Source organism: Heteronotia binoei, chromosome 5, assembly GCF_032191835.1.
Source record: "Heteronotia binoei isolate CCM8104 ecotype False Entrance Well chromosome 5, APGP_CSIRO_Hbin_v1, whole genome shotgun sequence".
Taxonomy (NCBI): Eukaryota; Metazoa; Chordata; class Lepidosauria; order Squamata; family Gekkonidae; genus Heteronotia; species Heteronotia binoei.
Window position 1 is genome coordinate 1990289 of NC_083227.1, and position 60948 is coordinate 2051236.

General features: G+C 46.2%; 1 protein-coding gene across 1 annotated transcript; it reads left to right on the forward strand.

Moving 5' to 3' along the window:
• The first annotated feature begins 52398 nt into the window (after window positions 1-52398).
• On the forward strand, window positions 52399-60601 carry LOC132571378 (gastrula zinc finger protein XlCGF17.1-like). Its single transcript, XM_060238175.1, has 3 exons — window positions 52399-52492; window positions 55985-56177; window positions 59758-60601. The coding sequence occupies exons 1-3, from the start codon at window positions 52399-52401 to the stop codon at window positions 60599-60601; spliced, it is 1131 nt and encodes a 376-aa protein (XP_060094158.1).
• Window positions 60602-60948: the final 347 nt, after the last annotated feature.

A 60948-nucleotide genomic window follows, 5' to 3' on the forward strand; every position in this document is an offset into this window, starting at 1 on the left:
GCAGTTTTCCACACAGGATGTGTTGTAGATGAGACCACTGTAGCAGCACAAGAGAGGTTTCTGGAAGTTTAACAGATCTTGCGGTCGTATCTGGGCCGCGACAGCATTTCTGCAGGTCTCCAGCTTGCAATTATTGTTAACTTTCTTGCAGGCTTCCCCCTCCTCTTTTTAAACAAAAAAAAAAGTTAAAGCAAGAATTAAATGAAACCCCTGGAGATACGAATTTCATTTCCAAGGGGGTCTTGGCAGCACCGTGGCAACTGTGGCTTGCAAAATGGGCGGACGGAGCATGTCTTGCCTGGGCTGCATAAAACCAAAGGCAGACACGGGTGGGTGCTGAGTGGAGGTAAATGCTGTCAGGAACCCAGTAAAAACGCCGTGTGCTATGCGGCCGAAGGACCACACAGTGACACAGAACTCGTTTTTGAAAATTGCACAATGCACTTTTTTTAAAAAAATAAACTGCCCGCTTGCGTGGACTCCGAAGACCCCGGTTCTGTGCTTTTTCGTATTCGTGGACTATTGTGCCCATAAAGTGCTATTCCCAGTCCCTCGCTGGGTGTTTTTTAGCATCCAAATACTAAACGCATTGTTTTCCCTCGCCTCGGTAACGTTAGCCATAAAAAAGGGCTGCGGTGCTGAGTCTAACGAGGCCCCACGCTGAGGGCAATTAAACCTACTGTTTCCAATCAGGTTTAATGCGAGGATAAAGTGAACGGTCCCTGAGATTTGAGAGGAGGATAATTTGTCAGTAATAATAAGTGTAGACAAACAGGATGTACTCCAGTGCATGGAGCCTGATTGGAACCAAATGTGGCTCTTAGGGGTCTTCTCAAAGCTCCACGCAAGGAACCAATGGGCCGGTAGCAAATGCGTGTTTACGTGTTCCTAGATATACACACACATATATATTTGCATGCTTTGTATCCAATTTCCAACTCAAGCAAGGAAACAAAATTATGTAGGAGCGGCGAGACTTTTGGGGGTTGCTTTGCCATTATCCGGCTGCAGGTCTTTTTTTTCGTTTTCTCAGAAATGGAAAGGCAACCTAACAAGGAAGGAACATGCAATCCAGAATTTGAATCGATGTCTACAAGGGAGCACACAAAGTAACTCACGGTAAACTTGTCCCAGCAGGGCTTGGATATGAATCTGGGAAATGGGTTGCCTCTGCCACTGGTTCATTGGGGAGCCTTTGTCAAATCCCTCTCCCTAAAATGCAGTCAGACTTCAGACATAAATTCCAGATTATTTGTGAACAGAAGCAGAAGAAGATATTGGATTTATATCCCACTCTCCACTCTGAATCTCCTTTACTTTCCTCCCCCACAACAGACACCCTGTGAGGTGGGTGGGACTGAGAGAGCTCTCCCAGAAGCTGCCCTTTCAAGGACAACTCTGCGAGAGCCATGGCTGACCCAAGGCCATTCCAGCAGCTGCAAGTGGAGGAGCGGGGAATCAAACCCGGTTCTTCCAGATAAGCGTCCAAGCACTTAACCACTACACCAAATTGGCTAGTTGACTCTTGGGCTTGCGTCTCTGTTCCCCAGAAATAAGACTGAAGACTTGCAGATCTAAATCCGAAAGTTCTTTCCCCTTCTCCTTTATAACATCTAGCTGAATGAAGAGTTCTGGAAAACTGAAACATTTGCACACTGCTCTCATTTCGCTTGGTTTTAGGGCATCTGCTCCAGGTTTGGAAATTCCTGAAGATTTTGGGGGAAGCTTGGAGAGGGCTGGGGGAGCTCAGCAGGTGTGTCAAGTCCAGGAGTCCCCACCCCGAAGCTGCCATTTCTTCCCAGGGGAACTGATCTCTGTTGCCTGTAGGTCCATTGTAATTCTGGGAGACCTCCATTGGGCAGCTGGCACCCCTAAGCTGGTCTTGTTAAAAATTAAGATGTGGCTTTTATTTTTGGATTGTTCTTTTTTGAATTTTAAATAGTTTATTAAAATTTAAAAAGAAGAGGAAGAAGATAGTGGATTTATATCCCGCCCCCCACTACGAAGAGTCTCAGAGCGGCTCACAATCTCCTTTCCCTTCCTCCCCCACAACAGACATCCTGTGAGGTAGATGAAGATATTGGATTTATATCCCGCCCTCCACTCCAAAGAGTCTCAGAGCGGCTCACAATCTCCTTTCCCTTCCTCCCCCACAACAAACACCCTGTGAGGTGGGTGGGGCTGAGAGGACTCTCACAGCAGCTGCCCTTTCAAGGACAACCTCTGCCAGAGCTATGGCTGACCCAAGGCCATTCCAGCAGCTGCAAGTGGAGGAGTGGGGAAGCAAACCCGGTTCTCCCAGATAAGAGTCCAAACACTTAACCACTACACCAAACTGGCTCTTTCAACCACCCTTTCAAGGACAACCTCTGCCAGAGCTATGGCTGACCCAAGGCCATTCCAGGAGCTGCAAGTGGAGGAGCAGGGAATCAAACCCGGTTCTCCCAGATAAGAGTCCGCACACTTAACTACTACACCAAACTGGCTCTTTCAACCACCCTTTCAAGGACAACCTCTGCCAGAGCTCTGGCTGACCCAAGGCCATTCCAGCAGCTGCAAGTGGAGGAGTGGGGAAGCAAACCCGGTTCTCCCAGATAAGAGTCCGCACACTTAACCACTACACCAAACTGGCTCTTTCAACCACCCTTTCAAGGACAACTCCTGCGAGAGCTATAGCTGACCCAAGGCCATTCCAGCAGCTGCAAGTGGAGGAGTGGGGAAGCAAACCCGGTTCTCCCAGATAAGAGAGCTCTGGCTGACCCAAGGCCATTCCAGCAGCTGCAAGTGGAGGAGTGGGGAAGCAAACCCGGTTCTCCCAGATAAGAGAGCTCTGGCTGACCCAAGGCCATTCCAGCAGCTGCAAGTGGAGGAGTGGGGAAGCAAACCCGGTTCTCCCAGATAAGAGAGCTCTGGCTGACCCAAGGCCATTCCAGCAGCTGCAAGTGGAGGAGTGGGGAAGCAAACCCGGCTGTCCCAGATAAGAGTCCGCACACTTAACCACTACACCAAACTGGCTCTTTCAGCCACCCTTTCAAGGACAACCTGTGCCAGAGCTATGGCTGACCCAAGGCCATTCCAGCAGGTGCAAGTGGAGGAGTGGGGAATCAAACCCGGTTCTCCCAGATAAGAGTCCGCACACTTAACCACTACACAGAACTGGCTCTCCTTCACCAAACTGGCTGTCCTTCACCAAACCAATGCATAACCCCCCCCCCCTCAAAATTACAGAGCAAAACCACGAGACCAGCACGGATCAGGGGGAGGAAGGGGAAAGAGGCAGTGGTGGTGGCCTTTCAGCTCTTTCAGCAGCTCACTCGACCTTCCCGCTGCTGCTGCTGCCCCCTCAACCCTGCACTGATCGTGATCGTGCCGGAGGGCCAGCATAAGAGCAGCAAGCCTCCGGTGCCATTTTACCTGCCAATCACTTGATCTGCAGGGGGCTTTAAAGAGCCTGGGAAATGCGGCGCTCCACTACCCCTTTCCAGGCACTGAAATGGTGGGGAAGGGAGGGAGGGAGGAGGAGGTGCCACAGAGCGTAGGCAAAGGAGTCATTTGCCTAAGGGGAGGGTGGGAGACTTTAAGCAGACTTCGGAAGGATGGTGGAAGACAGGAGGGCCTGGCATGGCTTTGTCCATGGGGTCATAAAGGGTCGGACTTGACTGTGTGACTGAACAACAAAAAGGGTGGGGGGAGCTGAATTTGGCCCTTGGCAAATGCCTAATTTGCCTAGTGGACAGGCCAGCCCCGTATCTGGGAGAACCAGGTTTGATTCCCCTCTCCTCCCCTTGCAGCTGCTGGAATGGCCTTGGGTCAGCCATAGCTCTCGTAGGAGTTGTCCTTGGAAGGGCAGCTTCTGTCAGAGCCCTCTCAGCCACACCTACCTCACAGGGTGTCTGTTGTGGAAGAGGAAGGTAAAGCAGATTGTAAGTCACTCTGAGATTCAGAGTGAAGGGCAGGGTATAAAGCCAATATCATCTTCTTCTGCTCCATGGAAGGCCACATGCAGGGAGTGAGAGGACAAAGAGCGAGAGAGGAGGAGCTTCCAGTTAAGACAAACAAAGGCAGTTTGGTGTAGTGGTTAAGTGTGCGGACTCTTATCTGGGAGAACCGGGTTTGATTCCCCACTCCTCCACTTGCACCTGCTGGAATGGCCTTGGGTCAGCCATAGCTCTGGCAGAGGTTGTCCTTGAAAGGGCAGCTGCTGGGAGAGCCCTCTCCAGCCCCACCCACCTCACAGGGTGTCTGTTGTGGGGGAGGAAGGTAAAGGAGATTGTGAGCCGCTCTGAGACTCTTCGGAGTGGAGGGCGGGATATAAATCCAATATCTTCTTCTTCTTCTTCTTCTTCTTCTTCTTCTTCTTCTTCTATTCAAGGAGATACCACCCATATACACACAAATGTAGTGCCCCCTAATGTCCAGGTGTGCTGAGTCATTCACTCCAACACATAGCTCTCACAGAACTGTCCTTGAAAGGGCAGCTGCTACAAGAGCTCTCTCAGCCCCATCCACCTCACAGAGCGTCTGTTGTGGGGGAGGAAGGGAAAGGAGACTGTAAACCGGAGGGCCATCATAAATTCTGAAATCCAGAGGTACAGAACGGGGTATAAATCCAATATATTCATCTTAAAGAGCAGAGTGGGGTTTGGAACTTGGGTTTCCCAGACCCTAGTCTGACCCTTTAACTATCACACCACACTGGCTCTCCTATTCCACAATAGAAATTAATTTTTATGATGGCAGTGTGGGATTAAGGCAACCATTTGACTGGCAAGCCATGTTGCAAGCTGAGGAAATAAGAGGTAGAAGCTCTGTAAACCAGGAGTTTTCGTTCTTCTTGGCTGGCAAAGCATTTCTGTAAGCCAGCGTGCAGCACAACTAACAGAGCGGCAAAATGACTAATTAACCAAATGCAAGGATGGAGAAAGAATGCATGCTACCGGGTGGTAGTGGTTCTAATTCCCCACAGCGACACACAAGAGCTCAAGACGGTGAGTGTGGATTAGCTATAAAGTTAAGGAGTAGGCTAGTAAATTCCTCCAGTTTGGTGTAGTGGTTAAGTGTGCGGACTCTTATCTGGGAGAACCGGGTTTGATTCCCCGCTCCTCCCATACATTCCCATGACTTTACATACCAACTCACTGCCCATTTTCTCTATATTTAAAGATGGCTTGCCATTCCAGTTTTGTCTGATGAAGCCTGCTTAAGAGCATTTATTTATTTATTTCATTCGATTATATCCCGCCCTACCCCACCGAAGCGGGCTCAGGGCGGCTTACAACATAAAACTCTAACAATAAATCAGTTTAAAATACATTAATAATTTATACAGTAAAATACATAAAAACACATTTATCAATATACCATGCTACATCTTCCCTAAAAGTCGGTTCTTCAAGTATTCCAATGTTCAGATATGCTGATGTTCACGAATTTGGATATTCAGATATCAGTCAGTTGTATGCCAACCGGAAGAGGGTTGTCTTACAGGCCCTGCGGAACTGTCCGAGATTCCGCAGGGCCCTCACCTCCTCCGGGAGCTGGTTCCACCAACAGGGGGCTGCAATCGAAAAGGCCCTGTCCCTAGTTGCTTTCAGACGGGCCTCCTTTGGCCCAGGGATTGTAAGGAGGTTCTGAGACCCCGATCTCAGCACTCTCTGGGGAACATGTGGGGAGAGACGGTCCCTAAGGTAGGCAGGTTCTAGCATACGAAAGTTGACATACTGAATAAAATTTAGTTGGTCTTAAAGGGCTACTTGTCTACTGCTTTGTTCTATTGCTTCAGACCAACACGGCTGTCCACTTGGATCTTTGCCCTAGCATAATTCCGCTAATGCAGCTGATACCTCTTCCATGCTCCTTGCTGACTTCTGTCACTCCCCACCTCTGTCCCCATTTGCCAAGGGCAAATGCACCAAAGGGGGGGGGCATGCAAGACTTCTGTTTACGGGCTCATGGGGGGGGGGTTTCAAAGCCCTCCAAAGCAGCAATTCTCCCCCCCCCCCCAAGCTTTGGAAACCAAGTCATCAGTTATTCTGTCGGCTGCAAAGCAAGTGCGGTAGCAAACAGAGAGTGATACCAAATGGAGCCCTGGGGTGTGTGTGCTGAATCCTCCTGCAATTAACATCAGGGATTCAAAAGGGCAGACTGCCCACTGTGGAATTTGGGGGTGTCGTGAGCTGTGGCATTTGTCCTTCTTGATTGAAATCCTTCCTAATGGATTGGAAGAAGAAGACTGAAGAAGAAGACTGCAGATTTATACCACCCACCCTTCTCTCTGAATCAGAGACTCAGAGCGGCTTACAATCTCCTGTATCTTCTCCCCCCCACAACAGACACCCTGTGAGGTGGGTGGGGCTGAGAGGGCTCTCACAGCAGCTGGCATTACAAGGACAACTCCTGCAATAGCTATGTCTGACCCAAGGCCATGCTAGCAGGTGCAAGTGGAGGAGTGGGGAATCAAACCTGGTTCTCCCAGATAAGAGTCTGCACACTTAACCATTACACCAAACTGGCTCTCCTATATCTCCTTCCCCCTCCTATAATCTCCCATATCTTCTTCCCCCACAACAGATACCTGTGAGGTGGGTGGGGCTGAGAGAGCACTCACAGCAGCTGCTCTTTCAAAGGCCACCTCTGCGAGATTCATGGCTGTCCCAAGGCCCTTCCAGCAACTGCAAGTGGAGGTGGGGAATCAAACCTGGTTCTCTCGGATAAGAGTCCGCACAGTTAATCACTATACCCAGACCATGAATTCAGCAGGAGCTAACAGGAGCAGAGCTCCTGAACCTTTCTGAGGGTTCCCCCTCCTTCTCCCCACCTACAGTACCTACCTTGCCCATTGAATAGTAGATGCAGCTGCATAACAATCCCTGGATGAGTTCCACCATTTTCCTACAAAACTGGCTCTCAAAAACTGACTGCACCAAACTGGCTCTCAAAAACTGGACTCTTTAAGCAGTTATGACCAGGGCTTTTTTTGTAGAAAAAGCCCAGCAGGAACTCATTGCATATTAGACCATACTCCCTGACACCACCATGGTTTCACACAGAATTTTTTGGTAGAAAAAGTCAAACAGGAACTCATTTGCATATTAGGCCACAAGGCAGCCGGAACTGGCACCAAGCCAGTCGGAACTGCGTTCCTGTGCGTTCCTGTTTTTAAAAAAAGCCCTGGTGAAGACTATAATAATAATATAATAATAATAATAATAATAATAATAATAATAATAATAATAATAATAATAATAATAATAATAATAATAGATTTTATTTATATCCCGCCCTCCCCGCCTAGGCGGCTCAGGGCAGCTAACAACATTTCACACGATTAACATAAATAGATAAAACTTTAAATGTAACAATTAAAAAGAAATTAAACATAAAAACCAGTTAATTAAGTTAAGATACATAATTCAAATTACATTAAATATATCTGGCAGCAATAAAATTGTTTGGCGCTGGTTCTGCCAGTTTAGATAGTTCCGTGATCGTATTATAGATGGCGGTTCTTTATTCTTTGCAACTCAGCAGTCGATATCAGCATAGGCTTGTCTGAAAAGGGCGGTCTTGCAGGCCCTGCGGAACTGGTCGAGGTTCCGCAGGGCCCGCACTTCCTCCGGAAGTTGGTTCCACAGTGCCAGAGCCGCAGCTGAAAAGGCCCGTGTTCTGGTGTTTTGGAGTTTGACCTCTCTCGGCCCAGGGATGGTCACTTTATTTTTACCCATTGACCTCAGTGCCCTCTGGGGTTCATATGGGGAGAGACGGTCCCTTAGGTAGGCTGGTCCTCGGCCATATAGGGCTTTAAAGGTAATAACCAACACTTTGTACTGGACTCGGTAGGTAATTGGCAGCCAGTGCAGTCCGCGCAGCCCCGGCCGTATGTGCTCCCATTTCGAGAGCCCCAATAGTAGCCTGGCCGACGACTAAATAGCAATAACAGAATAACAGAAGACTAAATAGCAATAACAGAATAACAGAAGACTAAATAGCGATAACAGAATAATAGAAGACTAAATAGCAATAACAGAATAACAGAAGACTAAATAGCGATAACAGAATAACAGAAGACTAAATAGCGATAACAATTCCCCAGAAGTTTCACAGTTCCATCAAAGGAGCCCCAATGAACACGTCGACTTGATTCTTCCCGCTTCGAATCTTCTTCTAGCACAGGGGGCTCCAACCACATATCTCAACCAAAGGCAAAATCAAAGTGTTTCTGATGCATCAATCAGCCTTGAGCCTTTTGGAGTGTAGTGCCGTTTTGAAATCTTACCGGAGACTTTCTGTCCCATTTGCCCATCGGGAATTCTATGTGCAGTCTTTGGACGCACTGAAAAAGAACTTTGTGGGTTTTGCAGCTTTTTGCAACTTATGGATGCATCAGAATTGCTTTGATATTTTTTTTCTGAGCTTTTGCCTTTGGTGGAGAGCCCCCTATGCTAGAAGAGGATTTGAAGCAGGCAGAATCAAGCCGACATTCTGCTCATTGGGACTCCTTTGATGGGACTGTGAAACTTCGGGGGAATTGTTATTGCTGCTTAGTCTTCTATTGAACATATTTGTATGATTTTGTTTCAAGGCATTCTTAGTTATTTGGTCACTGTAACTTCGGTTGTGCTGTCTTTGTCCATATGCTAATAGCATCCATCCTGCTCCAAATTCCTCTCCTTGGGGGTTCAGGGAGAAAAAATGGCAACTTTGGAGGGGAGCCTGCATGGCAGCATCCTCTTCTTGCAGCTTTCCTCAAATTCGATCCTTTCCAAGCTCCACCCAAAATCTCCAGGAATTTCCTAACCTGGAGTTGGCAAAGATTAAACCATCTACATTGTACAGAGCAATTATATAAGTTTAAAAATTTAGTAGATAAATCTATTCTAAAAAGGCATAGTTATTAAGTCAGCAAACCTCAGCAGGCACTTAAAAATATATCTAAACGAGCAGTAAATTATAGTTCCCTATTGTTTACGTAATATAAAATACATTCAAATAATATATATTATTATGGGATACTACTTATCTAGGGTTAGCCATATCTAACCAGATTTTCCTCCTAATAATAGCCACCCAGCCATATTTTGTCACTCTAAAGGTAATTTCCCTGTTCCTATTGGTTAACATTTGTATGATATATCTTATTGCTTTTATTGTGTTGCTGTATCCTTCTCATATTTTAATCTGACTGAAACATATATTTATATGGACAGGTAGGATGTATGCTGTTCCCAAGCCTCATTCCCTTTGCTAGCACTTACTCAAGTGTAAATGTCTATGGGAATGCAGCGTCTACCGACAAAAAAATAAAAGCTATTTTTTATTGTCAATGTTAGCTTCCAGTTCCAATCCAATCCAATCCAATCCAATCCAATCCAATCCAATCCAATCCAATCCAAATACCTTTATTGGCATAGAAATAAAAAATGCAGCATAGCAAATTTACATAGAGTTTCAGCTATAAAACCAGTCAAACATCAAGCAGAGGAGCTAGCCTTTTGCTCCTTGATTGTTGTGGCAGCCAAAAGGTACTTTACAACTAGGCTTGTCGATGTGGGAACCAACAAATGAAAAGCTATTTTCTGTTGTCAATATTAGCTTTCAGTTCTGAATGATGATGGAACCAAATCTCATTTTTTTTTGCTGAAGTTTTATGTATTATTTTTCATTTTTATCATGTCAAATAGAAAAATACAACAATATCCATCTAAAATATAACCATCTCATTGGTATGATTTGTACAACTAAAGCAATATTTCCTCACAATTGTTTAAACTTCGGAATTAATTCAGCCTTTAGAATTAATTTTCTTCTTCCTTCTGTACATGCTGGTTTTAACGTATTAAACTCAGAGAAATCAAAACACTCTGACTCGTGCAACCACTGTTCTATCAAAAGAAAAAAAAATACTCATTTTCTCATTCTGTGCCAACAACATTTTTACCACTCTTCATAAAATAAATGTTCATTTACTCTCCCACATGGATTCTGTTTTTATTTTCAGCGCTCCTAATAAAATTATGGATCTTCGAGTTCCTCTCAGTATCACATTTCTTTCGGGGATCTTGAAATGGAATGAAAATTAGTAGTTATTTTGCAAACCAGATTAAGCAAATTAAACCAGAAAGGTTCACTTATCAACAATGGTTTGTTAGAATAATTATTCATTTACTTGTTTCATTTATACGCCACCTTCTCCCTAACGTGGATTCAGAGCCTTTTACATTATTTCCCTTTCCTCCATTTTATCCTCACAACGACCCTGTGAGGTAGCTTTGTCTGAGAGGGTGTGACTGGTCCAAGGTCACCCAGCAAGCTTCCATGGCAGAGTGGGAATTCCAACCTGTGTCTTAAGAACATAAGAGAAGCCATGTTGGATCAGGCCAATGGCCCATCCAGTCTAACATTCTGTGTCACACAGTGGCCACAAAAAAAAAAAAAACACCAAATGCCATCAGGAGGTCCACAAGTGGGGCTAGAAATCCTTCCACTGTGCCCCTCTCCTGAAGCACCAAGAATACAGAAACATCACTGCCCCAGACAGAGAGTTCTAACAATATGCTGTGGCTAATAGCCACTGATGGACCTCTGCTCCATATGTTTATCCAATTCCATCTTGAAGCTGGCTATGCTTGTAGCCGCCACCACCTCCTGTGGCAGTGAATTCCACATGTTAATCACCCTTTGGGTGAAGAAGTACTTCCTTTTATCCGTTCTAACCCGATTGCTCAGCAATTACATTGAATGTCCACGAGTTCTCGTATTGTGAGAAAGGGAGAAAAGTACTTCTTTCTCTACCTTCTCTATCCCATGCATAATCTTGTAAACCTCTATCATGTCACCCCGCAGTCAACGTTTCTCCAAGCTAAAGAGCCCCAAGCGTTTTAACCTTTCTTCATAGGGAAAGTGTTCCAACCCTTTAATCATTCCAGTTGCCCTTTTCTGTACTTTTTCCAATGCTATAATATCTTTTTTTGGATCATGGTCTATCCCACTAAACACTACTCCATGCTGGCATATCTATTGCAGGGTATTAAAGTGTTAAGTCTACTTTAACTGGATTGAATATGTTATGCCTCTCTAAAGTTCAACTCCATTGTGACATCTGAGTGTGTGTGTAAGAAGGAAGTTATATCTCATAAAATGTATATGACAAGATGGACGCAGGTTAGGGTGCCGGATGTTATGAAGCTTGCGTTTTCATGGGGGAATTGTTCCCTTGTGAACATTTTTATTGAAAGAGGCACAATATTTGATCACGTTAATATCGTCTTGTCTCCCTAAAATATGGATCTGTTGCTTCTTAGTGCAAGGAGCCGATGAGAAAGCATTGAGCGGCAATCAGAAAGACAGTTAATCTGTTTTGCAATGGGATGTATAGGGGGAATTGAAAAAGCAGTAAAACCTAAAATTAGACTAAATTGGAAAAAAAATGGAGAGCTTAAAACTATCAAGATTTCCTTGTGTCATACAGGATACGCTGGGTGGGGGTGGATGGGTTATTAGGAATAATAAACCTCAGTTTTTATAAGGAGAAGGTGTCTTGGGGGTACTAGAGGCACAACTGTCAAATGTATCACACATACAACCAAAGGAGCAGGGAATTCTGTCAAGTGTTCAAAGGAGTTATTTGTCCAGTCTCGTAAAGGTAATTGCCCCATTTTGACAGCAATCTGTTTTCCTAGTTTGCAAAACGCAGGGCACTTTCTTTCAAACCACAACGCCTTTTTAACAAAGCGGCACTGGCCATCTCATTCCTTTCTCCTCCTTCCACACAGCTAACTTTCATAATACATATATATATATATTTAAAATGTGTTAACGACAGCACTTTAAGCTCAGGCTTCGAAGAGAAATTTGGAAACCTCTTTCACTCATAAGCATTTTTGTTACCTTGAAGGAAAAAATGAATTCTGTAGGGATCAAGGGGAAGTAAAATGATCCATAGAGAAGGAAAGGGTGGGGGGAAAAACGCTTTTAACTAAAGAAACCTATTTAAAGATCTTGGAGGTTGTGGGCAGGGGGCACAGAGAAGTAGGTAGGGGATGAACTGCCTTTGGGGGATTGTTTTGATTTAAATTTATTTTGGGATAAAATAAACATTCTCCTCTGGAGTTTCGGGTTTTCTGTAGTGCAAAAAAAGGTGACAGTGAAGAATTTGAATTAGCATGTGGTAGGTCTAATGTATGAAAGGGCTTTTGCCAGGGGGGACCAAATCCCTACAGAGCTCTAAACTGGCTGCATATTTTTAAATATGACAATTTAAGAGGAGTTTGATTCTTTTCAGATAAATCTTATAGTGATCCAACAAGCAAAAGATCTATCTATCTATCTATCTATCTATCTATCTATCTATCTATCTATCTATCTATCTATCTATCTATCTATCTATCTATCTATCTATCTATCTATCTATCTATCTATCCATCCATCGATCTATCTATCTATCCATCTACCTACCTACCTACCTACAAGGGTGGCCAAACTTACTTAACGTGAGAGCCACATAGAATATAGAACGTAAGAGAACATAGAATATAGATGTTTGAGAGCCATAAGACAGGAAGGAAGGCAAGCAGGAAGGCAAGGGAGGAGGGAAGGAAAGGTGGAAAGAAAGCAACTTTAACTTTAAATGCATACTACCAGGCTGCTAGCTGGCTTGGCTTGGAGAAGTGATTTGAAGAGAGAAATGCCTTCTCCAAGCCAGTCAATGGGGCAGCAGGGGCTTTGAGAGCCGCACAATATGTGTGAAAGAGCCACCTGGGGCTCCCGAGCCACGGTTTGGCCAGCTCTGTTATACCTTCTATTATCTATCTATTAATTATCTCTCTGCCTGTCTGTCTTGTTCCTCCTCATTTATAGATAGCTTCCTGTCTTCCACAACTCTCAGACAGGAATGAAACTGACTCGATGGAGGGATTTTCTGGTCCGCTTCAAGATTGAAATACAAATGAAAAGGAAGGGGAACTTGTTGAAAAACCCTGTTTGGACACCAACCATTTATTCATTAACTAACAGCACTCGCCATGTGTACGTTCTGTAAGCATAAGAGGAGATTTCTGCAAAAATAGATGACTAACTGCTACGAAGCTGTGGTCAGGAACAAACAAAAGGGGGCTGGGTGGGGAAGAGCGGGGAGAAATGTAGTCACACCTACGTAGGCTTTGCTTCAGCAGAGGATTAGAGAAAAGAATACAGGTGCTCTGGAAGGCAGTGCCATATCTAAAGGGCATCAAAGGAACATGGATGAAAATTATTACAGTGTGTGTCCGAGGAGGACGGCAGAATCAAAGGCGTGAAGGAGACAAAATGCCGTGGTTGTGCGGTAGAACGTCTGCTTGGCAAGCAGAAGGTCACAAATCCAATCTCCCAGCTTCTCTAGATAAAGGGATCAGGTAGTAGGTGGCGGGAAAGACATTGTGGAATCTCTGCCAGTTAGAGGACACAATATCGACCATGGTAGACCAATGGTCTGAGTCTATTATTTATTTCATTCATTTGTACTGTGCCTTTCTCGCCAATGGGGACTCAGTAGGGCTTCCTTTGTTCTCTTTTCCATTTTATCCTCAGAACAGCCTTGTGAGGTAGGTGAGGCTGAGGGAGTATGACTAGCCCACGGTCACCCAGCAAGCTTCCAAGGTGCAAGTAGGGATTCGAACCCACATCTCTCCAGATGCTAGTCTGACACTCTTAACCACCGCACCACACTGGCTTCATGGGCTCAAGGAAAAAGGGCACGGAGCTACTCTTGAGCATATGAAGCTGCCTTATCCTGAATCTGACCCTTGGTTTATTGAAATCCGTGCTATCTACTCAGACGGGCAGCAGCTCTCCAGGGTTTCAGGCAGAGGTCTTTTACATCACCTCCTGCCTGGTCCTTCAACTGGAGATGTCGGGGATCGAACCTGGGACTTTCTGCATGCCAAGCAGATGCTTTACCACTGAGCCATGGCCCTTCTTCTTTAACTTCTGTCCCTTTAGACTCTGATCAGCATAATGAAACAGTATAGGTTAGAGCACCAGATGAGAATTTGGGAAATCTGGGCTCAGATTCCCACTCTGCCATGGATACAATGCAAGAACTCGTGGTTATTCCATGAAATTTCTGAGCAGTTGGGTTTGAGCGGATAAAAAGAAGTAGTTCTTCACCCAAACGGTGACTAACCCATGGAATTCACTGCCACAGGAGGTGGTGGCAGCTACAAGCATAGACAGCTTCAAGAGGGGATTGGAGAAATATCTGGAGCAGAGGTGCATCAGTGGCTATTAGCTACAAGGTATAGATGGAACTCTCTGTCTGGGGCAGTGATGCTGTGTATTCTTGGTGCTTGGGGGGGGCAACAGTGGGAGGGCTTCTAGTGTCCTGGCCCCACTGGTGGACCTCCTGATGTCACCTGGCTGGGTTTTTTTTTGGCCACTGTGTGACACAAAATGTTGGACTGGATGGACCATTGGCTTGATCCAACATGTTCTTATAAGTTTATTGGGTATCCTCAGACCAATTTCTGTCTCTCATGAGGTTGTTGTCTGGATGAAATAGGGGGAAAGGGTCTCCGGTCTACCTGTGATCCTTGATGGGAGAACAGAATAAAAAAAGAGAGAGATTTTTTTTAAAAATACTGAAACAAGAACTTCAGAGAAATTAGATACATACATCTTGGTTTAAGGACTGTAAATTGTATGAATGATTTTATGATGTATCTCGTTTTTAATGTTTATGTGGTTTAATTTGTTGTTGTTGTTAGCCGCCTCGAGGGGAGGGAGGGATATACATTTGATAAAATAAAATAAATGCCCTAAACAGAGAGAAAGAATCGTTCCATGGTTTCGAAACGGCTAGCCATTCACCTTTCCCCCTTTCCAGAAACAGAAAGCTGTGCATTGAGATTCATTGTCTTGCACACACCCACCCACCCCACTATCTGCAAGAAAACCCTCCTTGGCACGCTCACCCTCATTAATTAGCGTCTCCAACCCCGACGGCCAAATTAAAGGTATTATCCATTAAACAGTTGGCTGAACTTTTGGAATGGTTCCTCCAGATAACTCTGACACCAAACTTTGACTCGTTAACTCCCCCTCGCAGAGGGGAACGATATTAATAGGCAACAAGACCCCCCCCTCCCTCCCTCCGCCCCGGCACATTGCAAGGGGAAGACGTGGTGGGAGGCCAGGGAGGTTAACTCGGACCTGTGTTTTCAGGGGTGTTGGCGTTTGGTTTGATTCCTTGCCATCCCCCCCCAGACAAAAAGGGCATTGTGCAGCCTCATGGATCGGCTGCAGCCGGGCCTTCCTTCAGCCCCAGATCTCTATATGAGGTTAGAACAGCAGCGTTAATCTCCTAGCCAGTGTTTATGAAGCCCTCTCATCTCTGGGAGGGAGTGGAAGGCAGCCAAGTTGCACAAAAACATTCTTCATTATAAAAAAAACTTAACTCCCTGCGTATTAACGAGATGAGTTTTCAAGGGGCTGGCGCAATCCTTCGTTTGAGGGTTGATGGCAATTTCCGAGGTGACCCTAGCATATCCAGCCCCCCCACAAATAACCATTTGTGTTCAGCTCAAGAGATCGCAGTCCTACTCTCAGGAAAGCCAAATTCTGCTCCTAAAGGCCATAGCATCCAAAAACAACAGCTGCAAAAAATTATCATTATTATTATTATTATTATTATTATTATTATTATTATTATTATTATTATTATTATTATATCTCACCCATTCTACAAACACTCAAGTGGCTAACAACATAAGATAACCAAAGACAACATTAATAAACAATATTAAAACATTTGAATAAAATCACAACGGTGCTACTACAGCTGTTATAGGCAGGGAGCCAGTTTGGTGTAGTGGTTAAGTGCGTGGACTCTTATCTGGGAGAACCGGGTTTGATTCCCCACTCCTCCACTTGCAGCTGCTGGAATGGCCTTGGGTCAGCCAGAGCTCTCTTATCTGGGAGAACCGGGTTTGATTCCCCACTCCTCCACTTGCAGCTGCTGGAATGGCCTTGGGTCAGCCAGAGCTCTCTTATCTGGGAGAACCGGGTTTGATTCCCCACTCCTCCACTTGCACCTGCTAGCATGGCCTTGGGTCAGCCATAGCTCTGGCAGAGGTTGTCCTTGAAAGGGTGGCTGAAAGAGCCAGTTTGGTGTAGTGGTTAAGTGTGCGAACTCTCATCTGGGAGAACCGGGTTTGATTCCCCACTCCTCCACTTGCAGCTGCTGGAATGGCCTTGGGTCAGCCATAGCTCTATCAGAGGTTGTCCTTGAAAGGGCAGCTGCTGTGAAAGTCCACTCAGCCCCATTCACCTCACAGATCATCATCATCAATCTTCTTCTTCTTCATCATCTTCTATCTTTCTCTCTCCAAAGCTGTCTAATTGTAGGCAGTTGGTACTAATACAAGATAAGTCCAGGTGAGGTGGCAGCCCTCTCCCATTTAGATGTTATATGCCATCCGGAACAATTCAGTAACTGTGATAAGTTTCGCAGGGCCCTGATGGCTTCCAGAAGGGTGTTCCAAATTACTGGGGTTGTCACCGAGAAGGCACTGCCTCTGATGGAATTTAGCCTGGCCTCTTTTAGCCCAGGGACAACCAGAAGATTTTGGGAACTTGATCAAAGTGCTCTCTGGGGGACATGAGCCGGCTTATTCCGGGTCAAGTTACTTTACCTGCATATTATACGGCAGACTGCTGCAGGAATGAAAGGGGACAGGTACTGGCAAAACATTATGAGCTTCAGTGAAATGGATCACACAATCTGAACACTCAGCTTAGAGTGCCAGAGAAGAAGAAAATGAAGAAGACGACATTGGATTTATATTCTGCCCTACACACAGAGTCTCAGAGTGGCTCACAATCTCCTTTATCTTCTTCCCCCACAACAGACACCCTGTAAGGTGGGTGGAGCCGACAGAGCTCTCCCAAAAGCTGCCCTTTCAAGGACAAGCTCTGTGATAGCTATGGCTGACCTAAGGCCGTTCCAGCAGCTGCAAGAGGAGGAGTGGGGAATCAAACACGGTTCTGCCAGATAAGAATCCGCGCACTTAACCACTACACCAAACTGGCTCTCAAGCGTTGTAGAGGTTCGGGCCAAACAGATCATCTCATTTAATTACTGGAACAGAGATCTATGAATTGGCAGAAATAATTTTTTATGTGCTTCCTTATTTCATTTTTAGTCTTTCTTTCTCATGGCGAGCGAAGGCAGATCACACAACTTAAAACAACGCAGCAGGAACAGTGTAAAACATGCAACCAACCATGAATGAAACCAGATGACAGAATTAGAGGACAATAAGAAGAAGAAGAAGAAGAAGATGATGATATTGGATTTATATCCCGCCCTCCACTCCGAAGAGTCTCAGAGCAGCTCAAAATCTCCTTTCCCTTCCTCCCCCACAACAGACACCCTGTGAGGTAGATGAAGATACTGGATTTATATCCCGCCCTCCACTCCGAAGAGTCTCAGAGCGGCTCACAATCGCCTTTACCTTCCTCCCCCACAGCAAACACCCTGTGAGGTAGATGAAGATATTGGATTTATATCCCGCCCTCCACTCCGAAGAGTCTCAGAGCGGCTCACAATCTCCTTTCCCTTCCTCCCCCACAACAAACACCCTGTAAGGTGGGTGGGTCTGGAGAGGGCTCTCACAGCAGCTGCCCTTTCAAGGATATCTCCTATGAGAGCTATGGCTTATCCAAGGCCATTCTAGCAGGTGCAAGTGGAGGAGTGGGGAATCAAACCCGGTTCTCCCAGATAAGAGTCCGCACATTTAACCACTACACCAAACTGGCTCTCCAATAAAGAGCACAAATAATGTAAAAAGAGCTGAACTGAAAAACTGGAGGATAATGCAGTCAAACAGGAGCCACAGGCTTCCTCTGAAGACACCTGTCTTAGAACCATAGAGTTGGAAGGGACCTCCAGGATCATCTAGTCCAACCCCCTGCACAATGCAGGAAAATCACAAGTACCTCCCGCTAAATTCACAGGATCTTCACTGCTGTCAGATGGCCATCTAGCCTCTGTTTAAATACCTCCAAGGAAGGAGAGCCCACCACCACCCGAGGAAGCCTGTTCCACTGAGGAACTGCTCTAACGGTCAGAAAGTTCTTCTTAATGCTGAGCTGGAAACTCTTCTGATTTAATTTCAACCTGCTGGTTCTGGTCCTACCTTCTGGGGCCACAGAAAACAATTCCACACCATCCTCTATATGACAGCCCTTCAAGTACTTGAAGATGGTGATCCTATCACCTCTCAGCTGCCTCTTCTCCAGGCTAAACATGCCCAGCTCCTTCAACCTTTCCTCACAAGGCTTGGTCTCCAGACCCGTCACCATCGTTGTCGCCTTCCTCTGAACCTCTTCCAGCTTGTCAATATCCTTCTTAAAATGTGGTGCACAAAACTGAACACAATACTCGAAGTGAGGTCTTACCAGAGCAGAGCAAAGCGATACCATCATATCACGTGATCTGGACACTAGACTTCTGTTGATACAGCCCAAAATTGCATTTGCCTTTTTAGCCACTGCGTCACACTGTTGACTCATGTTCAGTGCATGATCCACTAAGACCCCTAGATCCTTTTCGCACATACTACTGCCAAGACAAGTGTCTTCCATCCTATAACCATGCATTGGATTTTTCCTACCTAAATGCAGAACTTTACATTTTTTCCTGTTAACATTCATTTTATTGATTTTAGCCAAGTTTTTCAGCCTGTCAAGGTCATTCTGTATCCTGTTCCTGTCTTCGACTGTATTTGCAACCCCTCCCAATTTAGTATCATTGGAACATTTAATAAGCATTCCCTCTATTCCTTCATCCAAATCATTTATAAGATGTTAATCAAAACGGGTCCCAGGGCAGATCCTTGAGGCGCTCCACTTGTCACTTCTCTCCAAGAGGATGAGGAACCATTCACAAGCGCTCTTTGGGTGCGATCTGGACTCCAGTGGCACCTTGAAGACCAACAAAGTTTCATTGGGTGTTTTCGCACTCACGTTTTACTGGCGCCACGACCCTCCTCACGCCGGCGAATCTGCATGGATTTCGCACCAGAAGCACCGGCGCACCCAGAAGCGCCGGCTACTTCCGTCGCTAAGCCAGCGCAAACGTTTTCCTGCATCTTTGCGATTTCCGTTTGCGCTGGCTTAGCGACGGAAGTAGCCGGCGCTTCTGGGTGCGCCGGCGCTTCTGGTGCGAAATCCATGCAGATTCGCCGGCGTGAGGAGGGTCGTGGCGCCAGTAAAACGTGAGTGCGAAAACGGCCATTGAGAATGTAAGCTTTCCATGTGCTAGAAGTACTTCGTCAGACAACGAAATAGCGTACTGTGAGCAGTGCTACCTATAGCTTGTGGGCAGGGTTAAGCATGCAAAAGAGTACAAAGTTGGGATCCAGTGGCAAAATGGTGAAATTAACAAATTGAAAAAATAACAGTTTAACATAAGCACATAAGAGAAGCCATGCTGGATCAGGCCAATGGCCCATCCAGTCCAACACTCTGTGTCACACAGTGGCCAAAAAAAATTTATATACTGTGGCTAATAGCCACTGATGGACCTCTGCTCCATATTTTTATCTAAACCCCTCTTGAAGGTGGCTATGCTTGTGGCCGCCACCACCTCCTGTGGCAGTTTGGTCTCGATGCTATAAGTTGCGTGGGAAAAAAAAGCAAAAGGCGATGAACATGTCGGACTTGGAGAATGATGTTAAGAATTGGCAGTCAATGTGATCGTTGTTCTATTTCTCCTCAAGCATGGGTTAAACGGAGAACATCTTTTTCTCAGAGGTGTTTCTGTCCACCCAAAGCTTCCATTCTCAAGAAAGCTTTGCTGCTCTTTAAGGTCCTGCTGGGCTCTAACTGTGTTCTATTGCTTCAGACCAGGATGGCTGCCCATCTGGATCCATCTAGTGAGTAGAGAGCATCCTTCTAAAGGGCAGGGTGGGGAGGGGGCAGTCTCCCCTTTTTGCTCTGAAAAGTGTCAACCACCCTGGAAAAACTCCATGTCCTGTGTATTGAGTGCAATATATAAATACGAATCTGACACCAGGCAACATAAAGGAAATAAAGTCTCACGCAGATGTTTCTTAGCCCAAGTTCTCCAAACGAAGACCCAGGTGCTTTAATTTCTCCGTTTCAATTTCTTATTACACATCTTCAACAGTAGTCAGGCTTATAACGATTGATGTTCAGTTCACACCGCAACTGACACTATAACGTGATTTCATTTAAGGAGCTCAGGATAAGGAAGAGAAGAATATTCAAGTATTGAATTAATTCCTTGACGTCCAGGAACGCATAGAGAGGAAAAAGGAACAGAAAAAGGAGCATAGTTCTGGTGTGAATTGAACATCGATTAATGAAAGAATAAGAAAAAGAACATATGTGGCGGTGTGACTTTGAACATCAATCATTATAAGCCTAACCACTGTTGAAGATTTGTAATAAGAAACTGAAACGGAGAAATTAAAGCACCTGAATCTTCATTCGGAGAACTTGGGGGCTCAGAGCCGGACTAACAATTAGGCCAAGTAGGCACTGGCCTATGGGCCCCCATGGCTTTGGGGGCCCAGACTGACTTTCCCTCCTGTTTCCCCCCCTGCTTGCAGCCCTCCCAGCTTGCATGAGCAGCCAGCAACTGAGCATCTCTTTGTCTGACTTGCCTGGTACGGCTGCTGCTGGCGTTGTTGCCAAGTTTGCCTCTCAGTCTCTCCCCTGAAGCTTTGTCAAAGGGGCTTTTAAGAAGGTGCCTGCAGGCTGCAGCAGGGGCTGTGGGTAGCGAGGTGGGCACTCTGAGATAATTAGCGAGGGCCCCCCCCCAAGTTTTTGACTGCCTAGGGCAGGGGTGGCCAACGGTAGCTCTTCAGATGTTTTTTGCCTACAACTCCCATCAGCCCCAGCCATTGGCCATGCTGGCTGGGGCTGATGGGAGTTGCAGGCAAAAGCATCTGGAGAGCTACCGTTGGCCACCCCTGGCCTAGGGGCTTCCACAGGGTTTAATCTGGCACTGTTTGGGCTAAGAAACATCTGCGTGGGACTTTATTTCCTTTATATTGCCTAGTGTCGGATTTGTATTTATATATTGTACTTGTGTAACAAGGCACTCCATATTGTTTAATTAGGTGTACTGAGTATACAGTGGACCAACTTTGTGTTGGGAAAGAACCGGAGATTTGAGAGTGGAGCATGGAGGGGGTGGGGTTGGGGAGGGGGCAGGCTTCATAAGGGTACAATGCAATAAAGTCCACCCTGCAAAGCAGTCATATTTTGGAAGTGATCTCTATTACCTGTAGATCAGGGCTTTTTTTTTTGTAGCAGGAACCTCTTTGCATATTAGGCCACACCCCTCTGATCTAGCCAATCCTTCAAGAGCTTCCAGTAGGCCCTGCATGAAGAGCCCTGTAAGCTCTTGGAGGATCAGGGGTGTGTGGCCTAATATGCAAAGGAGCTCCTGCTAGAATTCCATCCCTGTATGCATATATCTATATCAGTATCTATCATTGATCCAGGGCTTTTTTGTAGCAGGAACTCCTTTGCATATTAGGCCACACCCCTCTGATGTAGCCAATCCTCCAAGAGCTTCCAGTAGGCCCTGTACTAAGAGCCCTGTAAGCTCCAGGAGGATTGGCTACATCAGGGGTGGGTGGTCTAATATGCAAAGGAGCTCCTGCTGCTGCAAAAAAGCCCTGATTTAGATTAACTGCAATAATGGGAGAAGCATGTGGCAACCAGAGTTCCCTCTAAGCTGAGTTAGCGTAAGCTAGCTCACAGATTTTTGACGTGCAGCTCGCACATTTTTGTCTCAGCTCAGGAAAAATGGCCCCGGAGCACAATAATTTAGGCGGTAGCTCACAATGTTTGAAGGACGGTGGCTCAGTGGTAGAGCATCTGCTTGGGAAGCAGAAGGTCCCAGGTTCAATCCCTGGCATCTCCAAAAAAGGGTCCATGCAAATAGGCGTGAAAATCCTCAGCTTGAGACCCTGGAGAGCCGCTGCCAGTCTGAGAAGACAATACTGACTTTGATGGACCCAAGAGGGTCTGATTCAGTAGAAGGCAGCTTCATATGTTCAAACGTTCATGGCAGTAGCGCAGAACTTTCATGCCATTAGCTCACAAACTAGGATTTTTGCTCACAGGACTCCGCAGGTTAGAGGGAACATTGGTGGCAACCCGAAAGTCTGAGTAAGGTTTCTTGAAGCCAAATCACCCAACTGCCAAATCTGTTTGCCAGAGGCCAAAGAGAGATGAATACGACACAGGAGAAATGGTGATTCCTTCTGCAGCTCTCTTAGAGAAGAAAGATCGAAACAAAACCTATGATCAGTTTCCGGTAAGCAAGAAATAAAATAGCAAGACAACTTAGTAGAGAAAGAGAAGAAGAAAAATGAGAAAGAGCACTGAAGACATGACGGCTTCTTTCTCCGTTTAGACTGGCACAAGATGAGAGTTTTTAAATAATAGAAATACCATTTTTTTTATAAGTAGCGGCATGAATTCCACCTAGTCCTCCCCCTCCGACCAATAATCACACATTGCATTCATGTTCTGGGTTATATAAGTCATACCCCATGTTTATTTGTGCTTTTGTGAAACTTTCAGAAATGTTGACGCAGACCGTGTCATAAACTCAAACACCAAACCTATTTCCGAAGAATCTGCACGCCAGATTTGCTCGAAAATATATATTGGTTTTGGACTCAGGGACATGAAGTTTTGATGTTTCAAACGGGTCCTTCTTGCAAGAACAAATAACCAAGTTAAAGGATCTTGCCATGCTTTCAACCGTTTTGGACAATTCTCTCCCACCCCCTCGTTTTTCTTTTAAGTTGACAAATCTGTCTGTATTTCTAGACACTGAATTCTTTGTCTCTGTGGCTCGCTTGTGCCTTTGTGAGTAGCTTAAAACATAACCAAGGATTGGGAGAAATCACAAATGGGAGATTTATCTCCTTGGGTAAGCCATGCGTTTTTCTAGGGGCTTAATTGGCATAATATCTAAGTGGAGAAGTTAAATCAAGAACTGTATTCTTAAAAATGAACCCTTGACACAAGTTGCTAGCATCAGAATTTCTCTCTGAGGCCAGGGAAACAAGGCATTTCCCTGGGATCTATTTCTGTGCTTAATGTTACCGCACTGCATGACCTTTTCCTAATGTAATCACATAATATGCATTAGCTATGCCTTAAGAACCTTGAACCAGTTTTTCAATGACTGCTTATGGCCACAGGAATATTTATCTGTGATAGCTATTGGGCATATGGACTCAAACAGGGTTTTTTTTAAAAAACAAAACAAAACATGGGTGTGCAGGCATGTAGGAGATAGCGACTGTGAACGGTATTAAAATAAATGCTACTCAAGTGTTGTAATTTTGAGGGTTTGGGTAGAGATAATATTATGTGTGTGTTTTCTTAATCCCTACAAGGGAAAAATGAGAATATAACATACTCCCCCCCCCCCCCTTTCTGTCTTTACTATGTGCAAGGAAATATTTCAGCCCGGAGCAAGCAAATTCTGAATTGCTGTGTAAATGTTTTGTAGCGCGGACTTGAGTTAGATTCGTGGAAAATTGCTCCTGTCTTTTTATGAAGTGCGCTTTCATTTGATTTTATTGCCTTTCAGACCAGAGGTAGGCGGGGGGGGGAGCTCTTTTTCTTCCATTAATATGCCCAGCCAATTTGTGATCTGTTGGTTATGTATTTTTCCCCCTGCACAAATATCCATTCCACAGCGACCTGAGGGAAATGGGGGAGACCCTCCGTGCATTTTGTTGTGCTTTCTCCAACGGTTGTGTTGTCAGAGAAGTTGCCAACTTCCTGACGGATTATTTCTGAAGCTATATTTGGGGCATGCTTCCTATTCGACATAAGAAAAGAGAACCAGGCAGACCACAGGAGAACGACTTGGGAGAAAGGTGGACTCTTCGATTTGTACGTACTGGATCTTTCTGTTTCCCTGTGTGCTTTGCCAAATCTTCTCACCCTTCCCCCATCCTTGTTCAGCTCACCAACTCTAGTGCATTCAGAATCTTTCATGGGAATCATTTAGATCCCCCTAATAACAGGATATGTGTGGACCAAGTTGAATGGCATTTGACTTTGCATTCGGATTTTATCCCTGTTTTTATGGCATACTTGACCTGTGACACGCTATAGGTTTTATTTGCAAATCCTGTTGTAGCTCTTCCCCCCACCCCTTTTAAATGGACTGCAACTTTCCAGGGTGTGTGTATATGTTCTAGATAGAGTTCCATCAACAAACGCAGCATTTCATATTATTGTATTTCTGTCTTACAGCACAGTGCATGCTTGCATGTATTTAAATGTGGATTTTAATCTGCTTTCCCCCTGCAGATCGGGTGTGGGCAGAAACACCGAAAAAGCCATAGGGAAAAACGAGCCCCCAAAAGAACTCTATTGCTCACCAAAGAAGAATAATTTTATTACCTCTTTTCAGTTGCAATAACTCTCTCTTCATGACCATGCTTAGGTACTTAACAAATGATAGAATAAATCACCTTTATTTCCAAAAAATGCAAACGCTGATCTCTTTGATTCCCACCCCCCATAGGTGATGAACCTATTTTATATCGAGCCTAATAAAATTAGCTAGACTGGTTCATTAGCTTTAAAACAATCTTTCTTTCTTTCTTTCTTTCTTTCTTTCTTTCTTTCTTTCTTTCTTTCTTTCTTTCTTTCTTTCTTTCTTTCTTTCTTTCTTTCTTTCTTTCTTTCTTTCTTTCTTTCTTTCTTTCTTTCAACAGGGATTAGAGAGGTACAAAATTCAGAAGCAGAATGTTTACAGTTTGGAGGACTTATTCATTTTATCAAAATCAGCGGTATCCATAGAAAACAACTGAAATGCATTACGTCTGTTCAGAGCTATTAGATTCAGAAGAGCCATACAGAAAAAAATGACGAATAACAGCACTTTAAGTTGTATAGTAAGCCTATCGAAATGTATTAGGTAGTAATAACTTCCCTCTAGACGGACTCCTGAGAACGAGAGATCCCGTGTTCATTGAACAACGGTTTAAGGGAATGGGGCTTTTGTTGAACTAATTCATTTAATAACTTAATTGGATGGGTGAGGTTTTCCATCAATGCAATATTTTAAGCTTTTTGATACTGATGATGGGGTGTGTGTGTGTCAGATATTCTCTATTCCTGCTGCCAAAATTCAAGAGTTGACAAGGAGTGGAATGGAACAACACCCAGATCTGGAGTCATTGTGTTGTTTATTATCTTCTCCCTTACAAAGTGAACTCGAGGCCACACGCCTGTCATTGCTTTGCACACTCAAGGCATGTGGGGAAATGAGCCATTTTTGCTGCAGCTTTTCCAACAAAAAGTGAGAAAGGGTGTATGCTCTAAGCACAGGGGATCCTAGGTTCCATTGCCTGATAACAATTTGATAACATCTAGAAACACATAGTCTCCTTCATTAAACAGGAGAGATGACCTACCTATTGTTTCCCTTTTCAAAATGAATGTGATAAGAAGAGGAAAATGTTTTGCTTCGTGGGAGTGGGGGGTGGGGTAAGTGTTAGTATTTGGAGGGGAGCTGGGGCTCAGTGGGCAGAGCACCTGCTCGGCATGCAGAAGGTCCCAGGTTCAATTGCCGGCATCTCCAGTTAAAAGGACCAGATCAAAGCTGATGGGAAAGACCTCAGCTTGAGACCCTGGAGAGCCGCTGCCAGTCTGAGTAGGCAAGACTGACTTTGAGGGACCAAGGGTCTGATTGAACGCTAGCAATTCTAGTGCTTTTATCTTGTTTTAAAATGTTTAAATGTTTCTGATTTTTTTTTAAAAAAAATATTGTGCTTTTATGGTTTAAATTTGTCTTTTCTACTGTATTGAGCCAAACTGTTGTAAACTGCCTGAGCTCTGTGCAAAATGGAAAGGGCAGAACACCCCCACCCCCCCATAAATAAATAAACATTGGGCAACTTCATGCGTTCATGAGTGTGCATTTTACAAAAAGTCACGGGAGTCCATTCTGCATCTGTAGACCCAGGTAACATTTTAAATCTAAAAGGAGATTAAAAAAGGACATTTTAGGATGACCATTTTTGTTTGGAAGGGATAAAATAAATAGGAAGATTTGTGCAACAATTCCTCTCCCCCCACCCCAGCCAAAAGACACAATTTCCATTGGAAAAAATCATGGAGCCTTTCAAAATTTATCCACTGCAATATATGCAAAATATATCAAAATTAGTCAAAATTGACATTAGTCAAACGTGGATATTCACAAGCATTCACCTTTCACTCGCTGTTTCATAACATCCCATTGGGCGTATAGTTACTTTGCTTGTATCGCATTGCCACATAGGTTATATAGTCTTAAAAAAACTTCTGTTCTTCCAAGGAAATGGTACAGATGTTATTTGGGAACTACTGTCAATATTCACCATTTTAAAATCAGCCTTACTTGTGAAAAAGGGAAGAACAAGATTTTATCTTATTAAGGCATTGACAAGATTGGATTTTAAATATTGCCAAAATGCTTGTTGCTGTTGCTTTGAAGGGACTCAAACACTTCCTAAACAAATGTACGTGAATTTTCAGATCAGTATTCAAAACCACAGAGTTTCATGTAAAACCCTACTATCACTCAGCATTCAGGAGCAAGCCTATTTTGAGCACTGGTAGGGATCGAAGAAACTCAAATATTTTTTCAGTCCTCCATCACAGTATTTTGTTATTTTTCAAGATAAACGAGTGCTTTGTAAATCTGTTTGAAAAGCTTTTAGAGTTGTGAGGATAGATCTGTATCAGAGTAGAAGTTCCTTCTGTGTCCATTAGGGGGCATCACAACTTCTACAGAGCAAGAGACCTCTAAAAACCAGAAACCGGCAGGCAATTTAAAGTAGATTCATTACTGCTTACCATTTTAAAACACTAATTTATTTTAATATGCATTCCTTAACTTTCCCAGAAGTTATTCTTGTTGCTATGTGGAGCTTCAAACATTAATACCACATATCATGGGACACTGATACTCTCCGGAATGGTGAGTGCTGTAAGGTAAAACCAGGGTAGTTATTTGAAAACCATAATTAATCAATTTAATGTTGCCCAAGTCATAAAAACACCGAATCGTCTTGTTTCCACTGGTTTTGTTTTTCAGCAATTTATGCTGCTTTTGTACAGTTTTTAGTTACTTGTATAATTGCAAGATTTTTAACAAAAAGTGGAGACTATTAATAAACAGCATTGAAATGTAATTTCAGGATCGTGTGAGAGGCTATTTCAGGTACAAGACAGCCAGACAATGGAAGATAAAGCTTCAATATATTGATTCAAATCTAAGTGAATATTACAATTCAGGCTGGAAAAACTGGACTAGAATTTTGACACATTTTTAATATTTTAATTTGATATAATACCTTTCTCAAACTCAAAAGAGGGCTAAGACAGAAAGAAATCGTAATAAATAAATCTGTTAATAAAGTAAATTATTCTATTGTTTGGGAAATCATCCCAAGAGGAAAACAACGAAAACATTTTAATTGCCATAACACAATCAATTTTGAAAAGGTTTGTAAAACTAAGATTATACAGAAATACAACTCTCTCTCTCTCACACACACACACAGGAGACTGAAACTGGTTCCTTATTCCCAGTTCCTTCTTCATTCCTAATTCTTTACTTATTCGTGAATTCAACCAAAAACACTGAGGAGAGTTTGGAAGTTCTGAACCCCAAAATAAGGTCTAGACCACCATATATCACACACCCCCATGTTCAGGAGACTCTGCCCTTTTAGAGGACATGTGCTGCCTCATGCTCCAAAGAGTGGTTCTCATGCCAGCTGTTCCAAAGCAAGGTGCCCCCAGGATACTCAAACAGGCAGGCACTGGGGCAGAAAAACAGAAATAATGAACTATCGAGCTTTGAGTTCAAAGGGAACGGACACGCATGACAGCAAAATTAAATACTGGTAATGAATAGCACATCAATTATCATTTCATACAGACAATAAATTCCATCATGTTCAATTTATAGAAAATATTAACAGTAATATTATTAGAATATTAATAGAATATAAGCACAAAAAGTCAAAAGGAAGTTCACTTGACTAATGGGGAACAATTCATAGGTTTAAGTGTGGATTGGGTCGTTCTCACAATATATGTCCTATATAGCATATCAAAGCATCCTAATTTTTCTATCAGGTAATAATTAACATTCATGGTCACGGCTCAATGCACAGTGCAGGGATCGAGATCAATTTTGACCAAAGCAAGTACCATCTTGGGTGCTGTGCTCAGTTTCTTGGAAGGTTTTTGGAGCTGCGCATTATTTTAAAATACCTTTCTATGTGAATGTATTTTTTTTTTGTTTGTTATTTTATTTGTGCATGTTTCACCAAAGTTTCCTCTTTCTTCAAGTTATCGTTGGATAACTGAACTAGAATTCTGGACAGGAAGGAACCCTGATCTGATCCAACAGGACTCTTGTTATGCTAGTGTTGCCAACTCCAGCTTGGGAAATTCCTGGAGATTTGTGGGCGGCACCTGGGCATTTCAGGAGTCCTCACTGGAGTATCACATCGTAGAGTCCACCCTCCAAAGCAGCTGTGTCCTCCTAGGTCTCCTGGTCATTGTCGCCTGGAGATCTGTCGTAATTCTTGGAGACCCCCAGTTTTCACCTGCAGGCTGGCAAGCCTATCTCATGCTCTTGGGGTAGTTTTAAACAGGGATAAAACCCTTGCTTAAGGGAAAAGCTCTAGTTAAAAGCTGTTCAAACCCACACATTAATCTGCAATTAATAACTCAAATCCTTCCAGATTCTCCACTTGAGCCTGAAATATCCTCGGGGCTTTTTCGATCCTGAAAGCATCTTCACAAGTCCTCTTCCTTCTCTAGATTTTTTTTTTTAAATTCCACTTCGTCATATATTTGAAATACCTTGCGTCCAGAGCGAGGAGCAACAAACCAACCAAATGAGGCAGAAATGCCAACGTATATAATCACACTTAGAGAGTTTGGTTTGAACCAAGCTAGGAACAAACTGAACTCGATGCCTTCTCCGGTTTGAGAGTTCTTTCAGATCTTCTTTATGCCCTTCGTGTTTTAACAGCCTCCCACGATTGCTCTCCTGGACTTGCAAACTTTTTTGGATTGCTTCAAAGGGAGAGCCGACCCTTATTGTTCCTTGTGGGTCTGATTGGGGAGGCACAGTGGCTCAGTGGTAGAGCATCTGCTTGGTAAGCAGAAGGTCCCAGGTTCAATTCCCAGCATCTCCAACTAAAAAGGGTCCAGGCAAATAGGTGTGAAAACATCCTATTTAGCATTTAAGATAATGTCCAGCTCGCCCATCCATCCATCCATCGATAAATAAATAAATACATATATAAATATCTTATTAAAGATAAATTAACTAACAATTGGTCTAGAATTTTTGACTCTTAATCTAAGAATAATGCCTTGCTCCATCCCAAGCCACACACACACACATGTACATACACACATATATATACACTGTGGCTAATAGTTGCTGATGGACCTCTGCTCCATATTTTTATCTAACCCCCTCTTGAAGCTGGCTATGCTTGCAGCCGCCACCACCTCCTGTGGCAGTGAATTCCACATGTTAATCACCCTTTGGGTGAAGAAGTACCTCCTTTTATCCGTTCTAACCCGACTGCTCAGGAATTTCATTGAATGCCCACAAGTTCTTGTATTGTGAGAAAGGGTGAAAAGTACTTCTTTCTCTACTTTCTCCATCCCATGATGGGAATGAAATATCCATTACCAACTGGCATTGACTTGAGAGCTGATCATAAAGACTCCTTATTCAGACTCAAAATGCATTTATTTTTAAAAAACTTTTGTTAGTTGCCTTTTGTCTTTATGGAATTTGGCGGCTTGCAATATGTAATCTCTGGAACATAGGGGAGGGATGGTGGCTCAGTGGTAGAGCATCTGCTTGGTAAGCAGGAGGTCCCAGGTTCAATCCCCGGTATCTCCAACTAAAAAGGGTCCAGGCAAGTAGGCTGAAAAACCTCAGCTTGAGACCCTGGATAGCCGCTGCCAGTCTGAGAAGAAAATACTGACTTTGATGGACCCCTGAGGGTCTGATTCAGTAGAAGGCAGCTTCAGAGGTTCATATATAATACACAATACAGGAACAGAAAAACCAAATATTTAAAATCACAACGGCTAGTAAACTTCAGCAAATCCACTCCCAAATAAAGCTGTCTTCTGCTGACTCCTAAAATAAGGGGGCCAGGCTCCCCTCCCTGGGGCAAATATTCCATGGGGGGGGCTGCTGCTGAAAAGCCCCTCCCTTTAATGCCCCCCACCACATAAGTGGGCCAATGAGCCTGTCTGTAAGATCTTAAGTTTGGTGTAGTGGTTAAGTGCATGGACTCTTATCTGGGGGAACCGGGTTTGATTCCCCACTCCTCCACTTGCACCTGCTAGCATGGCCTTGGGTCAGCCTTAGGTCTAATAGAGAGCCAGTTTGGTGTAGTGGTTAAGTGCACGGACTCTTATCTGGGAGAACCGGGTTTGATTCCCCACTCCTCCACTTGCAGCTGCTGGAATGGCCTTGGGTGAGCCAGAGCTCTGGCAGAGGTTGTCCTTGAAAGGGTGGTTGAAAGAGCCAGTTTGGTGCAGTGGTTAAGTGTGCAAACCCTTATCTGGGAGAACCGGGTTTGATTCCCCGCTCCTCCACTTGCAGCTGCTGGAATGGCCTTGGGTCAGCCAGAGCTCTCTTATCTGGGAGGACCGGGTTTGATTCCCCACTCCTCCTCTTGCAGCTGCTGGAATGGCCTTGGGTCAGCCAGAGCTCTCTTATCTGGGAGAACCGGGTTTGATTCCCCACTCCTCCACCTGCACCTGCTGGAATGGCCTTGGGTCAGCCAGAGCTCTCTTATCTGGGAGAACCGGATTTGATTCCCCACTCCTCCACTTGCAGCTGCTGGAATGGCCTTGGGTCAGCCAGAGCTCTCTTATCTGGGAGAACCGGGTTTGATTCCCCACTCCTCCACTTGCAGCTGCTGGAATGGCCTTGAGTCAGCCAGAGCTCTCACCAGGGCTTGTTTTTTTTTTAGCACAAACACACAGGAACGCAGTTCTGGCTGGCTTGGTATCAGGAGGTGTGGCCTAATATGCAAATTAGTTCCTGCTGGGCTATTTCTACAAGAAAGCCCAATGTGAAACAATGGTGATGTCAGGGAGTGGGCTAATATGCAAATGAGTTCCTGCTGGACTTTTTCTACCAAAATAGCTCTGGCTTTCACAGAGAGGTCCTTGAAAGGGCAGTTTCTGGGAGAGCTCTCTCAGCCCCACCTACCTCACAGGGTGTCTGTTGTGGGAGGGGGGGAGAAGATAAAGGAGATTGTAAGCTGCTCTGAGACTCTGAATCTATGGGGTATAAATCTACGGGATATAGATCTATGGTTTTCTTTGTCTTCGATGGTCTTCTTAATTCCCAGGCAGGAACATATGGGAGAAAATAGACCTTCAGTTATTCTTGTTAGACCAGAATATAGCTAAAGCTGCATGTTAATATATGAGGGGCAGATTGTCAAAAGCCACTGAGCCTCAAGACAGTCCACCATGTTCACAGCAAACAAGCTTTGTCACACATGGTGCACCGGACAGACATATTAAGATGCCTTTTCTGTTACTTATCCAGGCCTCATTTTGGGCAGGAGCGAATCTCCAGAACCTCTAAATTTCATTACGGTGCTTTCCCTTGAAATGCTGTGAACATAAATACTCAGTACACTGCAGAGTGTGCTTAAGCATTGATATAATGTTATGGAGTGTCTGTCATTTCTATATTAAGCTGTAATTTACTGGTTGTGCTTTTTGTTTAGGAAGTATATTCTTTTACAGCCTCCTCATGTTCTGCCCCAGCTGGAGGCTGGCAATCCTAGCATGGCTTCTGTCACTTGTACAGGGGTAGAGGCTGCTGTTGTCTACCCATTGGAGGAGGAAGAAGAAGAAGACTGCAGATTTAAACCCGCCCTGCTCTCTGAATCAGAGACTCAGAGCGGCTTAGAATCCCCTATACCTTCTCTCCCCCCTCCCCCACCGCACAACAGACACCCTGTGAGGTGTTTGGGGCTGAGAGGGCTCTCACAGCAGCTGCCCTTTCAAGGACAACCTCTGCCAGAGCTATGGCTGACCCAAGGCCATTCCAGCAGCTGCAAGTGGAGGAGTGGGGAATCAAACCCGGTTCTCCCAGATAAGAGTCTGCACACGTAACCACTAAACCAAACTGGCATAGATGCAGAGCATTTTTTTTTTCCTGAGCAGGAATGCACAGGAATGCAGTTCCGGCTGGCGTGCCATAAGGGGGTGTGAACTAATATGCAAATTAGCTCCTGCTGAGGCTTTTCTACTAAAAATGCCCTGCACAGACACATGCTGTAGACGAATGTGCTCTATAAGTGCTTTTTACTACAAGCACTTTCTGCCTTTCGAGCTGGGAGTTTGGATTCTAATACGTTTCATGGGAATTTGAAGTTGAGGCACCTTAATATCGTATTTATGAATTGTCGAGCGAATTGTTGAATGAAATCTTGGTTGTGAGTTTGGAATAACAATATTTAAGGAATTCATATTTTTTGCATGGGGGGCATTTTGATCAATCATGGTAATGTTTTATTGTCAGATCTTCTATCCGCGTTTCTCTTTTCTAGTTGATTATTGCCACCTAGAAGTTGGCAACCCCAGGTAGGACGGTAATCATAGAATTGGAAGGGATCATCTAGTCCAACCCCCGCCCCCTAGGGTTGCCAAGTCCAATCCAAGAAATATCTGGGGACTTTGGGGGTGGAGCCAGGAGACTTTGGGGGTGGAGCCAGGAGACATTAGGGGTGGAGCCAAGATCAAGGCTGTGACAAGCATAATTGAATTCCAAAGGTAGTTCTGGCCATCACATTTAAAGGGACGGCACACCTTTTCAATTCCTTCCTTCCATAGGAAATAATGAAGGATAGGGGCACCTTCTTTTGGGGCTCATAGAATTGGACCCCCTGGTCCAATCTTTTTGAAACTTGAAGGGTATTTTGGGGAGAGGCACTAGATGCTATACTGAAAATTTGGTGCCTCTATCCCAAAAAACAGCCTCCCCCCGAGCCCCAGATACCCATGGATCAATTCTCCATGATTTTGTATAGGAATAAATCTCCCTAGGGAATAACAGAGTTCCCAGCAGACATTTCCCTCCCCTCCCCCCGCTTTCTGACGCCCCTGAAGTGGGGAGAGGGCCTCCAACCCGGGGGATCCCCTGCCCTCACCTGGGGATTGGCAACCCTACCTCCCCCGTGCAAGCACCAGTCGTTTCCGACTCTGGGGTGATGTCGCATCACGATGTTTTCACAGCAGACTTTTTATGGGGTGGTTTGCCATTGCCTTCCCCAGTCCTCTACACTTTCCCCCCCAGCTAGCTGGGTACTCATTTGACCGACCTCGGAAGGATGGAAGACTGAGTCAACCTTGAGCCAGCTACCTGTACCCAGCTTCTGCTGGGATCGAACTCAAGTCACAAGCAGAGTTCAGACTGCAGCTTTACCACTCTGCACCAAATACCTCCCCCTAAATTCACAGGATCCTCATTGCTGTCAGATGGCCATCTAGCCTCTGTTTAAAAACCTCCAAGGAAGGAGAGCCCACCACCTCCCGAGGGAGCCTGTTCCACTGAGGAACCGCTCTAACAGTCTGGAAGCTCTTCCTAATGTTGAGCTGGAAACTCTTCTATCCCTGTACTGTGGATGAAGAGCTAAAAGCCGGATTCATATGTGCAGGAGAACGAGATGGCAAAGCCTTGAATGGACAGTATCGCATGGTTAGACCGGGTTCGAAGATTCATGTGCAGCCCCCTGGGAGAGTTTGTGGCCCCTGGCAAAATTTGACTCAGCAGGTCACTATATTCAGGGGTGGGATTCTAGCAGGAGCTCCTTTGCATATTAGGCCACACCTAGGCTTCCCAACCCTCCCGCCCTGGCGGGGGACCCCAGGATTTCCACCCTCTTCCCCCGCTCCCCCCAAAAATGGAAGCGGGGGGAGGGGGTGGAAACGGCGCCAGGGAGCATGGCCAGCCGTCGCATCCCGGAGCCGGCGAGGCCGCCGCACCGCGCCGCTGCTGCTCCCTCCCCTCCCACCGCAGCTGCTCCTCCGAGATGAGCCCAGGCTGAGCCCATCTCAGAGGAGAAGCCAAGAGGCGGCAGCAGTGCAGGGGAGGGCGAGGCAGGCCAGGAGCATGGCGAGCCGCGAATCCGGGCCCTTCTAGGACCCGGACTCGCGGCTCGCCACGCCCCCGGCCCGCCTCCACCCCCCCCCTCCGCTTCCACCCCAGAGGCGGAGCGGGCGAGGCGGCAGCGGCGGCCTCTTCTCCGCTCGCTGTGGCTGCTCCTCCGAGATAGGCTCAGCCTGGGCATGCGACGCCGCCGCGCCACTGCCGCCTCTTCTCTGCTCGCCGTGGTTGCTCCTCCGAGATGGGCTCAGGCTGAGCCCATCTCGGAGGAGCAGCCACGGTGAGCAGAGATGAGGCGTCAGCTGTGCAGCGGCGTCGCATGCTCCGAGACGGGGCGGCTCGCCTTTCCCCCCCTCCCCCTAGCTTCACCCCAGTGTCTCCTGGCTCCACCCCCAAAGTCTCCTGGCTCCACCCCCAAAGTCCCCAGATATTTTTGGGGTTGGACTTGGAAACCCTAGCCACACCCCCTGATGTAGCCAATCCTCCAAGAGCTTACAAAAAAGAGCCTTGTAAGCTCTTGGAGGATTGGCTACATCAGGGGTGTGGCCTAATATGCAAAGGAGCTCCTGCTAGAATTCCACCCCTGACTATATTACACCAACATTAACTAAGTAGGCATTAGGAATTAGTGAATCACATGCCCCAAGCTGGCTTCTGATGCCCCCCCCCCCAAGAAATTAGAATGCCAGGTGCCAGTGGGACTATGTTACTTGGGCATTCTGGAAACTCTGGTGGTAAAGACTGCCCGGGATAAATATTTAGGATCACGGCTTGGGAATTTTTTTGTAAAAGGGCCTTTTATTTAGTCTATTTCACCAACAGGAAATGAATGCATATTATCTTTAGTGGCACCAAAGGGGGAGCAAGGTTTGATCTAAAATCCATTTCATGTTCGCCACCAAGATCAATTACATCCAATGTGTTTCTGATCATGTATTTGCGGCTGAATCTCTTCCAAGCCTGTGAAACCGAATGCAGTTTCCACCGTGCCCTTTACGATCCGGCTCGCAATGGTTTTCAGAATTGTTTGCCTTCAAATAATAAAAAAAACCCCGGTGCTATTAATAAGTAGTGGAACTGCGAACGTTTCAAAGGGCTCCAGCAAAATGAAGTGAGACGGTTTTTGCCCAAAGCCCTGGGTGGTGCCGGTTTTATGACCTATTTATGCTCTGTTAAGATCAGCACCAAAGAAACTTGCCAGCTTCCAGATCGTGTCTGCAGATCTCCTGGAATTATGACTGGCCTCCAGATCACAGAGATCAATTCCCCTGGAGAAAATGATAGTTTCAGAAGAAGAAGACCTCCGATTTATACTCCACCCTTCTCTCTGAATCAAAGAGCGGCTTACAATCTCCTTTATCTCCTTCCCCCACAACAGACACCCTGTGAGGTGGGTGGGGCTGAGAGAGCTCTCCCAGAAGCTGCCCTTTCAAGGACAACTCCTACAAGAGCCATGGCTGACCCAAGGCCCTTCCAGCAGCTGCAAGGGGAGGAGTGGGGAATCAAACCCAGTTCTCCCAGATAAGAGTCTGTGCGCTTCACCACTACACCAAACTGGCTAGGGAAATGCTATCGATTCTAGGTGAAACCTGGGTCTAAACAGACATCCTCCATGAATCTATCTAATGCCCCTTTTAAAGCTCTCTATTCCTGTGGCAATCACTACATCTTCTGGCAGTGAATTCGACATTTGAATCACTCTCTCGGTAAAGTAGTACTTCCTTTTGCCCATCCTGAACCAACTGCCCATTAAGCTTCATTGGATGCCCTCAGGTTCTAGTATTTTGGGAGAGGGAGCAAAAGTTCTCTTTGTCATGCATAATTTTATGAAAAGATGAAGATATTGGATTTATATCCTGCCCTCCACTCAGAGCGGCTCACAATCTCCTTTCCCTTCCTCCCCCACAACAGACACCCTGTGAGGTAGATGAAGATATTGGATTTATATTCCGCCTCCACTCCAAAGAGTCCCAGAGCAGCTCACAATCTCCTTTACCTTCCTCCCTCACAACAGACACCCTGTGAGGTGGGTGGGGATGAGAGGGCTCTCACAGCAGTTCCCCTTTCAAGGACAACCTCTGCCAGAGCTCTAGCTGACCCAAGGCCATTCCAGCAGCTGCAAGTGGAGGAGTGGGGAATCGAACCCGGTTCTCCCAGATAAGAGTCCGCACACTTAACCACTGCACCAAACTGGCTCTTGATAATCCTCTTATCATGTCCCCTGCCTTAGTCATCTCTCTTCTAAATGGAAAAGTCCCAAACTCTTCAGCCTTTTCTCATAGGAAGCGTGCTCCAACCCTCAAATTGGTTGCCCTCTTCTGTATCTTTTCCAGCTCTGCAGTGGCCTTTTGGAGAAATATTCACTTGTGCAATGCACCATGGATTTTGTAGTCTCAACACCCCATAAACAGTCATGCATGGCTAGCTGCAGGACCGCCTCTCCTCCTATGCTCCTCCATGACAATGCCACTTATCTATCCGTAGTTTTCTGTGACTGCATTAGCAGAAGATAATATAATTAATTAAGAACCTTTACTTAAAATGGACTATACAAAACAGAAGGGTTAATTCCCGTCCACCCTTCAGAAAGCCTCACGCTCCTGTGGGCTGTTGCTTTCTCTTCTGAGACCGGGTACCAAAACTGGCAATTCCTTTCAGCTAATTTCAACAAAGTTTCCATCCTGCCTGAGACAGAGCTTAGCTTTAGCTCGATCCTTATAAACACCCTGTAATGGGTGTTTTAAAATATTTATCTCCTTTAATATTGCTGGTTGGGTTATTGAAAGCTCTCTCCTGAGTTATGATCTGAAACGTTTCCTTTCATCGTGTTTTCTTGCTGAAATGTCTCGCCAGCACAATCAGGCATAGCAACCAAAAGCCGAACATCACATTTAGTGGCTTGCTGCTATTTTGAGGGTCTGTTGCCCCCCCCCCCATCCCCGTTTAAGCTGCTTTTTGAAAAGGGATTGCTGTTAATCTTGTCTTCCAACCAAATTCCAGGAATCTGGGCAGTTCAATTCCACCAGGTCAATTCCCCAAACAGCTACAGCTGGCAATCAGATTTTCCAGGGCTGTCTGACCGGCAGTGCTGAATTGCTTGTAGCAAGCAGTTAAATTGGCAGATTACTAAAAAAATAAAAATAAAAAAAATGGAGCTGCATTTCTGGGTTGCCTTCATTCACTGCATTTTTAGCGAACTGGGCAGACATAATGTGTGAAGGGAACATGCAGCCGCCCTTTCCATCAGCGCAGTAGCACAGGGGTGGCCAACGGTAGCTCTCCAGAAGTTTTTTGCCTACAACTCCCATCAGCCCCAGCCATTGGCCATGCTGGCTGGGGCTGATGGGAGTTGTAGGCAGAAAACATCTGGAGAGCTACCGCTGGCCACCCCTGCAGTAGCATATCTCCTCCCCCACCCCAGCCTCCCTGAAGAAACAAAACACACAAACAGAAACATCATGTGGGAAAGTCGTTCTGGGGCTTCAGAACGCAAGCAGAGGTTGTTCACACGTTACAGTGCTCATCTGTGTTTGAAGGCCCCTGCAGACAGAAACTTCCTGGCTTTCCATCAACTTTGTGAAATGGAATGATGCAAGAAGGCTTTTTGCACGGGTAAATAGGACTGTACTGTAATAAAATGGCCAGAAAGCTGCGTCGGTAAAGAGGCAGAGCCTGTGCTGTGGCAGTGCTGCCTATTGCTGCAAGGATCCTCCAGACTAGGTAGTTTCAGCAGCACTATTTAACATGTCACATTTGAAGCTCATGTTTTGTTTCAGCTCTCTGCCAGATTTCTGTTTGTCTTCAGCTTTCTGTAGTCCAAACTCTATAATTCATTGGAAGCCCCATCCTATTGACTGCACTTTGACTTACACTCTGTAACAGGGGTGGCCAAAATTGTTTAATGTAAGAGCCACATAGAATAAACTTCAGATGTTTGAGAGCCACAAGACAGGAAGGAAGGAAGGAAGGAAGGAAGGAAGGAAGGAAGGAAGGAAGGAAGGAAGGAAGGAAGGAAGGAAGGAAGGAAGGAAGGAAGGAAGGAAGGAAGGAAGAGGAAAAGACTGCCAGAGAGAGGAAGGAAGAAAGAAATGGCAGGGCACTTCAAGCTTCTTCACCACCACCACCCCTGGTCTACTCAGATTAGCAATGGCAAGGAAGGAAGGAAGGAAGGAAGGAAGGAAGGAAGGAAGGAAGGAAGGAAGGAAGGAAGGAAGGAAGGAAGGAAGAGGAAAAGACTGCCAGAGAGAGGAAGGAAGAAAGAAATGGCAGGGCACTTCAAGCTTCTTCACCACCACCACCCCTGGTCTACTCAGATTAGCAATGGCAAGGAAGGAAGGAAGGAAGGAAGGAAGGAAGGAAGGAAGGAAGGAAGGAAGGAAGGAAGGAAGGAAGGAAGGAAGAGGAAAAGACTGCAAGAGAGAGGAAGGAAGAAAGAAATGGCAGGGCACTTCAAGCTTCTTCACCACCACCACCCCTGGTCTACTCAGATTAGCAATGGGAAGGAAGGAAGGAAGGAAGGAAGGAAGGAAGGAAGGAAGGAAAATAGATGGGGGAGGAAGGGGAGGGGAAAGAAAGCAACTTTAACTTTAAATGTATTCTCCTAGATGCCGGTTGGCTTGGCTCGGAGAAATGATTTAAAGAGTGAAATGCCTTCTCAGGGTTTTTTTTTTTTTGTAGGAAAAACCCAGCAGCAACTCATTTGCATATTAGACCACACCCGCTGACACCAAACCAGCTGGAACTGCGTTCCTGTATGTTCCTGCTCAAGAAAAGCCCTGGCCTTCTCCAAGCTGGTATTGGGGGCTTCGAGAGCTACACAATATGTGTGAAAGAGCCACATGTGACTCCTGAGCCCCAGTTTGGCCACCGCACACTTAACCACTACACCAAACTGGCTTCTCAACCAACACAAGGGATTTCCAACACAAGGGATTTTTCTATATCTGTCCAAGCGTGCAGCCCCTGAAAAGATACAAAAAGAAAGCAATGCTAGGTTCCCAGCATGCAGCAGCTCTCCCCCCCCCCCCCATACTAATGGCATGCAAAAGAGATTTGGTTTTGCAGGAAGCCGATGCTCTGCCGTTCACCCAAGGGTGTTTGAAGGGTTAATGAGGCCGGGGGGGGGGGGCTGGGGGTGTTCCTACCGCTGGAGACCTCCAGCATCTCACACTGCCGTGATGGAAGGTTCACATTTCACACTTAATTACGAACTCAGCAATCACGCCTCGGAGAGATCGATGTGTTTCTCTGTTTAGTCCCTGCAGCTGTGAACTGTTTATTTACTTATCGTTAGGCCGGGAATGGCTGCAATTTAAAGGTTCAGATCTCTTCTCCCCGGTACCCTGCCAGTCCGTTGCCATTAAATACTTCCATATTGCCCCCCTGGAATGTCCCTCCAAAACACCCCCTTCACCTGCCTCCTTTTGGCCAGGTTTTTTTTTTGGGGGGGGGGGGGGAAGGAACAAGTGTGAATGGCTGCCAGAGTCGGGTGCATTTAAGTATTTCGGATGGTTATCACCTAACAATGATTTTTTTTCTCCCCCCCCCCCCCACTTGCAGAGAAACTTTTTTTTTCACTCTTTACCTTTTATTTATTCATAGCAGACCACAAACAACAGACAATACAAGCAAACGGTTGACATATTACAACAGCACAGTACACAAAAATGAAAGTAGAGAACACGATAAAACTTGTATCAAACATGTTACATACAACCCCACACAAATATATGGGAAAGGAAAGATAAATACTAACTCTTTTTTTTTTTGAGTTTTTCATTTTATTGCTCTTTCAGTCATATTCAGAGGCATACACAACAGCAAAAAGAAAAAGAGACAAACCATAAAGGATTAACAACATCCTGTACATCTAAATACAAACTTGTTTTTTTGTACTAAGAGAGATGGATTGTGGTTACGAAACCAAATTTTAAACCTTTTTCCTATTTAAATTAAATAATTATATCATAAACATAAAACAGTAGTATAAAACAGAAATCACTTTTTCCCCAACCAATTATAGAATTTTCCCCATTTTTTTACAGCAACAATCTTCGGCATCCCTTTAACTAAATTAGATAAAATGTCCATTTCTGCTACTTGAAGTATTTTCTGAACTACATCGTCCCTTTGCGGGATGGATTTTTGTCTCCAACCCTTGGCGAAAAGTATTCTTGCCGCTGTCAAAATATAAACTATGATATATTCATCCTCACGAGGTACTTCATTTCTAACTAACGAAAATACTAACTCTTGATTGGCAGAAACCTCTTCTACTCTGTCTTTTTTTGACATTGCAACATTTCGTTAACCAATCATAAAGCAGAGAGAAGGGTGCTCCAAAGAGTGACGAGAAGAGCACAAAAGATTTGTGGATGTTCTCTCCCCTCATTGGTGGATCTGTATAATATGGCATGTAAAAGGAAGATACAAATGATCCTAAGGGACCATACACATCTGGGCCATTTGCTTTTTGAGATCTTACCGTCAGGTAGACGATATAGAGTGTTGAAGGCTAGGACAAACAGATTTAAGGACAGTTTCTATCCAAGTGCTGTGGTTAGGTTAAATGCAGGGTTATGAAGGATTATCTGTTTTAGATGTATTTAATGGTTTAAATGGTTTTAATGGTTTTATGAATGTTTAATGGTTTTATGAATGTTTATTTAATGGTTTAAATGGTTTAAATGGTTTTATGAATGTTTATCTGTTTTAGATGTATTTAAATGGTTTAAATGGTTTAATGGTTTTAGATGTATTTAAATGGTTTATGAATATGTGTGTTTGATGTGTTGGTATGTTTGTGGAAGAGCACCTCATTTCGTTGCTCTCTTTTTGTTGAGAACAATGACAATAAATTCATCTATCTATCTATAAAATAAAGTCCAGTTTTTGTCGCCATATTTCTCAGGTTTGGTTCTTAACCAGTTAGAAAGCTTATCCATCTCCGCTATAGCGATTATTTTTACAATCAAGTCATCAATTGTTGGCAGTTCTTTTCTTTTCCGATGCTGTGCTATCAAAACCCTCGCAGCAGTATTAACATGGATTATCAAGTATTTCTCAGCTTTTCCAAATTTATCCAGCATCAAATTTAAAAAGAAAAAAAGCTCCCCGTGCAGAGAAACTCTTAGCAAGCGAAAAGTAATGCTAGAAAGAGATGATTGGTCAATTCTGAGGTGGGGTGGGTGGGCTGTATTGTCAAAATCTGGCACAATTGCAGGGCCTCAAAGGAGGGGCGGTCGGCCGCTGCCAAATGGGCTTGTTATGGTGACACCCAGTGACCAAATGGTGTTTGCTTTTTTGCTAAGGTCATGATATATTTTGAGCCCCAAACTTTCATAGTGTTAAGGCAGGCCTCCGCACTTATATTCATGACATGGGGTCTGACGAGCCTACGGTGCAGTTTGGGGTGCCTGTGGGGGTTGCCACCCTCCAGGTGGGGTCTGGAGATCGAGGAGTACAATTGATCTCCAGATCCATGAAGCTGCTTGGATTTGCGCTGTCCATGTTGGAAGGGAACGGATTTGTTCTTCAGCCTCTTTGAGGAAGTTGGGAAATGGTGGCCCAGTTGGAGCCCAGTAGCACCTGTAAGACCAACAAAGTTTCATTCAGAATGTAAGCTTTTGTGTCCATGCAGACTTCATCAGACAGTGGAATAGGGTACAGTGAGCAGATCTACATATAGCTGGTGGGCAGTGGTTAAGAATGCAACGTGGTGCAAAGTTAGAATCCAGCGACAAAACAGTGACATTAACAAACGGAAAGAACATTTGGTCTGGATAGCATTTGCATGGGAAACCAACAGTGACATGTCAGAATGGGAGAACGATGGTGCAGGGCTTATTTCGTAGCAGAAACTCCTTTGATTATTAGGCCACACCCTCCTGATGTAGCCAATCCTCCTGGAGCTTACAGTTGGCCCTGTACTCTGTAACGTCTTGGAGAATTGGCTACATCACGGGTGTGCGGCCTAATATGCGAAATAATTCCTGCTACAAAGCAAAGCCCTACTGGTGAGACTGTCATAAGGCTATAAATGGAATCTCTTAATTGCTCTATTGCCTGCAAGTCTGGGTTAAACTGAGGACACGTCTTTCCCAGAGGTGTTCCTGTCCACGTAATTTACTTTTAAACATGCAACATACATTATAAACATCGTTCTAGTTTGCCATTAGGAACAAAGAACACATAAAATATAGTGGGAGATGGGTTTAGCACAGGGGTGTCGAACTCATTTGTTATGAGGGCTGAATCTGACATAAATGAGACCTTGTTGGGTCGGGCCGTGTCCGGCCGGGCCATGAGCGTACCTATTTAATAATAATAATAATAATAATAAGTTTTTATTTATACCCCGCCCTCCCCGCCAAGGCAGGCTCAGGGTGGCTTACTAGGGTTGCCAAATCCAACTCAGGAAATATCTGGGGACTTTGGGGGTGGAGCCAGGAGACTTTGGGGGTGGAGCCAGGAGACTTTTGTGATGTCATTTCCTGTGATGTCATTTCCAGGTCAAAGGTCAAGTGATGTCACTTCCACCCATTCCAATGATGTCACTTCCAGCACCAAAACCCCGCCTCCTCATGTGATGTCACTTTCTGGGCACTCTCCCAAACGTGCCGTTCCTGTGAAGCAATGTCCATTTTTACAAAATTCAAACACTGTTATATATCACTTCCCACCCCCACCTTTCCCCCATTTTACATTACTTTTAGGCATGTAGGCCTCCTTCCAGTGCAAAAATAACCAAAAGCTTTAAGAAATATAAAGTGCTTTAATTTAAACATTTAAACATTACAAAAAACACACACACACACACCCCAAGCAACCAGCATATGTCAAACAAGTGAATAAAACCAGAGAAACTGTCATAATTTAAGAAACATAAAGTGCTTTAAACATTTAACAATTACAGCAACAAAAAACAATCAAACAGCACACATCAAACAAGAGAACCCATCATGTTTATGTTGCTTTCTGCTTTTGGGAAAGAAAACGGTATTTATCTTTGCTTCTTGCTGCTTTCAACAACTCTGGATTTGACTTTATAAAGTTGCAGAATTCTTCACAGGACATTCTGAAATTTAACTTCACCTGAAGTTCTGCTTTAACAAGGCTATCACTCAGTCGGTTTCTTTCCTTACTCCAGAGCTGCGTCATTAAGCTGAATACTCTCTCACAATAGGCATTGGATACTGGGATGGACAGTGCAAAAGAGACCAGCTTCAACAGATGGCTGACACCACTGTCTGGAATGCGCCTAAAGATCTGAACCCATCTCTGGTCTATCCTCTCTTCTTGTGAAGAAATGTCTTTTTGGCATTTTCTAACAATGCAGACATCATCAAAAAGCTTGTCAGTGTCTATGATATCAGGGCCAAAATCAAGGGATTTGACAAGATTCTCTAAGTCCTCCCAAATCACAGGACTGTCAAGTGAAAACAATGCCATATCTTTGAAAACTGAATTCTCAAAATCATACCATTTCTCAAGGTAGGCGATGCAACTTGAGAGTGTCTGCTCTGCTTCTCTTTGGAATTTTGCCCTTTGAGATGCGGAGACATTGGGTAGGATGGCTGTAGCAGATCTTCCATAAAACTGCTTCTCTTTCCTCCCTTTAAGTTTTTCTCGAAGGTCACTCAGAATTTGGTGAAGTTCAACACAGCTGACATTGGCACTTTCCAATTTTTTCACAACGGGGTCAAACAATGCCATCAAATTGTGTAGAAAGTACAAATAGCATAGAGGAAGAGATGATTCCTCTTCTGGATTGAATCCTTCCCAAAGAACTTTTTCACACTCTTCTTCCCCACAGGACAAGAAGTATGCCCTCAGTGCAGGCCAGCACTGAAGAACCCGTTCAACAGCGGGCAAAAGTGACAGCCACCGTGTTGGACTATGCCGAATCAAATCTCTATATTCTATATCAACAAACTCAAAGAAGGACCTCAGGGAGTCTGTACTTTTTGCTGAGCATGAGAACTCACTATATATTTGCAAGATAAAGACTTCAACATTAAAAGACAGTGCTCTCTTCCCTGTTTTAAGGCAATTGTGAAGCACGTGGCATTTGCAGCCCACATCTATCAGCCTATTATTAAGTTGCTTAAGTTTTTGGAACACTGACTTGTGTTTTCCAAAATTCACTGCCGCATTGTCAGCAACGTACGATGACACTCTGTCTAAACTGAGACCACTGTCCTGTAGCACATTGCAAAGCTGGGCTGCAATTGCCTCACTGGTCTCCTCATTGTCATTGTAGAAATCAAGCAATCCTTCTTTTATTCCCTCTGTTACAGAAAAGTAACGAACAGTCACAGGAAAGAATTTCCTGTTTCCCTTGTTGGAGGCATCACATCCTATAGAGAAAAAGTGTGCAGCATTCAGGTCCTTCAGCAACAATTCTACGGATTTTGGAGCCAAAACATTCTCCACAATGCTGGCAGCTTTTGTCCGTCCACAAGACATATTTTTTGCTATGTTGGAATCAGGCAACATTTTTGGCAACAGTTTATTTGTGCAGTCCTGACTAGCGTAACTATGATGATGCATAACACTGTGGTACACTTCGACCACTTCAGCTGCAGTGACCTGATTTGCTTCTGAAGAATCTTGTTTTTGAAAGAAGCTACTCACTGGTGTCTGTCTGTTCAGTTTTTCCACCTCTTTGTGCTTCATACCTTTTGCATGATTTATGATGGCACCTTTCCCCTCATAACGCACAGATATTGTGCGGCGGCACCAAACACATTCTGCTGTTTCTAAGTCTTTTTTACGAAGCCATCTTTTGAATTGGCTTTCGCTCAGCCATTCCTCTTTAAAAACTGAAAGGTATTTTTTCTTTTTTGCTTCGCTACTACCAGATGGACCTTCTCCACTTGCCATGACTTCTCAAAATATTGAAGGGAGGCAACCCTGAGTACTGCAAGAGAGGTGAGGGAAAAAACAGCAATCACAGATAGCCTTGTAGGTGGAGTTAACAAATATACTCATCAGTTTGGCAGCTATTTATCACACAAATACAATGTTTTTTATTTACTTCAAGTTATCTCCATTGGGGACCCAAAGGGGTTTACATGATTTTCTTCTCTTCTATCCTCACAACCATCCTGGGAGGTAGGTTTAGGCTGTGAGTGTCTGACTGACCGTAGGTGGCCTAGCAGTTTTTCATGCCACAGTACGGATTTGAAACCGGGTCTCCCACATGCTAGTATGACACACTAACATCTTAATATTTTCAATTACCTGCCAATAAAGGCACCCTGTACCCCACCTTTACCCATTCTCATTGGCTGCTTTAGCACAGAAGCTTGCTAGGTAATATCACTTAATTCACAACAAATCTGTGCTTCTCCCTTAAACACGTGAAGCCATTCCCAATCTGGTTAAGACTCAGTCACTGCTTTCTTCTCAGGTCACACACAATTGCAAGCTTAAGTAGCTCTTAGACAGACAGACACCAGTACTGAGTAGCTTCTTTCAAAAACTTGAGAGTCAGTTTGGTGTAGTGGTGAAGTGTGCAGACTCTTATCTGGGAGAACCAGGTTTGATTCCCCCCTCCTCCACTTGCACCTGCTAGCATGGCCTTGGGTCAGCCACAGCTCTGGCAGAGGTTGTCCTTGAAAGGGCAGCTGCTGTGAGAGCCTCTCAACCCCACCCACCTCACAGGGTGTCTGTTGTGGTGGGGGGCGGGCGGAAGAGAAAGGAGATTGTAAACCATTCTGAGACTCTCAGTTAAGGGCAGGATATAAATCCAATCTTCTCCTCCATGGGTCTCTTCTCCATTTAATTTTTTTACCAACACTGTGGGACAGATTAGGATGAGCATGTGTGACTATCCAAGGTCACACAAGCAAGCTTCCATGGCAGAGTGGAGATTTGAACCTGGATCATGCAGAACCTAGCTGGACAATCTAAGCATGACACAACACTGGTTTTAAATGTTTTGATGTTTCAGGGAGGAACACTAAAGATGCAAATAAAATCTAAATTGCTTGAGGAGTATTTAATTCTGAAATATAAGGCGATGGTTATCCAGATGGTTTGACCTGACCTGGCCTGTCTCTCTACTTTAGATGCATGTGGATTGATTGTGACCACTCCCTGGAATGGGAAAGGCACACACAATCTGTCTTTATTAAGACTAACCCTGGGAATCTCTAATATCTGGTTCTGAGACTGCATCCTGGTTTGTGACAAGATGCCAAAACTGGATGGCAGACCTGGCCTGCACCTCTCGGGCAGCAATCCTGTGCATGTTCAAACTAACTGGTATTGTATTTTTAAATGGCACTTGAATGATGCATTTCTATTAAAAAGTCACACAGTAATGTATGTTGATAAAAAATAGGAACAGGATCCATGCTCTGTTAAGCACATGTATTGCAAGACTCAAGGCAAAACTACTGATCAGACAGCATAAGACATCTAACAATGCAATAGGACTGTGATTACAAAATTAGAAAATAATGCAAACAGAGACCTGTGTAAGACATGACATACTATAAGCAGTGCAACAATGTAGGAGTCTAGTAGCACCTTTAAGACCAACCAAGTTTTATTCAGAATGCAAGCTTTCATATGCAGGCATACTTCATCAGACAATGGAATGGGGTACAGTCTCATGAAGTGTGCCTGCATATGAAAGCTTACATTCTGAATAAAACTTGGTTGGTCTTAGAGACTAGACTCCTACATTGTTCTATTGTTTCAGACCAACACAGCTGCCCATTTGAATCTATAAACAATGCAGAAAGAGAATCACTAAGGTAAAGTGGTAAAGTGTTACTACTTTACCTTTGTAATCCACTTTCTGCATTGTTTAGACTAGAGGACAGTTAGAAGCTAGAGGACACATATAAACGTAAAGAGAGTGTTAGATATTTAGCTGTGTTGGTCAGTCTGCAGTAAAAGAGCAAGATTTGAATCCTTAAAGACCTTAAAGACCAGCAAGATTTCCAAAGTGTAAATCAAAGCTCCCTTTGTCAGATACCTTTGCCAGATACGATGAATGCTGCACCAGACTACAATCTTCCCTGAGAACAATCTTCCGTGCGCGTTGCAAAAGACCTGGCAGAGAGAAATGAGGGGGCATCAACAAAATTGCGGCTGCGCAGCCGCTGGCAACTAGATTGGGAGGGCTGTGGGTTAATTCCACTCAGTCACCGGGTCATTGGCTGAGCAGACAGCTGCTCTTGCATGTGCGCTCATCCCGTTCTGTGGCTACCTTTTCCCCCTGCCTCCACCCTTCCCTTCTCTGATTTTACCTTAGAGAGGAGGAGAGCGGAGCAGGCCAACGCCGCTGCGGCGCGCTGCTGCCCGCTCATGCTGCCGTGAGTCCTGGCCTGCCCCCTCCCCTTCTCTGATGTGATTGACCTCACCTCAGAGGACTGGAGGGGAGCAGAACAGGCTGCCGCCGCCGCCGCCCGCTCATGCTGCCTAACTCTGAGTCCTGGCCTGCCCCCTCACCTTAAAGGACTGGAGGGAAGCAAGAGGCCCCGCCGCCGCTGCCCGCTGCCCGCTCTTCCTGCCGGGAGTCCTGGCCTGCCCTGCCCTGCCCCCTCACCTTAGAGGACTGGAGGGAGGGAAGCAAGAGGCCCCGCCGCCGCTGCCCGCTGCCCGCTCTTCCTGCCGGGAGTCCTGGCCTGCCCTGCCCTGCCCCCTCACCTTAGAGGACTGGAGGGAGGGAAGCAAGAGGCCCCGCCGCCGCTGCCCGCTGCCCGCTCTTCCTGCCGGGAGTCCTGGCCTGCCCTGCCCTGCCCCCTCACCTTAGAGGACTGGAGGGAGGGAAGCAAGAGGCCCCGCCGCCGCTGCCCGCTGCCCGCTCTTCCTGCCGGGAGTCCTGGCCTGCCCTGCCCTCTCACCTCAGAGGACTGGAGGGGAGCGGAAGTGGAACAGGCCGCCGCTGCGCGCTGCTGCCCGCTCTTGCTGCCTGCAGCCTGACTCCTGGCCTTCTCCTGACTCCTTGACCTCAGAGGGGAGGGGACAGGGGAGGGGAGCGGAGCAGGCTGACGCCGCCGCTGTGCGCCGCTGCCGCCTCTTCTAGGCAGGCCTTCAACTTTCTGCTGCTTTCAAGACGGGTTCAGCAGCCTCTGACCGACCCAGACTCGCGGCCTTTGCGCCGTTCGCCCCCTTCCCTCCCCCCGCTTTTGTTTTTTGGGACAGCGGGGGAAGAAGGTGCTAACTCGGGGGTCCCCCGGCAGGGCGGGAGGGTTGGCAGCCCTACCATCTGCTGAGGGAGGCCTGGACAAGTCCAAAGGGAATGCGGGAAGACAGAAGTGACGCCGGATGGAAAGGGGGGGGGTCTTGAAGGGCCCGCTGCTCCCCCCTTTCCCTGGAGTTCAGCTGACCCCAGCAGAGCCAGAAGGGAGGGGAAGGTGACTAGACCCTCCAGGATAGCTGGAGAGGGAAGTTAAGGCACAGGAAAGGTCTCCCTCCCTCCCTCCCTCCTTCCCTCCCTCCCTCCCTCCTTCCCTCCCTCCTTCCCTCCCTCCCTTCCTTCCCTTCCTTCCTCCCTCCTTTCCTCCCTCCTTCCCTATCTCCTTTCCTCCCTCCTTTCCTTTCCTCCCTCTCTCGCTCCCTCCCTCCCTTCCTTCCCCAGCCACATCTTCACATGGCTGGTGTGGCCGCCTGGATCCTTGTCGTGGTGGCATGGGGGGGGCGGGTCTTGAAGGGCCTGCTGCTACCCCCTTTCCCTGGAGTTCAGCTGACCCCAGCAGAGACAGAAGGGAGGGGAGGGTGACTAGACCCTCCAGGATTTCTGGAGAGGGAAGTTAAGGCGCAGAAAAGTCTCCTCCCTCCCTTCCTTCCTCCTTTCCTTCCTCCCTCCCTCCCTTCCTTCCCTTCCTTCCTCCCTCCTTTCCTCCCTCCTTCCCTATCTCCTTTCCTCCCTCCCTTCCTTTCCTCCGTCTCTCCCTCCCCCCCTTCCTTCCCCAGCCACACCTTCACATGGCTGGCGTGGCCGCCTGGATCCGTGTCGTGGTGGCATCCAGACTCCTGCAATGCCCTCTATGACTGGCTGGTCTCCTATCAGAATATATGTGGGATATCCATGTAGATAGATCCCAGTAGGCAGCCATGTTGGTCTGAAGCAGTAGAACAAAGCGGTAGACAATTGCACCTTTAAGTCCAGCTAAGTTTTATTTAGAAGGTAAGCTTTCGTATGCTCTTCAGCAGGCTTCATCAGACAAGTATCATTTCTCTTTCAGAACAATGTATCAGAATATTTGGTGGGGTTTTTTTTGTTTTTGTTTTTTTTTGTATTGACATACTCAAATATTGGCTGTTTGTCTTATTGTATATACCAACCCATCCTATGGCAAACTTTATGGATGTTATAATCTCTTGGGAAACCATGCCCTCTGTTTAAACTAACAAGGCCAGAATGTTACCTAGATTTATGGCACTTCGCACCTACGACAGCCGTCTGCTTTTCATCACCCTCCACTCCAGTGTTTCTTCAACAAACACAAACCCCTATTTGTGATTCTTTTAATCTGCTAAAAACATTTCCATGATTCCACACTGCCCACTTATATTAAGAATTTCTTAATTCCCATTCCCACTTGTCTGATGAAGTCTGCTTAAGAGTAAACGAAAGCTTACATTTCGAATAAAACTTAGTTGGCCTTAAAGGTAAACTTGTCTACTGCTTTGTGGGATATCCAGTTGGGGCAGAATGCCGCAATTCGACTGTTATCAACAGCTAGATGGAGCACCTGCATTACTGCCCTTCTGCCATCTCTCCACTGGCTGCCCAGCAGTTACCTGGCTCAGTTGAAAGGAGGGGCTCCCCCATACAAAGCCCTGCATTGCACAGGCGGTTGGACTAGATGACCCTGGAGGTCCCTTCCCACTCCATGATTCTGTGGTCCTGGTCTGCAGACTAAACAAGGAGGCTCCATCTGATTCACTGGGGGGATCACTCGGTGTCTTTTGACCAGGGTTGGTGATGTAGCTCTGATCCCTTTTGATTTCTTTCTGCCGTTCTGATATGTTTTCCTCCTTCTCTTCATAGCCAAATAAGTAAATGAATGTTTCCAGAGTTGGAGGCTGCCCAAGAGGAAGGGAAGGAGATGGAAGAGGAGGACCCAGAAGGACCTGGAATTGGCAAGGGCTCAAGGAAAGGCCCCCATCCCATGCAAGTGGGAAGTGGTGCTGAATTTTGGGAAAGAGCTGAGCCAGAGGTCTTGCCTCGGGAGACTTGGACTGCAGATGGACACAGCCAAAGGTTTAGGCACTTCTGCTACCATGAGGCCAATGGGCCCCGAGAGGTTTGCAGCCAGCTCCATGGACTTTGCAGGCAGTGGCTGGAGCCGGAGAGGCACACCAAGAAGCAGATCGTGGAGCTGGTGATCCTGGAGCAGTTCCTGACTCTCCTGCCCCAGGAAATGCAGGGCTGGGTCAGAGGATGTGGGCCGGAGACCAGTTCCCAGGCGGTGGCCCTGGCCGAAGGTTTCCTCCTGAGCCAGGCAGAGGAGAAGAGACAGGCAGGACAGGTGAGGGAGCTTCATGCCTTCAGCGACATCTGGATCGGGGCGGCACTGCGGTACTGATGTTATTAGGCCTGTCGGCGGCATTTGACACAGTCGACCATCAGTTGCTAAAGCGCCGCCTCGCCGACATAGGGGTTGGGGGCTGGCCTTGCAATGGCTTTCCTCCTTCCTCTCTGGTCGGGGACAAAGGGTGGCTATTGGGGGTGAGTGATCCCAGAGGCACACACTCGATTGTGGGGTGCCTCAGGGGGGCAGTTCTCTCCCCAATGTTATTTAACATTTATATGCGCCCCCTTGCCCAGATTGTCCGGAGGTTTGGGCTGGGTTGCCATCAATATGCAGATGACACCCAGCTCTATCTGCTAATGGACGGCCGGCCCGGCTTCACCCCAGGGAATCTAGATCGGGCGCTGCAGGCTATAGCGACGTGGCTCAGATTGAGTGGGCTGAAATTGAACCCAGCGAAGACAGAGGTCCTTTGTGTGGGTCGCGGCGGCGCGCTAGGAGGGGAAATAGCTCTCCCAACCTTTGACGGCGCACCATTGAAACCAGTGCGCCAGGTAAAGAAGTATTGTTGGGCGTTTTACTGGAGCCTTCATTATCAATGGAGGCCCAGATAGCAGCCACTGCCAAGTCAGCATTCTTCCACCTGAAGCGGGCGAGGCAGTTGGCCCCCTTTCTGGAACGCCGCGACCTCGCAACAGTGATCCATGCAACGGTCACCTCAAGATTGGACTACTGTAATGCCCTCTACTTGGGGCTACCTCTGTGCCGGACCCGGAAGTTGCAGCTGGTGCAGAACGCGTCGGCCAGCCTACTATTGGGGCTCTTGAAATGGGAGCACATACGGCCGGGGCTGCGCGAACTGCACTGGCTGCCAATTACCTACCGAGTCCAGTACAAAGTGTTGGTTATTACCTTTAAAGCCCTATATGGCCGAGGACCAGCCTACCTAAGGGACCGTCTCTCCCCACATGAACCCCAGAGGGCACTGAGGTCAATGGGTAAAAATAAAGTGACCATCCCTGGGCCGAGAGAGGTCAAACTTCAAAGCACCAGAACACGGGCCTTTTCAGCCGCGGCTCCGGCACTGTGGAACCAACTTCCGGAGGAAGTGCGGGCCCTGCGGAACCTTGACCAGTTCCGCAGGGCCTGCAAGACCGCCCTTTTCAGACAAGCCTATGCTGGTATCGACTGCTGAGTTGCTAAGAATAAAGAACCGCCATCTATAATACGATCACGGAACTTTCTAAACTGGCAGAACCAGCGCCAAACAATTTTATTGCTGCCAGATATATTTAATGTAATTTGAATTATGTATTTTAACTTAATTAACTGTTTTTTATGTTTAATTTCTTTTTAATTGTTAAATTTAAAGCTTTATGTTAATTGTGTGAAATGTTGTTAGCCGCCCTGAGCCGCCTAGGCGGGGAGGGCGGGATATAAATAAAATCTATTATTATTATTATTATGCCGTCCTTTCGAGTTATGATCTTTCACCTTATACTCATCCCTCCAGGCACTTCCCCAGGGTTGATAGAAAACCAGATCCCTGATTCTTGCAGCTCTGTTGATGGATGCAGAGATGAGGAATGGAGCATGTTTTGCTTCCTTGGTCTTTAGCCTTCCTGCTCTTCCCTGTCTCTCTTCCTGCTGTTCCAGATGTGGGGACCATCTGTGAAGATGGAGGTGGAGTTCCTTGAGGAGGAAGAGTCTCCTTTGGAGGAAGAGCAGAAGGCGCAGGCCCAGGAGCATGCCCAAGAGGCCCTCTCACACGGTAAGGGTGCCCTGTGGGCCCATTGTGAAGTTGTTGGATAGAAGGTTCAGGAAAGGAGAAAAAGGAAATACTTCTGTGCACCACACAGGGTGTACTTCTGGGATTGACGGCCATAGGACGAAGCAGTGGCCACTCACTCACTTGAAGGGATTTGGGGAGGGCAATTTCTTTCTCAGTAGAACTGTGTCAGAATTATAAGCGAGGCCAGGCCATGTTTGACTTTCTGTATCTATATACATAATTCCCAAGTCATGTTGGCAGCATTCCGTGCACCTCACAACCCATTGGCCCATCGCAGCTCAGTCAGAATCTCTGGCCTCCCATTGGCTGACCCCCCTGCCCCCCGCCTACTCGGGCTCCGCAATGCTGAACAAACTGCCAAAACGGTCTCACCTCAGACAGCAGTGCTGCTCAAAAGGCGTTGTTGCTGCCCCCCTGTCCGCAGCCCACACAGGATCCTAGCAGAATAGCCACGGAGCTGCCCCACCTTTCTTCTCTCTCCTGCCTCTTTCCTCCAATCCCCCCTCTCTCTCCCTCCTCCCCTCAGCCTCAGCCCAGGATTGTTGACTGAGGAGACAGGGTTGCCAACTCCAGGTTGGGAGATTCCTGGAGATTTGAGGGCTGCAGCCTGGATTTGAGGAGGGGTGGCCGCTCACTCACTCGAATTTCATTCGCAGTCGAACTGTGTCAGAGTTATAAGGGAGGCTAGGCCATGTTGGCTTTCTGTATTCTTCTTGTATATTAGTTTGAATTAGTTCGTAACTCTCTGTGAGGTTATTTTTCCCATAAGCCTCTGCTCTTTTTGCTGGCAGCCAGTTTTCCTTCTAAGCTGAGTTAGTGTGAGCTAGCTCACAGTATTTTAAGCCTTGGCTCACACATGTTTGTCTTAGCTCGGGAAAAATAGCCCCAGAGCAAACTACTCTATGCAGTGGCTCACAACTTTAATACCAGCAGCTCACGAAGTAGAATTTTTGCTCACAAAGACTCCACTGCTTACAGGGAGTAATGCTGGCAGCCTAGGCATGAAAATGACAAATGTAAATGCCTTTGCCTGAATTCATATTGGGCATTCCCCGGCCTCCAAATGCCTGGCTCCAAAGCCCAAACATATATAAATGAGGTGTACGAGAGTTGCCATGTCTGCCTAGGTCTTTTTGACATCTCCGCTAATAAAATATACCTGGGCAAAACAGACTGAAAAGAGTATAGATCTGGGGCTCCTGGCTTTGTTTGGGGCTGCTTGGTGAATACCCCGTCTGTGTCTGTGTTGGTCTTGAACTTGCAGCCCAGGAATATTTCTTGCTCTTCCAAAAGCATACACTATATCAGGTATTGTGATCTTCTATATATCCTATTGAGTATTGATATTGAATATATGCTACCTGGTATTACTTGTGTGTGGGTTTTAAGAATTTATACATAGCTTTTGTTCAGAGTAACTCTCGGGAAGCCTGTGTTCCGTAACCTTAATGGGGTTGGGGATACCAGGCAGAAGCCTGAACCCCTAAATATCCCCCCAAAAGAACGCAAGAGAAGCCATCTTGGATCCGGACAATGGCCCCTCCAGTCCAAGACTCTGTGTCTCACAATGGCCAAAACCCAAGCACCGCTAGGACAACCAATGGAGGGCCCAGAACTCCAGAAGCCCTCCCACAGTTACCCCACAAGCACCAAGAAGATAGAGAATTGCCATTGTAGCTTGTGGTTAAAAGCCACTTGTGGACTTCTGCTCTGTACATTTATCCTATCCACGCTTGAAACTGTCTGTGCTTGTAGCCGCCACCACGTCCTGTGGCAATGAATTCCCCATGTTAACTAAAGTATTCCGAGCTCACATGGCTTCCGTTAGAGGGACTCAAGGCTGCTCAAAACAGCTGCCCCCCTGGAACCTTTGCAGGTGGGGCAATGGGTGGATGTGACATCAGAGGATCAGCAGAATCTCTGGAAACCCCTTGATATTACCCTTGGGTTTTGGACAGTTCTGATTGTGACGTTTCTCTGACTTCATTTCTCCCCGCCCCCCCCCCTCTTTCCCCGAAACCCGGACTCAAATTGCTGACTGTCAAGCGTCTACACCAAACTGTATCCTTTTGTCATATAACAACTTATTATTGTTCTGAGAACGACCCTGAATATCCGTAACTGTTGAATGAGACAGTGAGCATTCTAATCTGAAACACATAATTGCTGCTTTGCTTTATGTTACTTTCGCTTTTGCTAGACGGCACATTCCCAACCTTTATCTCTTCTGCTTGTTAGCATGGGAACCGAGGCCGTGCTGGAGGAGACCGGAGGAATTAATAGCTTTGCACCTGGACTGTAGTAGAAGGGGGGATAACGGCCTACCGAGGATATATAGGTGATGCCTTGAGGCTGGCACCTCAGTTTTAGCAACTTCTTGTATTGCCTTAAAATGCTTGGAATAAACGTCTGAATCTACCAACTCCATGTTCCTTGACTCTGGGGTCTGACACTGACCAGCAGGAGAATCACCTTTTGCTGTCACAGTTTCGAGCTCTGGAATTCACAGGATGAGTGTCACAGTTTTGAGCTCTGGAGTTCACAGGATGAGTGTCACAGAAGTCCGAAATGTGCTGGCAGTGTTTATAACTCTCCCCCTCCCAGCCTCATGGGAACCTGAGGCATCTCCTTCACCCCACCCTCCAAGTTTACTCAGAATTTCAGGGCAAGGTTTCACATTGCATGAATCAGGAATCAAAACAAGCAAATATGAATTCTCTGCTAACACCCTTTCATCCAGTGTTTTCCCTCTCACAGGCAGTGAAGAGATGGTATTGAGCCGTCATCTTTGTGGAGGAGTGGAAACTGCTGCTGCCCCTGCAGTCCAGGTAGGGGAGATGAGCAGGGGACCGCCTGAGTTCCCCCCTCTTCCTCAGGGGGGCTTTTGCTCCTGCAGTTGCTGCTCATGTGTCTGAGCGAGAGGGGCTCTGAAGGCCGCTCCCTTTACCCCCCTGGCAAGCTCTCCATCCTGCACCACCCCAGAATGCCCCTGTCCAGAGTACAGTCTTGCCTGGTACAATCTCTGATGAGGAAACCTGCTTTTTCTTTCAGCCTCCAGCTTCCTTTGAGGAGGTGTCCGTCTCTTTCACTGAGGCTGAGTGGGCCCTGCTGGATCCAGACCAAAGAGCTCTGCACAAAGAAGTCATGCAGGAGAACTATGGGAACGTGACCTCTCTGGGTAAGGGTCTTTCATGGAGGCCAAAGGTGTGGATTGCTGCCCTTGCATTGAAGCGTGAATCAAAGTATTGAAGAGCAGAATGTCCTTGTGAGGCTCGGTCTTGTACTCAGCCCCTCTGGAAGACTCCAGGAGCTGAAGAGGCAGTGAAAGTAGCCGACACACTGGGCTGGTCCAGGGGCCACTGGTGCCAGTGTTGTGGTCAGCAGGAGAGGCCGGGTGGGCGTAGTGACCTGAGGTGGAGACAGACAAAGGCCTCCTGTCACTCTTCCTCCTCTTCTCTCTCTCCCCCAAAGAAAGCAGGGTTGTACAAGAGGCTGCAGTGGAGACAGACGAAAGCCTGGAGAGTCTCTCAAGAGGATCCCAACACAAACTTTCTTTCCCGAGTGAGCTGGCTGCCAGTGAGTGTGCTGCATCGTTACGTCAACGGGATGAGCAAAGAACAGCCACGGTGGATTTCAACACCTCTTCTAAGGAACTATCTGGTGCGTTAGAATTATAAAGCCTTCTGGGTCAGGAGAAACCGAGGTCATTTGGGGACTGAGGTCTTGGGAATTCTTCCTGGGGCTGAGCTCAGGTGTGGTTCTTTTAGCTCCTTTAGGGGCTCCATTGCCCTTAAATACTGGATATTCCGGGGAAAGGTGAGCTATTTCCTTAAGGACAGCTTTGCTGGATGAATCAGACACCTGTCAGTGTTTTCCTACCATGGTCAGTTACACATTTCCTGGACTCCCCTCCCCCGCCCAACAAGAGGCATCCCTTCCAAAAACCATGGGGGTTCCCTTAAAACTGCGGGGTTCCCTTGGAGAGGTACTGACTTCTCCCTTTAGCCCAGGTGACACATGGTGTCGGAGACCAGCTCCTCTTCTCTCTCATCACACCTGGAAAAAAAACCTTCTGTACAGTCACAGGACTAGAAATTATGATCACTTTTTGTGATTCATCATCAAAAGGCCCATGAGGAAAGACTGAAGGGGCTCAGTATGTTTAGCCTGCAGAGGAGACGACTGAGAGGCAATATGATCACCATCTGTCAGCTAGAGGATTGCGCAGAGATGTCTTCTGTTGTCCCAGAAGGTCGGACCAGAACCAACAGGTTGAAATCAAATCAGAAGAGTTTCCAGCTAAACATGAGGAAGAACTTCCTGATAGAGTGATTCCACAGGGAAGAACAGGCTTGGAGGTTTTCAAACAGGTTTTCAAATAGATGGCCATCAGCCAGCAAAACTGATTCTGTGAACAGAGGCAGATCTTGAGAAGGAGGGTGGGAAGGGCTGCATCAGTTCTTAGTTCTCATGGCACTTTCTTACTTGTCCAGGGAAATGCCAATCACTGCTTTGGGATCAGAAAGCAATTTTGTTCCCAGGACAGTTTGGCCATTGATCCTGGAGGTTTTTTGTTTTTGCCATCTTTTAGGCATGGAGCAGGGGTCACTGGGGCTGTGGAGGGGGGGGAAGTATTTCTGAATTTCCTGCACTGTGCAGGGGTTTGGACTAGATGTCCTTGGAAGTCCCTTCCAACTCTAGGATTCTATGGTTCTAGGAAAAAATCCTTGCCACTTTTTCCTTAAAAGTACATTTCGGAAGAAGAAGAAGAAGAAGAAGAGGAAGAAGAAGAGGAAGAGGAAGAAGAGGAGGAAGAGGAGGAGGAAGAAGAGGAAGAAGAAGAAGATGATATTGGATTTATATCCCGCCCTCCACTCCGAAGAGTCACAGAGCGGCTCACACTTAACCATTATGGCTGACCCAAGGCCATTCCAGCAGATGCAAGTGGAGGACTGGGGAATCAAACCCGGTTCTCCCAGATAAGAGAGCTCTGGCTGAGCCAAGGCCATTCCAGCAGGTGCAAGTGGAAGAGTGGGGGAATCAAACCCGGTTCTCCCAGATAAGAGAGCTATGGCTGACCCAAGACCATTCCAGCAGGTGCAAGTGGAGGAGTGGGGACTCAAACCCGGTTCTCCCAGATAAGAGAGCTATGGCTGACCCAAGGCCATTCCAGCAGGTGCAAGTGGAGGAATGGGGAATTAAACCCGGTTCTCCCAGATAAGAGAGCTCTGGCTGACCCAAGGCCATTCCAGCAGTTGCAAGTGGAGGAGTGGGGAATCAAACCCGGTTCTCCCAGATAAGAGAGCTATGGCTGACCCAAGGCCATTCCAGCAGTTGCAAGTGGAGGAGTGGGGAATCAAACCCGATTCTCCCAGATAAGAGAGCTATGGCTGACCCAAGGCCATTCCAGCAGGTGCAAGTGGAGGAATGGGGAATTAAACCCGGTTCTCCCAGATAAGAGAGCTCTGGCTGACCCAAGGCCATTCCAGCAGCTGCAAGTGGAGGAGTGGGGAATCAAACCCGGTTCTCCCAGATAAGAGAGCTATGGCTGACCCAAGGCCATTCCAGCAGTTGCAAGTGGAGGAGTGGGGAATCAAACCCGGTTCTCCCAGATAAGGGAGCTCTGGCTGACCCAAGGCCATTCCAGCAGCTGCAAGTGGAGGAAGGGGGAATCAAACCCGGTTCTCCCAGATAAGAGAGCTCTGGCTGACCCAAGGCCATTCCAGCAGCTGCAAGTGGAGGAGTGGGGATTCCAACCCGGTTCTCCCAGATAAGAGAGCTCTGGCTGACCCAAGGCCATTCCAGCAGGTGCAAGTGGAGGAGTGGGGAATCAAACCCGGTTCTCCCAGATAAGAGAGCTCTGGCTGACCCAAGGCCATTCCAGCAGCTGCAAGTGGAGGACTGGGGAATTAAACCCGGTTCTGCCAGATAAGAGAGCTCTGGCTGACCCAAGGCCATTCCAGCAGGTGCAAGTGGAGGACTGGGGAATTAAACCCGGTTCTGCCAGATAAGAGAGCTATGGCTGACCCAAGGCCATTCCAGCAGGTGCAACTGGAGGAGTGGGGAATCAAACCCGGTTCTCCCAGATAAGAGTCCGCACACTTAACCACTACACCGAAGTGGAAGTTTGGGGGAGGAAAAGGATTGTCTACTGCATATAGGAAAAGCTGTAATGCAGGGCTGGCCAGGGAAAGGTTGTGACCAGTAGCTCAGGAGACAATATGCACAATCATAAATCAGGAGCTTCTGATTGGTGGCTTGTCCTCTTGTCTGAGTGGTAATTTGACATCCCTCTTTATTCCAGCAGGAGGTGGTGAGGAGTCAGTTGGGAAATTTCAAGGATTGTCACAGGAAAAAGCCAAGAATGAAAAGACTGAAGGAAATTTCAAGAATAAAGAAGGACCACAGAAACAGGAAGGAAGACGTAGAGTGAAGAGGATGGTGAAGTCCATTCCTTGCCAAGAAGCGGGCTTCAGTGAAATCCCACCCCATAGCCATCACCAGTGGACTCCTTCAGGAGTAAAGCCATTCATTTACTCCAAGAGTGGAATGACGTTCTCCATTGGGAGAAAGGGTAATCTATGTTATCCAAACGACAGTATAATGAAGGCATGTAAATGCCGCTATTGTGGAAAGTACTTCAGATACAGACGACAGCTTCGTATACACCAAAAATTACACACAGCACAGAAGCGTTTCGAATGCTCAGAGTGTGGAAAGAGATTCATCACAAATGGTGAACTTAAACAGCATGCAAGAACACACACAGGGGAGAAACCGTTTGAATGCTCAGAATGTGGGAAAAGATTCATTCAGAGTGGCCATCTTCATAAGCATCAGAGAACACACACAGGGGAGAAGCCTTTTGAATGCTCACAGTGTGAAAAGAGATTCATTCAGAGTGGCCATCTTCAACAGCATCAGAGAACACACACAGGGGAGAAGCATTTTGAATGCTCAGAGTGTGGAAAGAGATTCATTCAGAGTGGCCATCTTCAACAGCATCAGAGAACACACACAGGGGAGAAGCATTTTGAATGCTCAGAGTGTGGAAAGAGATTCAGCCGGAGTAGCTGTCTTCAACGGCATCAAAGATCCCACACAGGTGAGAAACCTTTGGAATGCTCAGAATGTGGAAAGAGATGCTATCACAGTGGCCATCTTCAACAGCATCAGAGAACCCACACAAGGGAGAAACCTTTGGAATGCTCAGAATGTGGAAAGAGATGCTATCACAGTGGCCATCTTCAACAGCATCAGAGAACCCACACAGGGGAGAAGCCTTTTGAATGCTCAGAGTGTGGAAAGAGATTCAGTCGGAGTTCCAGTCTTCAACGGCATGCAAGAACACACACAGGGGAGAAACCGTTTGAATGCTCAGAATGTGGGAAAAGATTCAGTCAGAATGGCAATCTTCAACAGCATCAGAGAACACACACAAGGGAGAAGCCTTTTGAATGCTCAGAATGTGGGAAAAGATTCATTCAGAGTGGCCATCTTCAAAAGCATCAGAGAACACACACAGGGGAGAAGCCTTTTGAATGCTCAGAGTGTGGAAAGAGATTCATTCAGAGTGGCCATCTTCAACAGCATCAGAGAACACACACAGGGGAGAAGCCTTTTGAATGCTCAGAGTGTGGAAAGAGATTCAGTGCAAATGGTAATCTTCAATGGCATCAAAGATCCCACACAGGTGAGAAACCTTTGGAATGCTCAGAATGTGGAAAGAGATGCTATCACAGTGGCCATCTTCAACAGCATCAGAGAACCCACACAGGGGAGAAGCCTTTTGAATGCTCAGAGTGTGGAAAGAGATTCATCACAAATAGTGAACTTAAACGGCATACAAGAACACATACAGGGGAGAAACCGTTTGAATGCTCAGAGTGTGGAAAGAGATTCAGTTGGAGTGGGGCTCTTCGAAAGCATCAGAGAATCCACACAGGGGAGAAACCTTTTGAATGCTCAGAGTGTGGAAAGAGATTCAGTCAGAGTAACCATCTTCAAAGGCATCTAAGAACCCACAGAGGGGAGAATGCTCAGGAGTGTGGACAGAGATTCAGTCAAAGTGACCTTCACGAGCATTAAAGAACTCATACAGGGAGAGAAACCCTTTGAGTCAGAGTGTGGAAAGAGATTAAGTTGCAGTTGGATTTTTGGACAACATTTGCAAACTGACATAAGGAAGAACCATGTCATCCCATAGATTGGGAAAAGAGTGCATAGTGCATAGAGTAAAACATTGTTTATTACTTGTACATTTCCTTGAGAAAGAGGTCATCAGAACGAGGGATTATCTAGAATCCTTGTGTGGGCTAGGACTTCATACAGAACTTCTTTTGAGGATTCCATTTGAGAACTGATGAGTGTGAATTTATAATGGACTTTGTGAATTTATTTCTTTTTGCACTGAACTTTCATGTACTCTGCCTGTT

Excerpts from the sequence above, each read along its gene's own strand:
- LOC132571378 (XM_060238175.1), top strand. The coding sequence starts at position 52,399 with ATGGAGGTGGAGTTCCTTGAGGAGGAAGAGTCTCCTTTGGAGGAAGAG. Across the intron at positions 52,493-55,984 it reads CCAAGAGGCCCTCTCACACG|AAAGCAGGGTTGTACAAGAG; the intron begins GTAAGGGTGCCC and ends TCTCCCCCAAAG. Across the intron at positions 56,178-59,757 it reads TCTAAGGAACTATCTGGTGC|TCTTCAACAGCATCAGAGAA; the intron begins GTTAGAATTATA and ends TCACAGTGGCCA.